The 63,015-nt window shown below is 45.2% G+C and overlaps 2 pseudogenes across 2 annotated transcripts; one reads left to right on the forward strand and one right to left on the reverse strand.

The window, feature by feature from the left end:
- The first annotated feature begins 6,538 nt into the window (after positions 1–6,538).
- LOC311129196 (major histocompatibility complex class I-related gene protein-like) lies at positions 6,539–26,438 on the forward strand (annotated as a pseudogene). The gene is made up of 2 exons: positions 6,539–7,130; positions 26,361–26,438. The product of its transcript is annotated as a major histocompatibility complex class I-related gene protein-like (transcript).
- Positions 26,439–36,344: 9,906 nt separating this feature from the next.
- Positions 36,345–50,330, reverse strand: LOC311129197 (uncharacterized protein C3orf38 homolog; annotated as a pseudogene). The gene is made up of 8 exons (XR_014615306.1): positions 50,306–50,330; positions 50,065–50,201; positions 41,372–41,466; positions 40,894–41,248; positions 38,390–38,539; positions 37,362–37,540; positions 37,140–37,274; positions 36,345–37,001 (listed from the first exon to the last, which is right to left on the reverse strand). The product of XR_014615306.1 is annotated as an uncharacterized protein C3orf38 homolog (transcript).
- Between the last annotated feature and the right edge of the window lie 12,685 nt (positions 50,331–63,015).

The following is a 63,015-nucleotide window of genomic DNA, read 5'->3' on the forward strand; positions in this document are numbered from 1 at the left end:
AACACTAGTAAAACTAAATGCATGCTTTTCAATCGAACGCTGCTAGCACCCGCCCACCCGACTAGAATCACCACTCTCGACGGGTCTGACCTAGAGTATGTGGACAACTACAAATATCTAGGTGTCTGGTTAGACTGTAAACTCAACTTCCAGACTCACATAAAGAATCTCCAATCCAAAGTTAAATCTAGAATCAGCTTCCTATTTCGCAACAAAGCCTCCTTCACTCATGCTGCCAAACATGCCCTCGTAAAACTGACTATCCTACCGATCCTTGACTTCGGCGATGTCATTTACAAAATAGCCTCCAACACTCTACTCAGCAAATTGGATGTAGTCTATCACAGTGCCATCCGTTTTGTCTCCAAAGCCCCATACACTACCCACCACTGTGACCTGTACGCTCTTGTTGGCTGGTCCTCACTACATGTTCATCGTCAAACCCACTGGCTCCAGGCCATCTATAAATCACTGCTAGGCAAATCCCCGCCTTATCTTAGCTCATTGGTCACCATAGCAGCACCCACCCGTAGTCTGCGCTCCAGCAGGTATATCTCACTGGTCATTCCCAAAGCCAACACCTCCTTTGGCCGCCATTCCTTCCAGTTCTCTGCTGCCAATGACTGGAACGAATTGCAAAAATCTCTGAAGCTGGAGACTCTTATCTCCCTCAATAACTTTAAGCATCAATTGTCAGAGCACCTTACCGATCACTGCACCTGTACACAGCCCATCTGAAATTAGCCCACCCAACTACCTCATCCCTATATTGTTATTTATTTTGCTCTTTTGCACCCCAGTATCTCTATTTGCACATCATCTCTTGCACATCTAGCATTCCAGTGTTAATACTATTGTAATTATTCTGCACTATAGCCTATTTATTGCCTTACCTCCATAACTTGCTACATTTGCACACACTGTATATATATTTTCTGTTGTATTTCTGACTTTATGTTTTTTTTACCCCATATGTAACTCTGTGTTGTTTTTATTGCACTACTTTGCTTTATCTTGGCCAGGTCGCAGTTGTAAATGAGAACCTGTTCTCAACTGGCTTACCTGGTTAAATAAAGGTGAAATAAAATAAAAAAATAAATATTTATTAGTGCAGGGTGAGCTGCACACAGTGGACTTCCTACTAGGGTACACCACCTCAGTGCTAACAGTATTACTCTGGTTCATAGGTATATGAGTACTGCAATAGCTGTAGGATCAGCAGAGGTATTCCAGGCAGTAAGAGGGACATAAATTAGGTTATTCACAATGTGTCTTCCAACACCCCTAGGATAATGTACATTTGCTGAATCATTATGACAACTCAGCGAAACAATGGTAGGGATTAAATGAGCTGGACTTGGGTCATTGATAAGTCATTGTCTCAACGCAGCCTTATAAAGGATCCAGGAACCCAAATGATTTGGGTGGATCCCATCCTCCTTATAATACGAGCTTTGTTTACAGAAGGTATCAAAATTGTCAATAAATGTTACGCCCACAGAGCTACAATAGTCTCATAGCCAGTTATGGAGGGCTAAAAGTCTGCTGAACCATTCAATGCCACGATTTAGGGAGGGCATAGGGCCATATATTATGGGGCGTTTGTTGGTGTCAAGCAGAGACCCAATCAGTTCTTTAAAATCCATCTTCAGCTGTTCTGAGCTGCCCTTCATAATGTCATTTGACCCCACATGAACCATGACAGTATCAGCCCCCGGTGACTGACTCACAACCTCGGGAATCAACCTGGTGATATCCTGAACTTTTGCCCCAGGAAAACACAAAGTCTTTGCCCCAGGTACAGATACAGTGGGGAGAACAAGTATTTGATACACTGCCGATTTTGCAGGTTTTCCTACTTACAAAGCAAGTAGAGGTCTGTAATTTGTATCATAGGTACACTTCAACTGTGAGAGACGGAATCAAAAAATCCAGAAAATCACATTGTATGATTTTTAAGTAATTAATTTCCATTTTATTGCATGACATGAGTATTTGATACATCAGAAAAGCAGAACTTAATATTTGGTACAGAAACCTTTGTTTGCAATTACAGAGATCATTGACCAGGTTTGCACACACTGCAGCAGGGATTTTGGCCCACTCCTCCATACAGACCTTCTCCAGATCCTTCAGGTTTCGGGGCTGTCGCTGGGCAATACGGACTTTCAGCTCCCTCCAAAGATTTTCTATTGGGTTCAGGTCTGGAGACTGGCTAGGCCACTCCAGGACCTTGAGATGCTTCTTATGGAGCCACTCCTTAGTTGCCCTGGCAGTGTGTTTCGGGTCGTTGTCATGCTGGAAGACCCAGCCACGACCCATCTTCAATGCTCTTACTGAGGAAAGGAGGTTGTTGGCCAAGATCTCGCGATACATGGCCCCATCCATCCTCCCCTCAATACGGTGCAGTCATCCTGTCCCCTTTGCAGAAAAGCATCCCCAAAGAGTGATGTTTCCACCTCCATGCTTCACGATTGGGATGGTGTTCTTGGGGTTGTACTCATCCTTCTTCTTCCTCCAAACACGGCGAGTGGAGTTTAGACCACATGACCTTCTCCCATTCCTCCTCTGGATCATCCAGATGGTCATTGGCAAACTTCAGACGGGCCTGGACATGCACTGGCTTGAGCAGGGGGACCTTGCGTGCGCTGCAGGATTTTAATCCATGACGGCGTAGTGTGTTACTAATGGTTTTCTTTGAGACTGTGGTCCCAGCTCTCTTCAGGTCATTGACCAGGTCCTGCCGTGTAGTTCTGGGCTGATCCCTCACCTTCCTCATGATCATTGATGCCCCACGAGGTGAGATCTTGCATGGAGCCCCAGACTGAGGCTGATTGACCGTCATCTTGAACTTCTTCCATTTTCTAATAATTGCGCCAACAGTTGTTGCCTTCTCACCAAGCTGCTTGCCTATTGTCCTGTAGCCCATCCCAGCCTTGTGCAGGTCTACAATTTTATCCCTGATGTCCTTACACAGCTCTCTGGTCTTGGCCATTGTGGAGAGGTTGGAGTCTGTTTGATTGAGTGTGTGGACAGGTGTCTTTTATACAGGTAACGAGTTCAAACAGGTGCAGTTAATACAGGTAATGAGTGGAGAACAGGAGGGCTTCTTAAAGAAAAACTAACAGGTCTGTGAGAGCCGGAATTCTTACTGGTTGGTAGGTGATCAAATACTTATGTCATGCAATAAAATGCAAATTAATTACTTAAAAATCATACAATGTGATTTTCTGGATTTTTGTTTTAGATTCCGTCTCTCACAGTTGAAGTGTACCTATGATACAAATTACAGACCTCTACATGCTTTGTAAGTAGGAAAACCTGCAGAATCTGCAGTGTATCAAATACTTGTCCTCCCCACTGTATATGCCTCACCATCGAACTCCCTATCACAATCGCAGGAATGATCCAGCCTCTGCCGTGTCTCGAAACAGATTACGAGGCCAGACCCACAGAACTCAACTGAGAAGAGGGCTGTTGAGACGCTGGCTGCGTGCAGGCCACAATCCCCAAAGGGACAGAACTCTGATCCAGAGAGCACAGTCCAACGGAGGGGGGCCGTGGTGGTCCAGGCTGTGCCCAGGCAGTTGATTGACTATGACAGGGAGAGGTAGCTGGAGGGTCATCCACAGCCATGGAGGGAACACCCAAGCCCCTGGCAGAGGACAGCTGGTACAGGGGCTCAAAGCGATTTGAAAGTCTTAAGGCTAAACAAGAATACACACGAGAAATGCACAATTTCAATTATTTACACGAGACACGAAAAAGGCTACAATATCTACTTGCTACATTTACAGTTAAGTCATTTAGCAGACGCTCTTATCCAGAGCGACTTACAGTTAGTGAGTGCATACATTCTTTTTTATACTGGCCCACTGTGGGAATCGAACCCACAACCCTGGCGTTGCAAACGCCATGCTCTACTGAGCTACATCCCTGCCGGACATTCCCTCCCCTACCCTGGACGACGCTGGGCCAATTGTGCGCCGCCCCGTTACTTGTCGATGAGACTTTGCATGGAGAAATGTGCCTTGATGGATGACGTCAAAGCTTGCGACAGGATGTGTAGTTCTGTATGATAGCCACATAAGCGGCTAATTAGCATTTCATTTTTGGGGGTAATTACAGGTGAATATATCGATAAAACTTACCTTGTCCGAGAGAGATTTGCACGGTTATCAACACGTCACAGACCTTATATGAAACAGCTCTAAAATCTCAGACAGAAAAATGAATGGTGAAAAAACAATTGGAAACATTTCCGGATTTTACCACTAGGTTTTATGTCTATTATGGCTCGTACTGTGGTACTCAATAGGACAGACACTTCAAAACCTTATTTCTTATGATTTATCTTATGATCTTTTTTTGCCATTTATGAATGTGTTATTCAATGTGTTTATATTGGCTATGGTAGACTCCTGAGTGGCGCAGTGGTCTAAGGCACTGCATCGCAGTGCTAACTGTGCCACTAGAGATCCAGGTTCGAATCCAGGCTCTGTTGCGACCGGGAGACTCATGGGCGGCGCACAATTGACCCAGCGTCGTCTAGGGTAGGGGGGGAATGGCTGGCAGGGATGTAGCTCAGTTGATAGAGCATGACGTTTGCAACGCCAGGGTTGTGGGTTTGATTCCCACGGGGGGCCAGTATAAAAAAAATATGTAATCACTAACTGTAAGTCGCTCTGGATAAGAGCGTCTGCTAAATGACTTAAATGTAGTGAAGGCCAAATTCTATATTTTATCAAATCATTTGTAAATATATTTTTATATACTTAAAGGGGTCCTAAAGTTAAAAATCAAATAGCTAAATGATTCATGACCATCTTAAAACAATTCCATATGTTATCTTAGCAGCGATTTGTTTTTAGTATTTATGCTGTTTGTATAAATAAAATAAAAACCAAATATATATATATTTTTTTGTATGTTCTCTTTTTCATCATTTAGCACATGCTCTTATCCAGAGCAACTTACATTATTAATTTTTTTTCTTTTCCCGTGGGAATCGAACCCACAACCCTGGCATTGCAAACGCCATGCTCCAGCTACATCCCTGCCAGCCATTCCCTCCCCTACCCTGGACGACTCTGAGCCAATTGTGCACCACCCCAAGGGTCTCCCGGTCGCAGCCGGCTACGACAGAGCCTGGATTCGAACCAGGATCTCTAGTGGCACAGCTACCACTGCGATGCAGTGCTTTAGACCACTGCGCCACTTTGGAGGCCAATTTTTTTACATTGTAGAATAATAGTGAAGACATCAAAACTATGAAATAACACATATAGAATCATGCATTAGAGTCCAAATTTGAGATTTTTGGTTCCAACCGCCGTGTCTTTGTGAGACGCGGTGTGGGTGAACAGATGATCTCCGCATGTGTAGTTCCCACCATAAAGCATAGAGGAGGAGGTGTTATGGTGTGAGGGCGCTTTGCTGGTGAAACTGTCTGTGATTTATTTAGAATTTAAGGCACACTTAACCAGCATGGCCACCACAGCATTCTGCAGCGATACGCCATCCCATCTGGTTTGGGCTTAGTGGGACTATCATTTGTTTTTCAGCAGGATAATGACCCAACACACCTCCAGGCCCCGTGTAGCTCAGTTGGTAGAGCATGGCGTTTGCAACGCCAGGGTTGTGGGTTCGATTCCCACGGGGGCCGGTATGAAAAATGTATGCACTCACTAACTGTAAGTCGCTCTGGATAAGAGCGTCTGCAAAATGTAAATGTAGGGCTATTTTACCAAGAAGGAAAGTGATAGAGTGCTGCATCAGATGACCTGGCCTCCACAATCCCCCGACCTCAACTCAATTGAGATGGTTTTGGATGAGTCGGACGACAGAGTGAAGGAAAAGCAGCCAACAAGTGCTAAGCATATGTGGGAACTCCTTCAAGACTGTTGGAAAAGCATTCCAGGTGAAGCTGGTTGAGAGAATGCCAACAGTGTGCAAAGCTGTCATCAAGGCAAAGGGTGGCTATTTGAAGAATCTCACATTTAAAATATATTCTGATTTGTTTAACACTTTTTGGGTTACTACATGATTCCATATGTGTTATTTCATAGTTTTGATGTCTTCACTATTATTCTACAATGTTGAATATAGTAAAAATAAAGAAAAACTCTTGAATGAGTAGGTGTGTCCAAACCTTTTACTGGTACTTTACATAAATCCGAAGATAAGTGTGAGAACTAGGTGGTGTTTAGTACACACCCTATCACATCTTCTGACCAAAAAGACAGGAAGCTTTTCAAACATAACCATTGTGAAATTAAGAAACTCACTTACAGTATATGGTTCTTACCCCCTTTCAGGTTCAGGATCACATTCTCTGTGGGTTTTTGCAACTTACATCATAGGAGATACGCCTTTCCCTGAGTTTACTGCTGTGTTGATGCTGGATGATATCCACATTTGTTACTATGACTCCAACAATTATCAGCTTGTCCACACAGGACACTATGCCCCAGACAAAACAGAGGATAACATAGCTCAGGACTATGCTCACTATGTGCACAGAGACATGCTAAACACTATGAAAGAGGGATCGTCTGACCTCAAACGTCACTTTACTTTCACAGAAGGTGTTCATGTTCAGCAGAGAATGGCTTGCTGTGAGATGTTGGATAATGGTGAACCGTCCCTTCTCTTGTTCAGCGACACATTCAATGGGATTGTTGTAGATGGATTAACTACAACATGACACATTATACATACTATACTGGAGAGCAACAGTTACCATGGGATGAGAGAGTTGTATTATGTAAAAATGCTATTTCAAAATATTTACCTTCCTCTTTGCATAGGCACATTGAAGATATATTTCTGGAAGGGCCCGTGTGAGCTGTTTAGCCTTTGGTTTCTATCCCCGACACATCAACCTGACCCTGCTGTGAGACAGACAGCCAATAGCGGAACAGGAGCTGACTGGGGGGCAGCTGCTGCCCAATGGAGACAAGATGTACCAGCTGAGGAAGAGTCTGGAGATCAGTTCAAGGGAACTGAGAGAGCGACACAACTACACCTGCACTGCCTCCCACCTCAGTCTGGACAACAAGCTGGATGTCAGCTGGGTACCTGATCTAGGAAGCGACAGAGTCGGCCTATCCTCCCTTTCAGCACCACTGGCACCAATTTTTTTTATTTTATTTCACCTTTATTTAACCAGGTAAGCCAGTTGAGAACAAGTTCTCATTTACAACTGCGACCTGGCCAAGATAAAGCAAAGCAGTGCGATAAAAACAACAACACAGAGTTACATATGGGGTAAAAAAAACATAAGGTCATAAAATACAACAGAAAATATATATACAGTGTGTGCAAATGTAGCAAGTTATGGAGGTAAGGCAATAAATAGGCTATAGTGCAAATAATTACAATTAGTATTAACACTGGAATGCTAGATGTGCAAGAGATTATGTGCAAATAGAGATACTGGGGTGCAAAAGAGCAAAATAAATAACAATATAGAGATGAGGTAGTTGGGTGGGCTAATATCAGATGGGCTGTGTACATGTGCAGTGATCGGTAAGGTGCTCTGACAACTGATGCTTAAAGTTAGTGAGGGAGATAAGAGTCTCCAGCTTCAGAGATTTTTGCAATTCGTTCCAGTCATTGGCAGCAGAGAACTGGAAGGAATGGCGGCCAAAGTAGGTGTTGGCTTTGGGAATGACCAGTGAGATATACCTGCTGGAGCGCAGACTACGGGTGGGTGCTGCTATGGTGACCAATGAGCTAAGATAAGGCGGGGATTTGCCTAGCAATGGTGGTGTTTAGTCTGTTTTGTATTTTAATTTGCATCAGGAGGAGATGTGCTGCTGGCTCAGAGACATTGTCACTGCTTTCTAACGTTGATGAAGCTGTGGAGAAAATCCGCCTATCAGAAGATTCAGAGAAATAAAATATATTTTTAATGAGTGTTTGTTCTAAGTGAGCTGACAGAGAGGTTTGTGAGTGTGTGTGCACACACAAAAGCTAACAGAAACCCACTACTGACACCTGACAACTGAATGCACACCTGGGTTGGTCCACAAAATGAGTCCCTTTGCGTCTCTTTGATATTTTAAGTATTGAAATTTGAATTTTAAAAGCCTGTTATATTAAATGAAGCACCCTTTAATATAGACCACATGGACATTTTTAACCCCAACATTTCTCCAAGTTTTCACTATCATTGTAAAGCCCTGGTTATTTTGTTGCTTTGACAAAGTGATCTCTGTTTTTTCATGTGATTTTAAGGTAAATAATTAGATTTTAAGGTTACATAAAACCTGTCCCTCATTTTAAGGTCAACCCTGTTACATGAACTAAACTCTCATTTTAATATGGTGAAACTATTCCTTTTTAAATAATTTGTTAAAAAGAAACATTGAACATCTAATAGTCAAATTACAGTGTAAAAACAGGTGAGCTGGTTCTACTCTTTTTGGCCATTTTCTTGTGTTTTGTGGTGGGAAACAAGCCTGTTACTTTATTTGGCACTTAAAGTGGCAATCAGCAGTTGCTATATGAATTTTTGGACGTATAAATTAATGATATGTATTGATTCTTGAAGAATGTAACGTATGCCTCATGAGCTTAGTTCAACTGTTATACCCCATCAGAACCCAAAATATAAGCTTGTTTTACTCCAATGTTTGTAAACAAATAAACTTTTTAACAAACACTATATAGCCTCAAAACATGCTTAAAACTATAATGTTGATATCATGGATGATCAGTCCTTGCATCCATAGCGCTGTCTATGACTTTGAGAGTGGTTACATTTCTCCAGCCTCATCCCTCAGCTTTTTACCAAATCAGGGGTGGGGCAACCGCATTGTTATTGTTTCTACTGCTGATTGCCACTTTAATAGGCACTTAATATAGTCATGTGCTTCATGACAGAATGTTAAAATTAGGTGAAATTAAATGTTTTCTTTCACCAAGTTACACTATATCTTTATTTTGTTGACTTATCAAAGCAAAATGCTTTTTAGATTATCACATCATTATTTTTCATTTCTCTAATCACTATTTTTATTACCATTATTGTTATTGTTGCTGCTGATGATGTCATTATCTGTCTCACTTTGCTTTACCAACAGCGGTCTTGCCATTCATCCTAACAGATCGGTGTGTGTGTTTGATTGTGTTTGTGCGTGTGTTCAGTGTGCAGACACAGATAGGTGTGAGTTAATGACTGAGGTGATCAGAGAGGGAGGAGAGAGGGAGGGAGTGAGAGAGAGAGAGAGAGAGGGGGAGGGAGGGAGGGAGGATAGAGAGAGGAGAGGAGGATAAGGAGAACAAGAGGCTCATCAGGACAGCAGGTGGGAGAGAGATAATTAGCCCACATCTCTTTCTGAGAGGACAATCTGAGGAACGAGGTGTTTAGAAGCAGAGGGTAGCAATGGTATCACACGCACAAACGCGCATGAACACATGCACACACACATACACACACACAAGCAACAATGGTATTGTCAACAGCACTCTTCTCTCTGATTATGGTGACCTGTCTGGGCTGGTGATGATGATGATGATGATGATGATGATGATGACTACTGTTTTAATTACACGTTTTGGACATGGTGGGCAGAGACCATGCTGTAATTTTCTCTAGAATAAAAGGCATTGATTGGGAGATATCTACTCTGATTGCATTGTATTAAAGTTTAGATTATAAGGCTAAAACATTTTCAGGGCAGGACAGAAATTATATAAACTCATTTTAAATCACTAAGGATGGTTTGGATAAATATTCAATATTTTTAGAATTCCTTCACTTGATGGGAACTTTACATTTTTATAAGTTCGTAAGAGTTTGAAATTCTTCGAGAAAAATACTGAATAATTGAGTGGTATGAAAACAGGACAGAAACAGGACATGGCTGGTCTTTTGGTATTTGGTATTTTATTAGGATCCCCACTAGCTTTTGCGAAAGCTACTCTTCCTGGGGTCCACACAGAACACGAAACATGACATATTACAGAACATTAATAGACAAGAACAGCTCGAGGACAGAACTACATACATTTAAAAATGGCACACATAGCCTACATATCAATACATACACAAAATATCTAGGTCAAATAGGGGAGAGGCGTTGTGCCGTGAGGTGTTTCTTTATCTGTTTTTTTAAACAGGTTTTCTGTTCATTTGATAGTCACTCTGTTTACTCCTCGGAGTCTCTGTGATGGTGTCACCGAAGCACAACTGTTCTGCCTCCTTCTCTATGAAGTATACACTAGTTCACTCCCCCTCATGGATTTAAAAGCACTTGATTTATGTACTTCATCTACCAATCCAATGCTTTAAAATTCTTAAGTGGGAGGGAATGACTTCAGAGAGAAGGGGGGAGAATCAGAGTGTCTACGCCTCAGTGGCCTTTAGTAAACCCAGAGAACTCCGGATCCCAGCAGCCCTCAGATCCCTATCAGCCTATCAGCCAATCAGCCGGCTGCGTCCTGCTTCCTAATCACAGCAGATGTGATAAGTGAATTATCCCTCTGCTCTGATCTCTATCTGATAACACTGCAGTTCCCTCTCTCCAGGGCACAACTCAACTCAGCTGAACCGCTACTGTTGAACATTTACTGTTTACCGTTTACCCTACTGCACTCTGCTCCTCTCATCTCTGGATCCCATCACTAACAGCCCAGTTAAAGAGGAGGAAAGGGAGATCAGAACATCTGTGACCACAGAGTCAAATGGTTGTTATGAGGTATAATAGGAGCCAGCCGGGACAGTGCTGTCGTGCTGCAGAGGAATGTACATATAACAAATAACGATAGGATCTCTGTTGGTAGGCCTAGACAACTGAACACAGCACAATATTAGACATTTGCCCCCCATAAGGAAAAGGGGTAGTAGTAACTCCTAAAAGTATGTAAAACCTGAATAAAACATTAAAACAAATAAACATGAAAATGTAAAGCACAATAAAAAATAGATATTTTATAGTGCCAATGAGAGGCCAACGGAGATAGAGTCTAGCAGCAGTATAAGAGGCAGTCACAGAGCCTAAAGGGAAAAGGGTGCCAGTTAGTCCAATGACTACAGACGTACTTTTAAACACTGACCTGCTTAGAGGGCCACCAGTCAAAGCAGGCCTAATTGAAACTTAGTGTGTGTAAGACCGTTCATTAATTGATTAAAGAAACCCCCCAATACAGAGGTAGATGATAAGAGATATCAGGTAGGTGTTACCGTGGTGATTAACCATCCCTAGAGGAGGCTTTGTAAAACACTGGACACATTAACCTTACTATTGATGTCAGCCAATGTTCACTTTCAACTGGGTGAGAGGATGGGAAGAAAAGAAGAGAGGAGAAAGTGTAGCGCCGGAGGGTGAACTTGAAGGAGATTAGTCTAATTTGCAGCAAAAAGCAGAGGGAGAGAGAGGGGGGTTTATCAGGCTCTTGAAAGGGAACTTTAAACAAGCTGAGATATGGGGCAGAATTAAGGCCTTATTAATTGCATAGGCGTATTAAAAAGACCTGCGATAGTGACCTCCTCTAATATGAGGGATGCAGGAGGGAGAAAACGATGTGTTCATCTTCTCAGCAGCGCTTAGATACATGTCAAGAGTATATATCACCTCAATTAACCAGGCTGAGAGGCTGTCAGGCAAACTGCTGTCAGGCTAACTGCTGCTGCTGATGGACTGGGGATGGAGATGAGGTGGTGTGCGTGTGTTTGTGTGTGTGTGTGTGTGGTGCTTATCTACTGAATGCTCTCCATCATTGCTCCACACACACGCACACACACACACACACACACACACACACACACACACACACACACACACACACACACACACACACACACACACACACACACACACACACACACACGCACACACACACACACACACACACACACACACACACACACACAGCCCCAGCTTCTATTCAGCAGCAGCAGCAGCAGCAGATTACCAGTCAGGCAGGTCAGTCCACAGCGGGAGAAACACATTGCTGTCTTGAAGAGGCGGCTTTAATCTCCCTCTCCCCTCACCTTCCTTCTCTTCTGCCTCTCTCTCTCTCTCTCTCTCTCTCTCTCTCTCTCTCTCTCTCTCTCTCTCTCTCTCTCTCTCTCTCTCTCTCTCTCTCTCTCTCTCTCTCTCTCTCTCTCTCTCTCTCTCTCTCTCTCTCTCTCTCTCTCTCTCTCTCTCTCTCTCTCTCTCTCTCTGTCTCTCTGTCTCTCTGTCTTCTCTCTCTGTCTCTTCATCTCTCTGCCTTTGATCAGAGACCAAAACAGATCAGGGTGTTACAGACCCAGTCACCTGTCATCACTGTGGTCTATACTCCATGCTGCTGTGGCAGCACTTATACCATATATCCATTAGGAGTGGTTCTAATCATCTAACTCTCCAGTAGAATAACAGTAGTTGTCATAGCAAGGCGTCTGTCAGCTACAGCTTTATACCAATCTCTAGGCTCAGAGAGCCTGGCACCACAACATAATCTATCCCTGACTGAACCCAATGTGACTCGGCTAAAATCTCACAAGAGGCAGCAGTGTATTGTGTTATTCTAACAATAAAAGAATACATAGTCAAGAGCCTGAATTGAGCTGTTTGATAAAGAGTAAATTGCTCCAAAGTTGTGCTCCTCAGCTACATATCGTAACGCCTAACTGCAGATGTCCCATTGCTGTCCAATATAATCACCAGCTTCAAGTTGGGGCTCGCTTAAAATACCACCGTATTCTACACTACTAGTATTACGGGAGGAATGATGAGAATGTGTTTTTAAGGTCCAGATGGTTACAATCCAGGCCGTGTTAACTAAACTAGACTCTCAGTGATTAAGTGGGATGATAAGTTGCTTCTCGTTAGAGAGAGTATCATTAGTGTGTTAATTAAAGCAGTAGCCAGGGTCTGTGTCTGTGACCGTCCGCCATCATCGGTTCAGAACCCATTCACCCAGGGGGCCTGACTCTCTCTCCATCTCTCTCTCTCGCTCTCTCTCTCTCTCTCTCTCGCTCTCTCTCTCTCTCTCTCTCTTTCTTTCGCTCTCTCTCTCTCTCTCGCTCTCTCTCTCTCTCTCCCGCCATCTCTCTCTCTCCTCCATTTCTCTCTCTCCATCTCTCTCTCTCCATCTCACTCTCTCTCTCTCCATCTCTCTCTCCATCTCACTCTCTCTCTCTCCATCTCTCTCTCTCTCTCTCTCTCTCTCTCTCTCTCTCTCTGCTCTCTCTCTCTCTCTCTCTCTTTCTTTCGCTCTCTCTCTCTCTCTCGCTCTCTCTCTCTCTCTCTCCCGCCATCTCTCTCTCTCCTCCATTTCTCTCTCTCCATCTCTCTCCCTCCATCTCTCTCTCTCTCCCTCCATCTCTCTCTCTCTCTCTCTCTCTCTCTCTCTCTCTCTCTCTCTCTCTCTCTCTCTCTCTCTCTCTCTCTCTCTCTCTCTCTCTCTCTCTCTCTCCATCTCTCTCTCTCTCATTCTGATACAAGGTTCACATGTTTGCCACATGAGTATCTTTTTTCACTCGTTGGGGTACAGCGCGCACACACGGACACACCACACACACACACACACACACACACACATACAGACAGATGGCAGGCCCCCTGATTGGAACCAATGTCACCCTGTGGGGTCAAGTGTCTAGAGCCTTGTGCTGTGCTGTGCAGGGAGAAGATGTGGTTCTACACAACCCTGCCAAGCTCATACACCACACACATATGCTCATTATTAGGAATGGAAAATGGAAGGGCATTGTCATATTTCTAGCACAGCGCAGCACTTACTACACTGTGTAATATTCATATGAGCATATTCTCAGCGTTATACAATGTGTACCCATTGCCCAGTTCATAGTGCTTTGTCCCGAAGGCAAACCAAGGAAAAATGTCATTTCTCCTCTTCTAAATCGCTCGGAGGAACCCAATTTATGTGCCTTTGTAGCCAGCACAAAAAGACGTTAATACAATCGACAGGCAGAGGGAAGAGGGCCTAGTTTTGGGGAGTGAGTGGAATAATAAAACATAGGCTGTGTCTGTAACGGTACCCTATTCCCTATATAGTGCACTACTGACCAGAGCCCCATGTGCCCTTTGCCCTTACAATGGAGACGTTCGCTGTCTGCCAGCCAAGCCACAGCCCGGCTAAAACATAGCCAATGGAGACGAGTCTATACTCATGGCTTCAATGGGCTGTGTCTAGTCGGTCTTTTTATAATTAGAATGAATGCTTGTGAAAGAGTAGACATCCTGATTGGGGTTAAAAATGTGCATCCTGCTTTCTGACCTTTCTCCATTCCTCTCACGCCCTCTCTCTCTGCCATCTCTCTCTCCACTGTCTTAACCAGCACTCAGAAAACATCAGACTCCTGACAGCGCCTTTATTAAATACATCTAGTGCTAAATGAAATGCCATCAATCCCTCTAAATTGCAGGCCCTGTATAAAATGTCAATCACTGTCCTTGAGGACTTGATGTTGACGGCCATTTTGACTACCCCTCACTTTGATAATGTCCTGAGATTTACAGCACCTCCAAGGACAGTTGACTTTATATCACCGTCTGATTTAAAGACTCGACAAATAAAGACTCTGCCTGGCCCGCCAGGATGCATTTATATAGCAGCCATTTCACAACAATCTTGGCAGGAGAGCCTTTCACTCAATCACTACAGCCAAACTCACCTTGGCTCTGTCTCTGCTGGTACACTCTTCCTCATAACGTGTCTCCTCCATTGACTTCTCATTTCTTCAGTATTGGTGGTTTCTGACACCTGTTAAATGTCATTCCTCAACTTTCCTCTCGATTATTCTCTGGAGAGAACAACAAAAAAACATTCCATTAACTGATTAGAACCTGTGAAGGGATGGAGGGAGTGAGGTGAGGAAGAGTACATAGCGCTCCTCCACTGACTATACATGTTACATTACATTTAGGCCTACACATTCCATTGTTCTAATTACTGGTAACTGTGGTAAAGGCCAGCTAGCACCATGCAACATTGTTTTGTTTGGTTGGTTAAAGTTAAACACACTGGGACCATACTTTCCAATATAAGCAACCATTTAAATTTAAACAGGTTCTCCGGCACACAATGTGTATCAGCCAATTAAAATCGTCGATTTAATTGTAGCTGGTCCCATCAGATAACATGGCACAGATTATATCCCAGCACAAATTCATTATGAGCCTATCAAAGGTCTTAGACTTTATATCCACTAATCAATAGCATTTCTTATAATAGTTCAACCTTGGTCACTAGAGGGATATTTTAAACCTACAAATTCAAGGTTTACTTTTGTTCCGTTGGTCTGTAACGAAATGATGTGTGCCAATATTACATGATGCATCATTGACTAGGCTACTAGCTGCTACTAATGTTAGACAACATTTTCACGTTTTCGCACACATGACAAAATCCCACGTTTCATTATCTGTTTCACACACATCCATGTGCTTTTATGGAAAAAATATAAATGAGGTCCTTACAACATGTATGTTTATCATACATCGTAAAAAAAACTAAGAGCCTTATGGATTTGTCAAATAGCAGTCATGTAAGCTATCATTGTCATCATCCCTTCTAGGTGGTACACACTGCTAAAGCAGTTGATTTGAACTTCATAGTGTACTTTAATGGTGGGTTTGAGTCCCTCTCGCATCAAGCTTTTTGTTGAGGAAAAAACTGTTCACTGCCGGTCCTTGATGCTTGATTCAAAATGCATGTGAGGAAGTGGATGATTATAATAATGCATAGCCTATAAAACGTTGTAGGCCTGCATGTAAGTGTAGCTTCATAAGAATATACTAATGACAGCCATCCCACTGGGCACACCACGTCATTTCAACGTGGAAATGTGGGTAATATTTGGTTTATCAATGAGATTTCAACCTTTATTCACCCTCTCAAAAAGACAGCCAGAAATTTGTTGAATTCCCAATGTGTTATCACTATGCTTTCAACCATCTAAAAGCACAACTAAGTTCAAATGGGAGTACAATGTCAGATATTTGTATTTGTATTTGTATTTATTATGGATCCCCATCCTGGGGTCCAGCAAAATTAAGGCAGTTATACAATTGCCACATATATATACAATTGTACTGAAACTGAATGTGTTATCACTGTGCTTCATCCAATAGCACAAACAAAAGTCATGGATTGCAGTTGAGGTTACGTTAAAAGTTAATTGTGCAAGTGATCAATGCTGTACAAGATTCTGCACAGATTATTATAACAATTGTAAAGATCTCCATAAACCTGTGACCATTGCATGCTATCTTGAACATGCATGCTTTCTATTATTACATAAGAAGAATGGAAGCTAACCTCAAAATGTGGCCATGGATGTGCTACTCATTTTAAGGTTGAATAAATACTGTTCCATTAGTTTACTGTATTACAAAAGTGATGTTGAATTGTGTTAGGTTGTCAACGGAACCAAATATCAACATTTGAAGGAGATATCTTTTGTGCCACTGACTTAGTCTGGCTTTAATTCCAGTTTGTTGATGAATTAATAATTGATATGGATTCACGTCTCCATCTCAACCAATAATCAAAGTGAATTAAAGACAGACTAAATCAGCGGCAGAGTTGGAATTATCCAAGCAGAAGATACATATCCTTCAAATGTTGATATTTGGTTGCGTTGACAACCAAACACAATACAATATCCATTTTGTCTGCAAATTAATAGTTGATATGTTGGATTGATGTCTCCATCTCAACCCAATATTTTTTTGTTAAAGAATAGGAGACGTGAATTCAACATATTAATGATTAACTTGAAAATTACATTTGAAATCAATCAAAACCCTAGGCCTATATCTATTGTCTATTTTTAGTTGAACCAACATTTGATTACTTTTTTCAAATCCAATGTATTTCCATGTAGATTCCACATCACAATATATTGACAAATTACATTCTTACAAGTGCCTTCCTACATTAAGACTGTTGATTTGAGTCCTGTGGATACTGCCTTCTGTAGGATGATAACAAAAGTACGAACTACAATCCTACTGTACACTTTGTAATGCTGATCCTCCTCGAGTCAAATAGTGACAAAGCAAATAATTGTCAAAATGCATATAAAACATTGTAGGCCTACATTTATGTGTACATGCTCGTATAATGTAGCCTATGATTATCAAACAATAACAGTGTGTTGTGTGCAAGGCTGAAGAAAGAGGCAGCTCCTTATTAAATTCATTCATAATCTTCATTTTCAAGCTGTTGGCTGTAGGTGTCCCTTTTCAACACACTAATAAAAAGCATGAGCTGGCGCACACCCAAAAACTTTAGTAGAGATGCTGACTAACGGCGAGTAAACAGTAGGCAATAAAAATAAATAGAGTTGCACACTCTATATACAAGCTCCCAGTAATGTATTGGGTAAACCACCAACGTTTCGTAACACAATACATGTAAATCTCCATCTCAAAAGAGGGGGGGGGGGAACTTGTGAGATTTGAACCCTTGCCACAATCTGCAACATTTACTTGGAATAGGCACTTTCCACAGAGAGCAATTTGACCAGTCAGTCAAATACACGTGATAGTTGCTTTGATGATCAGAACGTGCTGTTGGACTAAGGACTCTTCCATGAACAAGTGTTGGAACACGTCCAACCACATCTACGATTTGAATTGGATGATGCAGAACTTGTGCCAGGATATAATCAGTGCCACCTGCTGAGGTTACCATAGGGCTAACGTGTGCCATGTTATCTGACGGGAAGAGCTACAATTTAGCGTTCTGTTACGTGCAAGTAAATCAACCATTTTAATTGGTTGATACACATTTTGTGCCGGAGAACCTGTTTAAATTTAAATGGTTGCAAGAGCCTGATCAACTCTTGATATGTAGAACTGTTTAAAATACATTTGTTTACATTGTCTTACATTGGCATTAACTTGCATCTTGTCTTTATTGTTAGAGTTTCTTGCTAAGTGGAAAGCTGCATATACCGTGTGCGTTCCACAGAGAATGTGCGTGCCTGATTGAGCGCGTTTTGACTGTGCAGGCGCTGATCTATACTTGGAGAGGGGTGGTATTTTGGGGGTTTCAATTATTTTGCCATTGATAAAACTTTTATGCTCAGCATTTCTATATTGAATAAATCATCTAAACGTGAAGATGATTAAAAATCCATTATATTCTGTGAAAATATTAATGTAAAAAATGTTTTGCCTAATCATGTGACTTACTTACCTGCCTTTGGTATCTTCCAGGTATGGGTGGCGCTATCTTGCAAGTTAACTCAGATTGATATAGGGCAGTGTGGCTGCCTAGTAGCCCACAGAAGTCTCACTATCTGGTGAAGTAGCAGCAGGTAGCCTTGTGGTTAAGACTGTTGGGCTAGTAACTGAAAGGTCACTGTTTGAATCCCCGAGCCAACTAGGTGGAACATCTGTCGATGTGCCCTTGAGCAAGGCACTTAACCTCATTGCTTCTGTAAATTGCTCTGGATAAGACTGTCTGCTAAATGACCCCAAAAATAGTTTCTGGGCTTATTGTACTGCAGAGTTATTGTTGTCATCATTTAAAGCAGTAGTATACTTAACTTTGCTTTCGTGCTTTCATAAAAAAAAATTTTTGGGTACAATTCATGCAAGATGATAGAGAGAGAGAGAGAGAGAGAGAGAGAGAGAGAGAGAGAGAGAGAGAGAGAGAGAGAGAGAGAGAGAGAGAGGAGAGAGAGAGAGAGAGAGAGAGAGAGAGAGAGAGAGAGAGAGCAAGAGGGAACCTGATACTCTACTAATCGTGTTTGATTGATGGACGTCATTCCAGACAGTTTTCTGTGATTAGGCCAGTTCAGTGAGTTATCCAAACACCGCAAGCTGTTTGACTTGCTGTTATGGTGTAAAGTAATGGACAGGGAGAACATTAAGATGGATGACCCTCCCTTTGGAAAAGGCCACGCAATCCAAGTTTTATCACAGATCTAGAGAGCATTGTGAGCCAATGACATATCCATGACTTTAATAGAGTCTATTCCACTAATATGTTGACCATGCATTGATGTGAATGGGAGATTTGCGGGAAATGTGCTTCTCAAGTTAGACTGGGCCCTATATGACTATACAGCTGTCCACCCACTACCGTAGGTAACATGGTTTCCATTACAACCACAATGTTTGACAAAAACAACAGCAATGGGATTAAGTGAGTCAACTCAGCTAAGAGGAAGCAAACAAAATATTTGAAATCCAATTGGTACTGATATTATCACAGTCATCATCTCTGTCATTACCGCTGTGTTTTCCTCCAATGAAATCTACTCTCATTTTCCTCCCCATTAGCTGTGCATTATCATCTAGTCTACAGAGGCTAGGCCAACATGTGTGCTGCTCTCACTCCGATCTCCTCCTGAATACACAGAATTAATTCAGGAGAACAGCAGCAAAGTTGCAATTTCCTGTAATTTAGCAGGAAGGGGGTAGCTGCTGGGCATTCAGCGGGGAGGAGGGAGAATTCTCCCTCCCACTGTTCCCCTTTCCTCCGCTCCTCCTCCCTCTTTCTTCTCTTCTGAACTGTAGACAAATTGGCACTTCTAACCCTGACACAATGGACTCGGATGACAAACTGTGAGATTGATTCTGATTCTGTTTGTCACTCAGACCCAAATAATGACAAAGAAATTCCTCTCAACTCCTATAGCATGGGTATAGCTTATTGCTTAAATGCAGCCCTGCTATACTGCAGCAGACTCAATTGACAGTATGGTACATCACGTCTGGTTTCAATGAATGGATGATTATTTTTTACATGCACACTCCATAACACAGAATGTGTCTGTTTTTGAAAAACAGTACTAGCAGAGCTGAGTGCTGGCTGGGAAGTATTCTAAAAGAGCCATAGCAGCACATTCAGAGAACAGTTCAAACTCACAACTAACATTTATCACTGTTTAAATATTTGGGGCTTACACTGGATGCTCCTACAGGCCCTGGTGCGTGTATTTTCCTCTCAGCATCCAAAGGGCAGGAGTGATGTTGTGAATAAAGATAAAGAATGAGTTTAAAGAGGCTAAAACAGAGCCAAACCATGCATCTTCCCTCATAGAGAGCCGCTGCACCACAAAGACACACAGGTGAATTATTGATGTCCTACATTTGTATTGAAGAGGTATCATCTGAGGAATCTGCTGGCTTTTCTCTGCTAGCTGAAACACTGTTGTCAGCACACCTAGTTTAGGCCAGAAGTGCTTACTACTGCTGCATATACCCACACAGCTCTCTGTGTCTCACTGCTTCTACACACACACACACACACAACTCGCTGTGTCTCAGATGGCCACATGTCTGTTCATCACAAATACCTCTCCATTACAGTAACAGAGTTACTGAACAGAGACAACCTCATCATGAGTCTAACTCCACAAGGACCCGGCTGAGTTATACGTTTCTCTCCTAGTGAACACAAAGAGGGTTGTGTGTGAGTGTGTGTGTGTGTGTGTGTGTGTGTGTGTGTGTGTGTGTGTGTGTGTGTGTGTGTGTGTGTGTGTGTGTGTGTGTGTACGTGTGCGTGTGCGTGTGCGAAAGAGAGAGAGAGACGCGAGCTAGAGGAATAGATCTGCTCACACATCTCTGCTGCTTACAGCTCTGTTCCTCTCTGCTCAGCCTGATATCAGAGACATAACATAGTAAACATAAATCTGGACACTCAAATTAGTATGATATGTTAAGTTTGGTATGGTTACATAAGACAGAAGGTTACTTAAGGCGAAAAACTAAAAGAGGGTGGTTGGTCAGGGTGGATGGGTAGGCATATAACGCAAACATCAAGCAACCCAAAGGTTGTGTGTTCGAATCTCATCACAGACAATTTTAGCTAACTAGGAACTTTTCAACTACTTACTACTTTTTAGCTACTTTGCAACTACTTAGCATGTTAGCTAACCCTTCCCATAGTCTAACCCTAACCTTAAGCCTTTAACCTAACTCCTAATCTTAACCCTAACCTTAACCACTAACCCCTAGCCTAGCTAATGTTAGCCAGCTAACTAACATTAACGTTAGCCACCTAGCCAACTAATTGGAATTCGTGACATATCACACGTTTTGCAAATTCTGAATATATTGTACTTTTTCAAATTCATCACATATTGCATGTTTAGCAAATTTGTAACATATCATACAAATTGTAATTCGTAACATATCATACAAAATGGATGATGGACATCCACAAATTAATACATACCATACGAAATGTAACATATCATACTAAATGTAGTGTCTCGGATTTACGTACAGAATAATACGAAATGCTCTGACACCAGGTTGCGGTGCTCCTCTCAGCTTGCGGTGCCAACTGGCTTATACAATGACATATTGACAGACGCTCCATGGAGGCATGTGGCTCCCTCGCTGGTTGCTGGGGGGAGAGATCTTTTTTTTGGGGGGGGGGGGTCCTCTGGGGAAATAGGGTTCTGGTGGAGGAGATGAGGATGATGAGGATGAATTGGAACATTCCTGGATGTCAGCAGCAGCATGTAGATATCTAGCCAGAGGAGAGGGGAGGAGAAATGTAGACTATTAGACTACTGCGATGAACTGCTGGGGTGTGAGTGAACAGGGCAGCTATTGATTTCCTTTCCTCTCTCTAACTGGTGTTACCAGGCCCTGTGGGCAGCAGTCTGGCCTCCAACACCATCGCACAGCAGAAGACTAGGGGGAACACAACTCATTTCTCACAAACCAGCCACGGGGCCAGCTATCAATCAATATGACCTTCTACAAGATCACAGATCCTCCCTTCTAACTGCCTACATCCCCCAGCATCCCCCAGAATGCCCTCTGTCTTTTACTACCCACAGAGCTCAGACAATCTGAGCTCATTGTCTGGTCTTTTAGAAAGGTACTGGAGAGTGACAGATACAGTATGAAAACCCTTGAATAGATAATCAAGTGTAATAGAGGTGGTTCAGTGGTGAGTAACCTTGCCTGAGACCTGAAGAGATGCATTGTCCCCCAACAGTCTTGTGGTAAGCAGGAAAATTGTGTCTAAGACATCGCCCCCACATCCATTCACTATGGCATTCATCCAGTTTGTTGAGTCACTATAGGTGACATGCCGAAAAACAACCCTTGAAAATAAAAATTAAAAATTAAAAAATAGCACTGTTCTCTTGGGAAATCTAGAATGGAACATTTACATTTTTCCATCCAAGCTCTGTTCTCTAATTGGCTTACAGTGCGTGGGTTGTGTTGTGTGAGGAAGTCGGTCAGGCTGCAAGGGATTTGAGCAGAAAGCACTGACCCCTGAGGTGTTGCCACCTGGAGGCCTGTTAGGGTACAGCTGCAACATGAATCACTCCTGCAGACTCGTTTTCCCAGAAAGCCCCCGGCTGTGAGGTGACAGAGTGAGAGGGAGAGGAGCAGCAGCTGGGTGGGAGGTGAGACTTTCACTGCTCCTCTGGTAGGACATATACAGTGAGTGAGTTCAACTGGTAGGTTCAGTAGAACAGGGCCGGGGCGGTAGTTGAACAGTCCAGCAGTTGACGATACAGTTGTAAAAGTAGCAAGGCAAGGCAGCTGTAGATGAATGGTAGCTACCCCCACACACTCTCACAGGAACTTCCATCCTACTTATGCATCATAACATTTAGCTGAGTTATTTGTTAAAACTTCCAGAGTTTTCCATTTGTGCTAATCTCTTCTCCACTCAGCAGGAGAGAGCTGATGCCATAGAGGTCTGAAAGAGAGAAGGAGAGAAAGAGAGAAAGCTAAAACATTTCTGATGGCTTTACATTCAAATCAAATCAAAGTTTATTGGTCGCATACACAGTTTAGCAGATGTAGCTGTCACGATCGTTGTAAGAACCGGACCAAGGCGCAGCATGATAGGCGTACATCTTTTAATGAGTACTTACACAATCAACAAAACGATACGTGAAGTCTAAAGGTTCACCAACACAAACCTATACAGAACAAGATCCCACAATAAACTAGTGCCAACCGGCTGCCTAAGTATGGTTCCCAATCAGAGACAACGAGAATCAGCTGCCTCTGATTGGGAACCACCCTGGCCAACATAGAAAACACGAACTAGAACGAAACATAGAAAATACAACATAGACACTACACACCCTGGCTCAACATTAAAGAGTCCCCAGAGCCAGGGCGTGACAGTACCCCCCCCCCCCCCCAAAGGCGCGGACTGCGATCGCGCCAACCAAACTCAAGAGGGTAGGGGCCGGGTGGGCATTCCGCCTTGGAGGCGGATCCGGCTCCGGGCGTGACCACCACTCTCTCGCTACCCCCCCGTAGCTCCCCTGGTCTGGCCCCGCTGGCCGGAGCTGGACTGGACACCGGTGGAGCGGATTGCTCAGGCTCCGATGTGGAGCAGCACGGGCTGTGCCGGACTGACGACACGCACCACTGGCTTGGTGCGGGGAGCAGGAACGGGCCGGACCGGGCTGACGACGCGCACCCCTGGCTTGGTGCGGGGAGCAGGAACGGGCCAGACCGGGCTGACGACGCGCACCACTGGCTTGGTGCGGGGAGCAGGAACGGACCGGGCTGACGACGCGCACCACTGGCTTGGTGCGGGGAGCAGGAACGGGCCGGACCGGGCTGACGACGCGCACCACTGGCTTGGTGCGGGGAGCAGGAACGGGCCGGACCGGGCTGGCGACGCGCACCACTGGCTTGGTGCGGGGAGCAGGAACGGGCCGGACCGGGCTGGCGACGCGCACCACTGGCTTGGTGCGGGGAGCAGGTACGGGCCGGACCGGGCTGGCGACGCGCACCACAGGCTTGGTGCGGGGAGCAGGAACAGGCCGGACCGGGCTGGCGACGCGCACCACAGGCTTGGTGCGGGGAGCAGGAACAGGCCGGACCGGGCTGGCGACGCGCACCACTGGCTTGGTGCGGGGAGCAGGAACAGGCCGGACCGGGCTGGCGACGTGCACCACTGGCTTGGTGCGGGCAGCAGGAACAGGCCGGACCGGGCTGGCGACGCGCACCACAGGCTTGGTGCGAGGGACAGGAACAGGCCGGACCGTACTGGGAACACACACCACTGGCCTTTTGCGGGGATCAGGAACGGGCCGGACCGGACTGGTAACACACCCCAGTACCTCTCGCCGTGCCTCTACACTCTCCTTCCCCCTCATGACCAATGGCCCCCGTAACCTGGTGGTCTCCTCTCCTAGTCCACAAACTCGCCCTGTAGCTGCCTCCAGCAGCCCCGTCGTCCATGCCGTGTGCCCCCCCAAAAAAAGTTATTGGGGTTGCCTCTCGCCTGTCCGACGACGGCACGGTTGGCGCCGAACCTCCTCTCTCGCCAGGGCCTTAACTTTTGCCCATGGCCCTTTACCCGCGAACATGTCCTCCCAAGACCACCATTCGCCCACCTGGGACATCGCCAACTTCTCCAGTTCCTTTCCCGGTGTCTGCTCCTGAACATGCTGCTTGGTCCTTCTTTGGTGGGATCTTCTGTCACGATCGTTGTAAGAACCGGACCAAGGCGCAGCGTGATAGGCGTACATCTTTTAATGAGTACTTACACAATCAACAAAACAACAAAACGATACGTGAAGTTTTAAGGTTCACCAACACAAACCTATACAGAACAAGGTCCCACAATAAACTAGTGCCAACCGGCTGCCTAAGTATGGTTCCCAATCAGAGACAACGAGAATCAGCTGCCTCTGATTGGGAACCACCCTGGCCAACATAGAAAACACGAACTAGAACGAAACATAGAAAATACAACATAGACACTACACACCCTGGCTCAACGTTAAAGAGTCCCCAGAGCCAGGGCGTGACAGTAGCGGGTGCAGTGAAATGCTTATGTTATTAGCTCCTAACAATGCAGTAAAATGTCAAACAGTACAAAATAATACAACATTTAAAAATCAAAAAGAATCCAATTAACAACCAAATAGCACTGTAACATTAATCCAAATGCAATCTATACATATACAGTATACACCGGATGATTTACACAAGATATACTAAGAATGATATGTACAACAGGAGATATATTAGAGTGAGCTTTGTCAAAAATCCAGCATATAAATAAATAAGCGGTGTGTATAAACAGTGTAACTAAAATGCAATATACAGTAGCAAAAAATATTAGAATGAGCTGTCAAGAATACAGTATTCAAATACGCAGTACAAAACCCCATGGGAAAATTGATAGAATTGCAGGAAATTAGCTTAAATAAATATATATGTATGTGAATGGTGTGTATAGACAGTACACTCTTCAAAAAAGGGTTCCAAAAGGGTTCTTCGGGTGTCCCCATAGGATAACATTTACATTTACATTTTAGTCATTTAGCAGACGCTCTTATCCAGAGCGACTTACAGTTAATGAATACATATTTTATATTTTTATATTTTTTTATACTGGCCCCCCGTGGGAATCGAACCCACAACCCTGGCGTTGCAAACGCCATGCTCTATCAACTGCGCTACATCCCTGCCGGCCATTCCCTCCCCTACCCTGGACGACGCTGGGCCAATTGTGCGCCACTTTTTTGTTCCAGGTAAAACCCTTTTTGATTACAGGTAGAACTCTTTTGGGTTCCATGTAGAAGCCTCTGTGGAAAGGGTTCTACATGGAACTCAAAAGGGTTCTACCTGGAACTTAAAAGGGTTCTTCAAAGGGTTCACCTATGAGGACAGCCGAAGAACCCTTTTAGGTTCTAGATAGCACCTTTTTTTCTAAGAGAGTATGGACAGTATGTGAGTAGAAAAGGTGTGTACAGCAGTAGTTACATAGGATATTGAATAACTCTCAAGGTAATATAGATGAAGCATGGGACCAGATCTGAGCCACCTTCTGGGTATCTGGAGGCTGGGCTACGGGCATAGGGACATAAGGTCATAGGGTCAGTACCTATCTTCACCCATCACACTGGCAGTCAACTTTCAGACAGAGGCGGGGAGCGGACATTGCTGTGCCTGGCATTCAAATGTCCAGGCACTGATGTCATAGTGTGTGTGTGTGTGTGTGTGTGTGTGTGTGTGTGTGTGTGTGTGTGTGTGTGTGTGTGTGTGTGTGTGCGTGCGCGTGCGCGTGCGTGTGCGTGTGTGTGTGTGTGTGTGTGTGTGTGTGTAAATCGGCGGCTGGGTTCCCTGGGAATTGAAATTAATGAGTGTACTCAGAAGCAAACAGCGAGCGAGGCAAGGGCAATTAATACAAACCGGCGAGCAGCGGGCTGAGGGCTGGAGGGAGAGGCTGGAGAGGCTGAGAAAGATGGGGATTAAGATGCAGCAGGGGCAGGCAGGCAGCTCTCAGCTGCAGATGTCCTGGAGGACGGTTGCTGGGAGGCTGGCACCAACACACATCCGCCAACCGGCCGCTCTGTTCGGGACAGCCAGCAGGCCCAACGCGAGCTGACAACCTCCTGGCAACGCTCTGATAACGTGATCATCTCTATTTAGAGTCAAGCTGAGAAAGCCGTCAGGGCACTGCGCCACGTGGTGAAGGTCTGGCTATCAAAGAGGAACACTGCAGTATGAAGGTTATAGTGTGATGGGGCTGTATGTTTATAGAACACTGCAATTGTTCTATAGGGCTGTGTTTGAAAAATGAAGTTTTTGCTCCCAGATATGTATTGTGGATTAACCAATTTTGAGCTGGCATTCAAGCAGTAGAAAATCTGAGTTACTGGTTCACTGTACTAGCCCCACCCACCCCAATTCAACCACTGTATAGGATGATGGAGAGCAGTGATTGTTTCCTGGTTTATTTTAAGCTCTTCTGATTGAAACGTCCTAGTTAGCTTAATGTATTAAGGTGCGTTTCTCCCTGTATTTTCCCCTTTTATAAATACACACAGTTATTTTCCTGTAGAAAGTGTTCTGGTTGTTGTTTGGGTTAATTTATGCTAAACTAGACTGTCACAGCAACGGGATCCTCTCACTATTTGCTTGTTTGTTTCCTGGGATCCTGTGCATTCCCCTATGGTCTAACCTTTCCCATGTTTATGTGAGCTAATTATGTGAGTGTAAAACTACACCGGGCCGAAGCACAGAGCACTGTCAGAAACTCTGATGTCTGCCTCTCTAGTCCACATCAATTTACCCTGAAACAGAAAGATTATGTCAGCTGTAAATATATGCATTTATTTAGCTGACATAAAGGGAAGAAAGGAAGAGAGAAGGTGACATCATATGTCAATCGATAGAGGCATTGCTCAGAATCTAGTTGACCATCACCCTAATCCCAATTTTTCCTCTACTCAACAATAGTTTGTCAAAGCTTGTATATGTTGGAAAAGCTCTGAATGACTAGCACTTCGGAGATGACAATCACATTGAAAAGACTTTGATTGAATTTACCTCTTAATGTGATTTGTCACTCAAGGTTGAGGAGAAATATTATTGCCTATTGATTGATTATAGTTCTACAACATAAATCCATTTTTTATTGTGTGTCCTCTGGAGCAGCCAATGCTGTCTCTGTCGCCTTCATGTGCATCCATAAATTACTGGCACTTCAATAACAAGTAAAATATGTGTTTTCAAAATATGTGTTTTCATACCTTTGAAAGGCAATAGTTTAGAACCATATTAATTTAATGGCAGACAATTCACGGTAAACTCTCAAATTTATGTTTTGTTCACGACCTAGGCTACAAGACACTGCCAGCTTACATAAAGTAGCCCAGGCTGTGCATAGGAATTTATTACTTTCCTCACGTAATCGCTTTAAAAGCATTTGATTTGGCTGAGGATCAAAATATCAATTATCCTTGATGTAGCATGCCTGCCCCCTTGTGGAATGTTGGGACTTTGTCACTCTGAAAGTCGAAAAGGGGAACAAAGATCGGTATCATTCTTTCAGTATGACATTACATCATTTCAAATATTAGGACATAATTATCCGGTATATAACGTTATACTATTTAATATATTATACCATCATGAAACAGTAACCCACATCAAAAACAGACACAGGATACTTTTTACAATATCTAAAGAATAAACTTGAGTTTTACGATACACCAGTAAACCATCAGTTTGGCAGAAAGTGTATGAGAAAGAATGATGGTTCCACCATACAGACTCTCACCATTTACTTGTTTTGATTCAACCTTTATTTCGACAAGAAGTCATGCTGAGACCAAGGTCTATTTTACAGATGAGCCCTGCAGACACATCAATACACACTATACACATCAATAATAGACATCAATATACACGTCAATACACGAAAAGCAAAACACAATCATCAGTAAAAAGGTCCTCAAACCCATTCTCAAATTCATAGACAGAGCTATGGATGTAAAGACTGACCACCCATGACATCAAAATTATAGTTGTTAAACATATTGAGGCTATACAGTGTTTGTTTACGTTTACATTGTTTACAAACATTGGAATAAAACAAGCTTATATTTTGGGTTCTGGTGGGGTACAACAGTTGAACAAAACTTGAGGCATTTACAAGTTATATTCTTCAAGAATAAATTGATATAATTAATTTTAAGTCTAAAATGGATGTAGCAACTAAGGATTCCAGCTTTAATGACTGATACAAAAACTAAACTTGACTTCCGACCCTGCCTGATGTGCTCTCGAAAATATACTTATTTTTGTTAGTGACAGTAAAGTTATCCACTTGGTCATTTTGTAAATATATATTATTTTCTGGAACCACTGCATGTACCCATCTCATTGTTATTAAATTATTAGAGATACACAAATGTTTTTTGCACCCACCATGTGTCATTGTTATGGGTGGAAGATGGCACAATGATGCCATCTGTTGGTAAATGTTAATTACTGCAACTCCAGTGTTTTACCGGTGTACTTGAGATACCCGGATGTATTGCAATATACTGAATAAGACTGGTTACTCGCATCAATGCCTCTGCCTCGTCATTTAACATTCAAACATGGTGTCAGATTCGGATAACTAACCATGCTTTCCGCAAATTAGAGTCACCTGTTCTGGTTTAAAAAAAAAAAAGCTTAGTTGAGTAAAACTTCTCCGGAATTGTCCTTAGCTAGATTGAGTTTCCTAGTTAGCTTCAGTGTTGTTAGCACCGTTTAGACATGGCAGCGAACATTTCCCCTCCCGCCGTTATGAAGCTCAGCGGAGATTGGAGCACAAACTGGGATACGTTTAGAGGTGAATGGGAGGACTATGCACTAGCAACGGGACTTCGGGAAAAGGACGATGAGGTAGTGGCTGCCACTTTGAGGACTATAATGAGAGCAGAATGCCGACACGTATACAAACACAACCTGAACCTAACAGCAGCTCAGCAAGGTAATGCTACAGCTATTCTTGATGCTCTCGAACTTTACTTTAAGCCAGCAAAGAACGTTATCTACGAGCGTTATGTTTTCGGTTGTTGCAAACAGGAGGACGGGGAGTCCATTGACAGCTTTGTCACTAAGCTAAGGGAAAAGGCAGCTACATGTGACTATGGTGCTTTAAGAGATGAACTGATCAGAGACAAGATAGTGCTTGGCATAACTGATGAGGGCATCCGCAGACGTTTGCTGAGAGAACGTGACCTGACATTGGTCTTGGCAGTGGAGACATGCCGTGCAGCAGAGCTTACGGATATACAGATAAGGTCCATGGAGCTAGAAAGGCAACATATGGACAATGTCAATGCTACATTCAGGCAGCCAGTAAAGAAATTCCCTTTTGCCACAGCTAATGCTAATACTACAGCCAAATCTGCAGTAGACAACCCCAATGCATGCCGATATTGTGGCATTTCTCATGGACGAGGAAAAGAACACTGCCCAGCCTATGGAAAAATATGCAAATCCTGTGGTACAGCTAATCACTTCGCAAGGGCCTGCATGAAAAGCAAGAGAAAGGAGGGTAAAGTGCACTCCATTGAAATAAACACAGATGAAGGGAACAACAGCACAGAGGATGTATATGCTAGCGAGTGCATAGGGGCAGTAAGGGCAAAAGGAAAAAAATGGTGTGTCACTCTGCTACTTAATAATAAACCACAGCAATGCCAGCTAGATTCAGGGGCCACATGTAACGTTATGAGCCTTAAAGATAAAAGGAGGCTCGCGCCCAGAGACAAACTCACACAGAGTAGCACCAAGCTGAAACTGTATTCAGGCCAGTTCATGACCTCTTTAGGCCTGTTTGTGACAGAGTGTGTTTTACGTGGCCAGAAACACACTCTTGAGTTTGAAATAGTTGAGGCTAGTCAACAGCCATTACTGTCAGGTTCTACATGCGAGCGCCTTGGGCTTATTAACTTCACCATCCCAGCTGATCTTAACATTATAGACAAAGTCCAGGCTGGGCCCCTGAGCAAGGAGACTCTCCTAAGCAAGTACCATGATGTCTTCAACGCACCGGTCGAGTCAGTTCCCGGCGAAGTCCACTTTGAGTTGGATGCAGCAATCCAGCCTGTCCAGTGTGCACCCCGCAATGTACCAGTGGCCATGAAAGCAGCTACGAAGGCTCAGCTTGACAAATACGAAGCAGATGGCCACATCATATCCGTCACCGAGCCTACAGACTGGATAAGTAATATGGTTATCGTCAAGAAACCAGACAAGCTACGGATATGCATGGATCCTAAACACCTCAACCGGGCTCTGAGACATTCACATTACATTATGCCCACGTTGGAGGATGTTCTTTACAAGCTCCCAAAGGCCAGAGTCTTCACGCTCGTGGACGCCAGAGATGCCTTCCTGCAGTGCAAGCTTGACGAGCCCAGCAGCTACATGACCACCTTTTGGACACCCTGGGGCAGGAAGAGGTGGTTGAAGCTCCCGCTTGGTGTCTCCGTGGCTCCAGAGGTGTATCAGCGGAAACAGCACGAGCTGTTGATGGGACTCAGCGGCGTGGAACCCATAGCAGATGACATCCTCGTAGTGGGCTGTGGGGACAGTGATGAGGAGGCAGAATGTGACCATGACGCCAAGCTGCTGGCCCTGATGGTCAGATGCAGACAGGTCAAGCTAAGGCTAAGCATAAAAAAGCTTCAGTTTAAAGTGCCAGAGGTTCGCTTTCATGGGCACATCTTGTCCTCCACCGGATTGAAGGCGGATCCAGAAAAAGTGAAGGCTGTCTTGGATATGCCCCACCCATCTGACGTGAAGGCAGTGCAGCGCTTCGTCGGATTCGTCACCTACCTGGCCAAGTTCCTACCGTGGCTCTCTGAAGTGTGTGAACCACTAAGGAGGCTCATGGACAAGGACACCATCTGGCATTGGCTCCCAAAACATGACACAGCGGTGAGGGAAATAAAACAACTGGTCACCCAGACACCTGTACTGCGATACTACGATGTGTCAAAACCTGTCACGATACAGAGTGACTCAAGCCAGTATGGACTGGGCTGTTGCCTCATGCAAGAGGGCCAGCCTGTGGCATTCGCCTCTAGGGCACTCACTCCAACAGAGCAGAACTATGCCCAGATAGAGAAGGAGTGCCTCAGTATTGTGTTTGCATGCCAACGCTTCCACCACTACCTGTACGGGCGTGACAATATTACCGCAGAGACAGATCACAAGCCCCTTATTGCTATATTCAGCAAGCCTCTCCTGAATGCCCCAAAACGACTGCAGAGCATGCTACTGGCCCTACAAAACTACAACCTCAAGGTGGTGTATAAGCCAGGGCCAGAGATGTATGTGAGTGACACGCACAGCAGGGCTACTGCATCAGGCACTCACACACGCTCCATGCATGAACAACACGCAGTGTGCAGCTTACAAACAGAGCAAGTGGATGTTGAACACATCAACCAGGCTGACCACCTCAATGTTACGGACCAGCGCCTTATACAAATCAGACAGCACACAGACAGGGACGAGCAACTCCAGGCATTGAGGTCTGTGATTCTGATGGGCTGGCCCGACTGCAAGGAAGAAACTGCTTTAGCCATCAGAGAATATTGGCCAGTCAAAGAAGAGCTCAGTGTTCAAAACTGAGTAATATTCAAGGGTCAGAGAGTCGTTATTCCCCGGTCTCTGCGCCCTGAGATGTTGGCACGCGTGCACTCAAGTCACATAGGAGGTGAGGCCTGTTACAGACAAGCACGTGACACACTATATTGGCCAGGAATGCAGAGTGAAATCAAAGACTATGTCAGTAAATGCACAATCTGCAATGAATATGCCATTGAGCAACAGAGAGAGACGATGATGTCCCACGAGCTACCAATGCGCCCCTGGCAGATAGTAAGTCTAGATCTCTTCCAGCACAGTGGCAAAGACTTTCTGCTGGTATTTGATCATTACTCAGACTTCTGGGAGATTGACCTCCTCCCCGACCTCTCAGCAGAGACAACGATCAAACGCTGCAAGGCTCAGTTTGCCCGCTATGGCCAGCCAGATAGGGTAATTTCAGATAATGGACCCCAATTCTCCGGATGTGAGTTCCGAAAATTTGCTGCAGAATGGGAATTAGAGCTCGTCACTTCATCACCACGACACCCAAAAGCTAATGGGAAGGCTGAGTCGGCAGTCAAAATCGCAAAGAACCTCTGCAAAAAAGCTCTGCGAGAGGGCAAAGATGCCTGGAAAGCAATCCTGCAATGGCGTAATACCCCGACAGAAGGCATGGATAGCAGCCCAGCCCAGCGCCTCATGGCACGGCGTTTAAAAGCAGCTCTGCCAGTAGCAAGCACTCTCCTGGAGCCATGTGTGGTGACAGACGTGCTGGTGAAGCTACGTCACAGAAGACAGGTCTCCAAGTTCATCTACGACAAATCAGCAAAAGACTTACCTGAGCTCAGGGTGGGTGAAACGGTGCGAATGAAGCCACTACCAGGGGACCGGACGGGCCTCTGGAGACTCGAATCCTGTGTACAGAAAGTGGCACCACGCTCCTACTTGGTCGAAGTGAATGGATCACTGTACCGTCGTAACTGGGTTGACCTTCGGATTGCTGAGCCAGCATCTACTCAGAACTCTGATGGTCATAGGGGTTGCATGACAAAAGACGGAACCCCAGCAAGTCACATGGGGCCTGAGGCACTGGGCGAAGAGCCAGGGGATCACAGGTCGGCCACTCCCTCGCCCATCAATACTCCCCTTAGACAGTCAGGTGACACGCCTGTGCGGGAGCCCGCAGTCCACGCAGACAAGCCCCCTGTCTTTTCACGCTGCGGGCGTCTGTCCCAGCCACCAAAAAGACTTAATCTGTAGGTTTCCCATTAGGGATTGTTGACAGACAGAGATAAAAGTGAAGAGAGTATCAAAATGTGTTGTGGTTAACTAAAACAAATAAAAACATTTAAAAAAAATACTTAACTGTTCATGTTGGAAATTACTACTAGGTTTGTTTTGTTAGTGAATTGACAGCTCCTGTCCTATTTTATAAAAGGGAAGATGTTATGGGTGGCAGATAGCACAATGATGCCATCTGTTGGTAAATGTTAATTACTGCAACTCCAGTGTTTTACCGGTGTACTTGAGATACCCGGATGTATTGCAATATACTGAACAAGACTGGTTACTCGCATCAATGCCTCTGCCTCGTCATTTAACATTCAAACAGTCATGTCCGCAATGGTCATGTGAGGTGAAATGTGTATATTTTGGGATGTGAGCACTCAGTTTGTTTGACCTGACGAAGATCCGTTTCGGATCGAAACGTTGTCAATAAAGCGGTGAATTGGGTGCTTTAACAGTGTGAGGGCCTTCTTGTTCTATACTAGTATTATTTATTAGCCCAGCACCTATGTTTTTAAGGATGTGCCTATGACCACAAACGTTTCTATTGATATGTCGTCCTTTGTCATTATCCCCAACAGTTGTCTGCAACCATAACGCTCCTTGTAATTCAATCCTGCCATCTTCAAAACTACAAAGAGCTCATTTAAAATCAGAAATGGGTGCTGAAACTTTACGTAGCAACTGCCAGCAGCACAAATGATGACATCATGTTCGTATGGTAATGAGGAAACCTTCTAAATAAAAGCCAGCATTTCAAAACATTGCGATGTGGATAACTCATTTAAAAGATCTGGACTTTTTATCAATGGACACTTTTTTTATGCCAACAAGAAAAGGCTATAAGTAATTTATGAAAACAAATAAAAAATATGGCTTTAAAAACTTTTTTAAAGACTAATAATATATATTGTTAAACTATGTTGATACTGGTATGTTGAGAATATTGGGCTGTAGAGAGAACTTTTCCACCTGTCTCAGCTAAAGTTGGGTGGGAAATACTCAGTAGGGTCTCTACTAACCAAATATGTGTAGTTTTGGAGGGGGATGTTTTAAGCTCTGCGTCAGAGCCGTGCCATGGGCCAAACCGCTTATTAAATGGAGGGAAGCCAAGTGCCATAAAGGCAGGAGACCAGTTTCAGACCAATTGTTATTATTCTTTCTGTGAGGTCAACAGCCAGAGATCAAAGGCTGTGGTGGTTTCCTCTGCCACAAATATGGCCCAGTAAAGCGCAGAGCCCCGGCCTACAGAGACAGATACGAACTAGATCAGTTCCTTTGCAGGGAATACCAAGAATAACCCACATGTAACATTTCCCACCAAAATCCCAGAGTCACTGCTGCATTCTCTACCCCACCACACAGAGCCAGGCCTATGGGCTACACTCCAAAGGGAGTGGTGGCCTTTGGACTTTGTAGATACAGTGGGGGGGGAAAGTATTTAGTCAGCCACCAATTGTGCAAGTTCTCCCACTTAAAAAGATGAGAGAGGCCTGTAATTTTCATCATAGGTACACGTCAACTATGACAGACAAAATGAGATTTTCTTTCTCCAGAAAATCACATTGTAGGATTTTTAATGAATTTATTTGCAAATTATGGTGGAAAATAAGTATTTGGTCAATAACAAAAGTTTCTCAATACTTTGTTATATACCCTTTGTTGGCAATGACACAGGTCAAACGTTTTCTGTAAGTCTTCACAAGGTTTTCACACACTGTTGCTGGTATTTTGGCCCATTCCTCCATGCAGATCTCCTCTAGAGCAGTGATGTTTTAGGGCTGTCGCTGGGCACCACAGACTTTCAACACACGTTTCATCTTCAATGCCCTTGCTGATGGAAGGAGGTTTTCACTCAAAATCTCACGATACATGGCCCCATTCATTCTTTCCTTTACACGGATCAGTCATCCTGGTCCCTTTACAGAAAAACAGCCCCAAAGCATGATGTTTCCACCCCCATGCTTCACAGTAGGTATGGTGTTCTTTGGATGCAACTCAGAATTCTTTGTCCTCCAAACACGACGATTTGAGTTTTTACCAAAAAGTTATATTTTGGTTTCATCTGACCATATGACATTCTCCCAATCCTCTTCTGGATCATCCAAATGCACTCTAGCAAACTTCAGACGGGCCTGGACATGTACTGGCTTAAGCAGGGGGACACGTCTGGCACTGCAGGATTTGAGTCCCTGGCGGCGTAGTGTGTTACTGATGGTAGGCTTTGTTACTTTGGTCCCAGCTCTCTGCAGGTCATTCACTAGGTCCCCCCGTGTGGTTCTGGGATTTTTGCTCACCGTTCTTGTGATCATTTTGACCCCACGAAGTGAGATCTTGCGTGGAGCCCCAGATCGAGGGAGATTATCAGTGGTCTTGTATGTCTTCCATTTCCTAATAATTGCTCCCACAGTTGATTTCTTCAAACCAAGCTGCTTACCTATTGCAGATTCAGTCTCCCCAGCCTGGTGCAGGTCTACAATTTTGTTTCTGGTGTCCTTTGACAGCTCTTTGGTCTTGGCCATAGTGGAGTTTGGAGTGTGACTGTTTGAGGTTGTGGACAGGTGTCTTTTATACTGATAACAAGTTCAAACAGGTGCCATTAATACAGGTAACGAGTGGAGGACATAGGAGCCTCTTAAAGAAGAAGTTACAGGTCTGTGAGAGCCAGAAATCTTGCTTGTTTGTAGGTGACCAAATAATTATTTTCCACCATAGTTTGCAAATAAATTCATTAAAAATCCTACAATGGGATTTTCTGGATTTTCTTTTCTCAATTTGTCTGTCAAAGTTGACGTGTACCTATGATGAAAATTACAGGCCTCTCTCATCTTTTTAAGTGGGAGAACTTGCACAATTGGTGGCTGACTAAATACTTTTTTTCCCCACTGTATAATATAAAAGGTGTATCTATGCAGGGCTCCTTTGAAAAAGATTTTGGTCTCAATGGGACTCCCTGCCTAAATAAAGGTTACAAATAATTCTAATAAATAGATCAGAGGTTACTGAGGTCAATTACAGTATCATGATTGATTAGCTGGGGGGGAAATGTGCCAAACTAGAGAATAGTTAAATAGTAATTTCCTGACAATGAGTAAACCTAGAAGTAGGCTACTTATGAAGCATTACATGAAAATCCATTCACTGTACATTATATAAAGATGAAACTTAAAATGTCTCCATAGTTAGGATCCAGACCTGCGGACCCTCGGTTGAAGACCCCTGCTGACGATCACACCAGGTCCCCCATCATCTACAGAGGAGCTGCAGGTCGTTGGAATCCCATGTTAATATTGGAGACAGCAGCATCTCTCCCGCCCTGAGAGCCTCCTGGCCCCTCATCTTCATGACCATGAACTTGATCTTCCATTTGTTCTGGTCCAGTGGGGAGCATATCAGGCCAAACACCTGCTCATAAATGCCCACACATTCTCTGTCTCTGTGGATGGTCCCTGCCACAGCCACCAGCACCAGGCCGTGGGGGGAGGACAGGGCCTTCAGGCCACCAGGCTCCAGGTTGGGGCTCAACAGTAGCCTCTCGTCCCTCGCCAGGGCCAGGAGACGCAGGCTGACCATCTCTGCTCCTTCGTACTCTTCTGTATACTGCTCTCCGGCGCTGGAGAGGAGACGTAGCCTCACATCCTCCCAGAAGTGTTGTGGTCCCCACTCCTGAGGAGGCTGGCCCAGGGAGGGGTTCAGACTGTTGAGAAGCTGGAAGAACCACTGACAAAACTGTCTGGCCAAGGCCAGGTGGTCAAAGCCATTACTGTATGTCGCCTCAGAGGAAACAGAGACACTCTCACTTGTTCTCAGACCAATTGGTCTGAAACTGGTCTCAATTTGTCTCACATTAGTCATAGCTGGTCCTGGATTGGTCTCAGTTGCTGGGCTTTGAAGGTCCGACATCTACAGACAAGAACATATCTCTTTAAAAAACAGAATAACTGTTCTGGCCAAAGCTTCGCATTATCAAGAACTGAAGCGAAATTACTTTCTACACTGCATGCCTTCTTGCCATAGAATTAGGATTGATATTATTATTACCTGGGATGTGTAGATTGGCTTAGAGTAGACAGGTTGAGGGGGGACATGTGCTGTTTGAAGCCTAAATCCGATCTGAGAATTTGCTGCTCTTGTTAAAGCACTGAAGGAGACATCTTTATAAGCTTGTGGACGCACCTGAGGATAATTGAGACAATAGAAACTGGTTTATTTACCTTATCTCTTAGTTCCCTACGTGTCCAAATGTATCTGCTCCAAAAATACCTTCTCAATAGTCCAGACCTCAAGAGCCTTCTTCACTAGCTGGTCTTTGTTGCTGTTTTTGGGTATCACAACCCCCTCGTCCTCCGTCAGGTATCTGAATATGAAGTCACGTTGAACTTTCCTGCGTTTCAGGAATGCCTCTGCATTCTCTGTGTTTGAAAGGATGGCATCAATTGATTCTGTAACATAAGCATACGACCCAAGGACTCTAATGAGATATCACATTTCTGAGCAGCATAATTACAGATAAAGCTTTTCACACCACCACTGGATATTCATTGGTAAATTATGGAAATACTTTTTTACAACACGACAAATTCTGAATACACCCATGGTTTGAAAGTCATCAAACATGATTTATCTGGTGATGTGAGTATAGGGTATGCCTCAAGGTAGGGCACAAGAACTGTCTGGCAATCTTGGCAATGGCATGTACATGAATTCTGTTGTTGATGTTGATGTCTGCAAATAGTCACCCTGCTATGATGATATTGCTGAGTCTACCTTTAATACATGGAGCTAAGAAGGTGCACTTTTTGTTTATTTGCAATTACATTTTATCCACATGATCTAAAACCAATTGCAGGCTAAATTAACTAATTGTTTAACAATGTATTCACATGTTTTAATACAGATGTTTTTAAAGCTTGAATCCTTAAATGAAACAAATACAAATCGGACACCCCACTTCTGTTTTGGTAAAAAGCTGAGGGATGGCCCTGGAGAAATGTAACCACTCACAAATTCAGATCTATGGATGCAACGACTGACCATCCATGATATTAAAATTATATATTTTTTAGGCTATACAATGTTTGTTTCCGTTTACATTGTTTACAAACATTGGAGTAAAACAAGCTTATACTTTGGTTTCTGATGGGGTACAACTGCTGAACTAAAGCTCATGAGGCATTTATAAGTTATATTCTTCAAGAATCAATGGGTATATATTATTAATGTATAAATCCAAATATGGATGTAGCAACTAAGGATTCTAGCTTTTAAAAAAACTTTACTCCCGACCCTACCTGATGTGGTCTCGAAAAGATCTGTCTTTTTATTAGTGACAGTAAATCGAAGTGAGGATATGTCATCCTCTGTCATCATCCCCAACAGCTGTCTGCAACCATATCTCTCCTTGTAATTCAATCTTGACATCTTCAAAACTAAAGAGCTAATTTAAAATCAGAAATGGGTGCTTAAACTTTTCGTAGCAACTTGCTGTCAGATCATGCCAGCAGTAATGACAATCTAACCATTTCCGTTTCAACAGAGCATATCTAGGAACTTTCAGTTTCAATTCCGAAAATAAGAAACCATGGTAACCTCTGTACAAAACGCTAAATATTTGGTTTATTAACCAATGTATTGGTGGTCTACTACTGCACAATTATTGTACAAAATGTTGAAAAGTTATGCAACTTCGGTGGAATATAAGCCTATATAAATGTTGGTAAAGTAAGGGTATAGCTTTGAAACACTAAAGTGCATTATGGGTAACGTAGTAAGTTAACTTTCGTTTTTGATGCAATTGTTGTGGTGGCATAGATGTAGCCGAACTGTGAGCCACGCTCTTTTTGCTCCGTTAGCCCAGTACAGACTACCTCACATGGTGTAAAAGTTTAATAAATGTCAACTACTTCAGTGAAATTCCAGACTAACTCGTCATTAGCAGCGGATAAGATCCCCAAATGTGGGAATTACCCCAGAGCATACATTGCGCTGGCCCTGGACTACGGTCTGGAGGCGAGGCAGGAAAGGTAACATAAAGCACATGAGAAAGAAAGAGACCGTATAGGACTAGCTAAATAAGTCATATACCTGATCAAGATCAATACAGTTAATATTATGATAATATACATAACAGGTGCTACAGAGAGAAGCAAACAGTACACCAGAAATTGTATTTCTTTTTCGTACAGGTATGATACATATTTAAAATATAATACAGTTACAAATGATAGAGGCATGCTTCTGCTTGCTTATAGACTCTTTTAGATAAGGCACAGATCCCAGGTCATTGAGGGGAAAACAGCTCAAATGAGAGAACAGAAGAATCGTGGATACCACACATTCCTGCACCAACCAAGAAAGCTTTTCCCATTACATGGAGAGTAAACCAAAACATCAAATCAAATCAAATTTTATTGGCCACATGCGCCGAATACAACAGGTGCAGACATTACAGTGAAATGCTTACTTACAGCCCTTAACCAACAGTGCATTTATTTTTAATAAAAAAGTAGAATAAAACAAAAAAAAGTGTTGAGAAAAAAAGAGCAGAAGTAAAATAAAATAACAGTAGGGAGGCTATATATACAGGGGGGGTACCGGTGCAGAGTCAATGTGCGGGGGCACCGGCTAGTTGAGGTAGTTGAAGTAATATGTACATGTGGGTAGAGTTAAAGTGACTATGCATAAATAATTAACAGAGTAGCACCAGCGTAAAAAGATGGCAGTGCAAATCGTCCGGGTAGCCATGATTAGCTGTTCAGGAGTCTTATGGCTTGGGGGTAGAAGCTGTTGAGAAGTCTTTTGGATCTAGACTTGGCACTCCGGTACCGCTTGCCGTGCGGTAACAGAGAGAACAGTCTATGACTAGGGTGGCTGGAGTCTTTGACAATTTTGAGGGCCTTCCTCTGACACCGCCTGGTATAGAGGTCCTGGATGGCAGGAAGCTTGGCCCCAGTGATGTACTGGGCCGTACGCACTACCCTCTGTAGTGCCTTGCGGTCGGAGGCCAAGCAGTTGCCATACCAAGCGGTGATGCAACCAGTCAGGATGCTCTCGATGGTGCAGCTGTAGAATTTTTTGAGGATCTGAGGACCCATGCCAAATCTTTTCAGTCTCCTGAGGGGGAATAGGCTTTGTCGTGCCCTCTTCACGACTGTCTTGGTGTGTTTGGACCATGATAGTTCGTTGGTGATGTGGACACCAAGGAACTTGAAGCTCTCAACCTGTTCCACTACAGCCCCGTTGATGAGAATGGGGGCGTGCTCAGTCCTCTTTTTTTTCCTGTAGTCCACAATCATCTCCTTTGTCTTGGTCACGTTGAAACATATCCTGGAATACTGTATTAATAGCAACATTTTAAATGTATTTGTCTTCTTGATGCAGCAGTAAATAATACCTCACTTTATAGTATTGTTGAAGAAAACAAAGCATAAAATGTATGTTTACCCCATCATGACAATTACATTACTTGCATAATGTATTGAGTGCACTTTGTCTTTCATTCTCACGTCTCTCACAAGCATATCTCTAACCACCACTCCATTATTGTCTACAGAGCAGAGCCCTGATCTTGGTGACACCAGGTGTGGATCTCAATAATCTGAAGTGGCTCTCTCCTCGTCTCCTCTCCTTCATCTGCATTGACCTAAAAACCCAGGATAGGTGAAAGCAATATGGTTGATGGCTACACCAGCAATCTACTTTCACTTGTCAAGTTCTTTCGAAACAGTGCAGATGAAGAAGAGGAGAGGAAGACACTTAGAATATTGGCATGCACCCCAGGTCCCTGATCATCTGCAGAGCAGCTGTAGTTCAGTGGAGCTACAGGTCAGCGCAGGCGAGGCCAGTTCCTCTGCTCCTTCCAGGGCATCCTGCCCCCTGATCTTCAGGTTGACAAACTTGATCTTCCAGCTGTTCTGTTCTAGTGGGGAGTGGATAAGGCCAAACACCTGTTCATAGACTCCCAGACAGACAGTGTCTCTGTGTATGGTCCCTGCTACTGCTACCAGCACCAGGCCGTGGGGGAGGACAGGGCCTTCAGGCCAGGAGGGTCCAGATTGGGGCTCAACAGGAGCCTCTCGTCCCTCGCCAGGGCCAGGAGACGCAGGCTGGTCAGCTCAGAACCATGGAACTCCATCTGTTGACCATCAGCACTAAAACACAGAGAGATCAGATAGTTTGTATTAAATTAATATTGTTTTAAACTATACGAGCAGTTCAGCAAAAATAATCTCAAAAGAGAGTGTGAACTGTATAATTTGGGTCAAGATGATTACCTGGAGAAGAGGCGCAGACAAACGTCCTCCCAGAAGTGTTGAGGGTCCCAGTCCTGAGGAGGCTGGCCCAAGGTGGGGTTCTGACTGTTGAGGAGCTAGAAAAAAATATATAAACTCAGCAAAAAAATAAACACCCTCTCACTGTCAACTGCGTTTATTTTCAGCAAACTTAACGTGTAAATATTTGTATGAACATAACATTCAACAACTGACACATAAACTGAACAAGTTCCACAGACATGTGACTAACAGAAATTGAATAATGTGTCCCTGAACAAAGGGGGGGTCAAAATAAAAAGTAACAGTCAGTATCTAGTGTGGCCACCAGCTGCATTAAGCACTGCAATGCATCTCCTCCTCATGGACTGCACCAGATTTGCCAGTTCTTGCTGTGAGATGTTACCCCACTCTTCCACCAAGGCACCTGCAAGTTCCCGGACATTTCTGGGGGGAATGGCCCTAGCCCTCACCCTCCGATCCAACAGGTCCCAGACGTGCTCAATGGGATTGAGATCCGGGCTCTTCGCTGGCCATAGCAGAACACTGACATTCCTGTCTTGCAGGAAATCACGCACAGAACGAGCAGTATGGCTGGTGGCATTGTCATGCTGGCGGGTCATGTCAGGATGAGCCTGCAGGAAGGGTACCACATGAGGGAGGAGGATGTCTTCCCTGTAACGCACAGCGTTGAGATTGCCTGCAATGACAACAAGCTCAGTCCGATGATGCTGTGAAACACCGCCCAAGACCATGACGGACCCTCCACCTCCAAATCGATCCCGCTCCAGAGTACAGGCCTCGGTGTAACGCTCATTCCTTCGACAATAAACGCGAATCCGACCATCACCCCTGGTGAGACAAAACCGTGACTTGTCAGTGAAGAGCACTTTTTGCCAGTCCTGTCAGGTCCAGCGACGGTGGTTTTGTGCCCATAGGCGACGTTGTTGCCGGTGATGTCTGGTGAGGACCTGCCTTACAACAGGCCTACAAGCCCTCAGTTCAGCCTCTCTCAGCCTATTGTGGACAGTCTGAGCACTGATGGAGGGATTGTGCGGTCCTGGTGTAACTCGGGCAGTTGTTCTTGCCATCCTGTACCTGTCCCGCAGGTGTGATGTTCGGATGTACCGATCCTATGCAGGTGTTGTTACACGTGGTCTGCCACTGCGAGGACGATCAGCTGTCCGTCCTGTCTCCCTGTAGCGCTGTCTTAGGCGTCTCACAGTACGGACATTGCAATTTATTGCCCTGGCCACATCTGCAGTCCTCAGGCCTCCTTGCAGCATGCCTAAGGCACATTCACGCAGATGATCAGGGACCCTGGGCATCTTTCTTTTGGTGTTTTTCAGAGTCAGTAGAAAGGCCTCTTTAGTGTCCTAAGTTTTCATAACTGTGACCTTAATTGCCTACCGTCTGTAAGCTGTTAGTGTCTTAACAACCGTTCCACAGGTGCATGTTCATGAATTGTTTATGGTTCATTGAACAAGCATGGGAAACAGTGTTTAAACCCTTTACAATGAAGATCTGTGATGTTATTTGGATTTTTTAAAATTATCTTTGAAAGACAGGGTCCTGAAAAAGGGATGTTTCTTTTTTTGCTGAGTTTATATCTTACCTCTATATTGTTTTATGTCCTGCGGATTCGATAAGAAAGATGATGAGTTCAATGGGAAAGTGAGCCTGTCAGGTACTTCATTATTGCACAGCATCCAGCCTAGCTGACACAATGCATTGTAATTCACCTTATTTTTTTACAACTTTTCTTCTCTGGCCTCCATTGATTTATTCACGCTAATTTTGGCCTTCCTACAAGGGTAAAAATGCAATAACTTTTGAACGGATTATGATAGATGTAATGAAAAAGGTGTAGATTCACACGTAGAGCGCAGCTGGTGTTTATTTCGCCTTCACAGAAGGCAGGAATCGTGGGCACAAGCAGGCAATGGTCATACACCGGTAGGCAAACAGGCAGGTGAATCAAAACTAGGACTGAAGGCTATAACTGGTTCTCACAAACGAGCTTGGAAAAGGTTTAGTAGAGTCAAAAATGAACAATACCTCACAAGGCACAAACAGAATGAACTGAACTAAATAAGGAGCTGATGAGACCAGGTGAGTAACTAACACAGGTGAAATCAATGAACAAAAATGAAAGACAGGGCTACGTTCAAGAACACAAAGAAACAGGGCTACCCAAAGGGAGGCTCCTGACGACCCAACGGCACTGGAGGGTGGAGCGGGTGGGCGGGGGAGCAGATGCGGCCGCCTACCTCGGGGGCGAGGTCCGGCAGGCTGGTTCGACAAGGTCGTGGACTGACCCGACGTTCTGCGTCGAGGCTGATGTCCAGTGGGTCTGTTTGGGGGTCGACCCCGAGGTCGGGGAGCGGGACGATCACGGTGGAATGCCTGAATCATCTCTGGGTCGAGGAGGTCCTAGTTGAGGACCCAGGACCGGTCTTCAGGCCCATAACCTTCCCAGTCCACTAGATAGTGGATGCGACCTCTCAGGCGTTTGGAATCAAGAATGGCCTGAATGGCGTAGGCAGGTTCCCCTCCAACCTCCAACGGTGGGGGCGCACTGCGGGTTGAGACTGGAGGATGAAGAGGACTGTAGGTGACCGGTTTTAACAGAGACACATGGAAGGACGAGGAGATTTTATACTGACGGGGTAACTGGAGGCGGTACATGACAGGGTTGATGCGATGGGTTATCTTGAAGCGACCAATGAAGCGAGGACAGAACTCTTTGCAGGGGAGGCGGAGCCGGATGTCTCTGGTAGAGAGCCACACACGCTGTCCGGGGTGAAAGAGTGGCGTAGGTCGGCGGCGTCTGTCGGAAAAGCGATTCTGGGTATTAGAGGCTTCCTGCAGATGCCGGTGAGCGGTCTCCCATACCCACTCACTATGACCCATGAGGCGGCGTACAATTGGCCCAGCGTCGTCCAGTGTAGGGGAGGGAATGGCCGGCAGGGATGTAGCTCAGTTGGTAGAGCATGGCGTTTGCAACGCCAGGGTTGTGTGTTCGATTCCCACTGGGGGCCAGTGTAAAAATAAATAAAAATAAAAAATAAAAATAAATAATGTATGCACTCACTAACTGTAAGTCGCTCTGGATAAGAGCGTCTGCTAAATGACAAAAAAAAAATATAACAAAAAAAAGGCCAAAACCAGTCGTCGACAACTGGGACAGTACCAGGCTCCGCCTCCCAGGGAAACATGGGGGGTTGGTAACCAAGTACACACTGAAACGGAGTAAGGCGGAGGGATGAATGCATGAGTGAGTTCTGAGCGTATTTGGCCCAGGCCATAAACCGACTACAGTCATGTGGCGAGGCAGAACATTGTTGGCGGAGGTACATCCCTATTTCTTGGTTCAGGCGTTCCGTCTGCCCGTTGGTCTGGGGATGGTACCCGGAGGAGAGGCTGAGGGCGACCCCAAGGGTCACAGAAGGCTCGCCACACCAGGGAGACAAACTGGGGCCCACGGTCAGAGACAATGTCCTCCGGAATCCCATACAGACGGAACATACACTCAGTCAATTCCATGGCGTTAGGTATATGAGGAAGAGGAACCAGACGACACATTTTTGAAAAACGGTCTACTATGACAAGGATGGTGGTGTTACCAGAGGATTCAGGAAGGTCTGTGATGAAGTCAACAGCTATGTGGGACTAGGGTCTGTGAGGGATTGGCAAAGGTTGAAGCTTACCGGAAGGGTGATGACGAGGGCTTTTGGTTTGGGCACAGACTGGACAGGAGAGTACGTAATCCCTTACGTCGGATGCCAGTGAGGACCACCAGAACTTACGGGCTAGAAGTTCGGTGGTTCGTGTAATGCCTGGATGTCCTGACCCCAAGGACGTGTGATACCATTGCATCAGTTTGTGTCTAACAGCTGCTGGTACGTAACTCTTCCCAGCTGGTGTCTCAGGAGGAGCCGGGTCTGAGGTTAGGGCTTCTTGTATGGCAGAGTGAACCTCCCACAGTACCGGTCCCATAATGCAAGAGGAAGGAAAAATGGGTGTAGGGTCTGAGTTACTGGTTGGAAGGTCAAACTGGCGGGAGAGAGCATCAGCTTTTAAGTTTTTCTTTCCAGGGATGTAAGTAACATGAAAATGGAAGCGTGGGAAGAAGAGAGCCCAGCGGCCTTGTCTGGAGTTTAACCTCTTGGCCCCTCTGATATATTCCAGATTACGATGATCTGTTAGTACGAGAATGGGATGTTGTGCGCCCTCCAACCAGTGGCGCCACTCCTCGAGGACCAGCTTGATGGTGAGGAGTTCTCTGTTCCCTACATCATAATTCCTCTTAGCGGAGGATAACTTCCTGGAGAAGAAGGCACAGGGATGTGATTTTGGAGGTGTTCCCACCCGCTAAGAGAGTATACAGTGAGGGAAAAAGTATTTGATCCACTGCTGATTTTGTATGTTTGCCCACTGACAAAGACATGATCAGTCTATAATTTTTATGGTAGATTTATTTGAACAGTGAGAGACAGAAAAACAACAACAAAATCCAGAAAAACGCATGTCAAAAATGTTATAAATTGATGTACATTTTAATGAGGTAAATAAGTATTTGACCCCTCTGCAAAACATGACTTAGTACTTGGTGGCAAAACCCTTGGTGGCAATCACAGAGGTCAGACGTTTCTTGTAGTTGGCCACCAGGTTTTCACACATCTCAGGAGGGATTTTGTCCCACTTCTCTTTGCAGATCTTCTCCAAGTCATTAAGGTTTCGAGGCTAACGTTTGACAACTCGAACCTTCAGCTCCCTCCACAGATTTTCTATGGGATTAAGGTCTGGAGACTGGCTAGGCCACTCCAGGACCTTAATGTGCTTCTTCTTGAGACACTCCTTTGTTGCCTTGGCCGTGTGTTTTGGGTCATTGTCATGCTGGAATACCCATTCACGACCCATTTTCAATGCCCTGGCTGAGGGAAGGAGGTTCTCACCCAAGATTTGACGGTACATGGCCCCGTCCATCGTCCCTTTGATGCGGTGAAGTTGTCCTGTCCCCTTAGCAGAAAAACACCCCCAAAGCATAATGTTTCCACCTCCATGTTTGACGGTGGGGATGGTGTTCTTGGGGTCATAGGCAGCATTCCTCCTCCTCCAAACACGGCGAGTTGAGTTGATGCCAAAGAGCTCGATTTTGGTCTCATCTGACCACAACACTTTCACCCAGTTCTCCTCTGAATCATTCAGATGTTCATTGGCAAACTTCAGACGGGCCTGTATATGTGCTTTCTTGAGCAGGGGGACCTTGCGGGCGCTGCAGGATTTCAGTCCTTTACGGCGTAGTGTGTTACCAATTTTTTTCTTGGTGACTATGGTCCCAGCTGGCTTGAGATCATTGACAAGATCCTCCCGTGTAGTTCTGGGCTGATTCCTCACCGTTCTCATGATCATTGCAACTCCACGAGGTGAGATATTGCATGGAGCCCCAGGCCGAGGGAGATTGACAGTTATTTTGTGTTTCTTCCATTTGCAAATAATTGCACCAACTGTTGTCACCTTCTCACCAAGCTGCTTGGTGATGGTCTTGTAGCCCATTCCAGCCTTGTGTAGGTCTACAATCTTGTCCTTGACATCCTTGGAGAGCTCTTTGGTCTTGGCCATGGTGGAGAGTTTGGAATCTGATTGATTGATTGCTTCTGTGGACAGGTGTCTTTTATACAGGTAACAAGCTGAGATTAGGAGCATTCCCTTTAAGAGTGTGCTCCTAATCTCAGCTCGTTACCTGTAAAAAAGACACCTGGGAGCCAGAAATCTTTCTGATTGAGAGGGGGTCAAATACTTATTTCCCTCTCAATTTATAACATTTTTGACATGCGTTTTTCTGGATTTTTTTGTTGTTATTCTGTCTCTCACTGTTCAAATAAACCTACCATTAAAATTATAGACTGATCATTTCTTTGTCAGTGGGCAAACGTACAAAATCAGCAGGGGATCAAATAGTTTTGTCCCTCACTGTAGCTCCTACACCTACTTCAGAGGCATCCACCTCCATGGTGAAAAGAAGGGTCGGATCAGGTTGGCGAAGGACAGGAGCTGAGGTGAAGAGACGTTTCAAGTTGTTGAAAGCAGTCAGGGCGGTATCAGACCATTGAAGGGTCCGGGTCTTTTGGCTGGTAAGGGCAGTGAGGGGAGCGGCAGTAGAACTGAAGTTCAGAGTTAACCGGCGACAGAAGTTGGAGAACCCAATGAAAAGGAGTTCCTTAACGGTGGTGGGTTTGGGCCGGTTACTGATGGCGGTGACTTTGTTGTCATCCATGCTGACCCCTCCAGGTGTCAGTACGAAACCGAGGAAGTTTACCGAGGTTACATGGAAGGTGCTCTTTTCAATCTTCACATAAAGGTTATGGTCAAGGAGCCGTTGAAGATCCCTTTGTACATGCTGTATGTGTTCCTTCAGGGAGTGGGAGTAGATCAGGATGTCATCAATGTAGACGATGAGAAAGCGGTTGATCATATCCTGGAAAACCTTGTTCATAAAGGGTTGGAAGACAGCGGGGGGCCGTAGGACATGACCAGGTATTCGTAGTGTCCTCATGTGGTGATAAAGGCCGTCTTCCATTCGTCGCCTTCATGTATGCGGACAATGTTATATGCACTTCGCAGGTCGAGTTTTGTATAGATGTTGGCCCTTGATCCCACTTGTTCAAGGGTCGCTGGGATCAGAGGAAGAGGGAAACGGTTATTGACCGTGATGTCATTCAGGGAACAGTAATCAATACATGGACGGAGACCACCGTCCTTTTTTCCAACGAAGAAGAAGCTGGACGCAGCCGGGGAAGAAGAAGGACAAATTAAACAGTTTGAGTGCTTCCTCAATGTAGTTCTCCATTGCCTCATTTTCCGGGATAGATAGGGGGTAAACACGGCCCTTCGGTGGGGACAATCCAGGGAGTAAGTCAATAGCACAGTCCCCTGGGCGATGTGGTGGCAGAGTGGAGGCCTTGATTTTGCTGAAGACATTACTGTACTGGGCGTATTCAGATGGTATGGTGGGTGGCACTGCAGAGGCAGAGTCCTCAATGGTGGTGGCTCTGCAGGGTAGGCTGAGACAACTGGTGAAGCAGGTAGAAGACCAGGACAGTAGTTTCACTTGTTTCCACGAGATGGCAGGGTCGTGATGACAAAGCCAGGGGTGTCCAAGGATGAGTGGCTGTTTGGGGGATGAGAGTTCCATGAGTTAAATGGTTTTGGTGTCGAAGACTCCAATCTGGAGGGTGACGCTCTGTGTCAGGTGCGTAATGAAGCCCGAGCCCAATGGTTGCCCGTCCAGGGTGTTAATCTGTTAGGGAGGGGTGACAGGTGTTAGATCAATGTCAAGCTCTTGTACTAGCTGGTGACGATAAAATTACCTGCTGCTCCCGAATCTATCAAGCCCTCTACGTACTTAGTAACCCCCTTCACGGTTATCAATACTGGGATGGAGAATTGCTTCTGGGAGATATTTAGAAATAAGGACACGCCTACCTGCATGGCAGCGGAGGGACCCTTCTCATCTCTCCATGGGGGGCGAACAGGGCAATGGCTGAGTAGATGATCTTTCCCTCCACAGTATAGGCAGAGCCCTTCTTGGATCCGCCTTTGGCGTTCGATACACGGAAGAGGAGCATGGCCCAACTGCATGGGATCTGGAAGACTCGGACGGGATGACGGAATCATGGAAAGAGAAGGTTTTCGGGTTCCTGGGTGGCGATGAGGTGGTCGATGGAGATGGACGTACGAATGTATTGATTTAAATCCTGAAGTTCACATCTACAGTGTAGCTCCGCCTGAAGTTCCCTGTTGAGCCCTCTTCGGTAGACGGTAAGTAAAGCAGCCTCACTCCATCCACTCCCTGCAGCCATGGTGCGGAACTCAAGGGCATACTCGGCAGCTGAATTGCGTCCTCGTTGAAGGTCTATGAGGAGGTCTCCTATAGGACGACCGGAAGGAGAGTGATCGGGTTACGATACCTGGCATCGGAGGAGTAGGGATAGGCTGGTGGAGAAAATGGCAGATTTCCTCCATACGCTCCTCTTGCTGGGTTATGCGCCGCTGTAGCTCCGCTGAATCCATTCAGTTTTTAGGTGAGATATTCTGTAATGAATACTCAGGGAGAAAAAGGTGTAGATTCACATGTAGAGCACGGCAGGTGTTTATTTCGCCTTCACAGAAGGCAGGAATCGTGGTCACAAGCAGGCAATGGTCATACACCGGTAGGCAAACAGGCAGGTGAATCAAAACTAGGACTGACGGCTATAACTGGTTCTCACAAACGAGCTAGGAAAAGGCTTAGTAGAATCAAAAACGAACAATACCTCACAAGGCACAAACAGAATGAACTGAGCTGATGAGACCAGGTGAGTAAAAACAAAAATGAAAGACAGGGCTACGTTCAAGAACACAAGGTTGACTAAGAAAATAAATACAGAACCTTACAATAGATACATGGTTTGGACCATTGGTTTTCTTAGAGGATTATCTACACAATTAACATATAATTTTACCCATTGGTCAAAATATGCGTTTTTGATGGGACACCCTACATTTAGCAAGAGGCAAACGCAGGTTAATATGTTATTGCCAAATTCAGCCTCTAAGGAACAGAGCAAAAATAATGTGAGGTGAGATGTTGACTGGCTGTATCTATACTGTACCTTCCCCGTAGACCAGAACTCTAGAGTCCGCTTCTTTACCTGGTTTTTCTTGCTGTTGGGGGGCATCACCACCCGCTCCTTCGCCGGGTACTTGAATATGACGTCAGGGTGCACCTTGTTTCGTTTCAGCAGCTCCTCTGCACCCTTTGTGTAGGAAAGAACGGCCTCGACAGCTTCTGTAACAGACAAAGACGACCCATTGATATCCCAATTACAGATCAAAACTTGCAATGCACCCACTGGCTGGCAGCTAACTTAGCTAGCTAGCCGAAGTTCTCACCTGTAATGCTTTCCACTGCAATCATTTTGTTGGTGACTGTTTCGCTATGCGAGACTATGTCGCCCTTTGACATCATACCTAACATATTTTTTATAGCCCTTACACTCCGTATCGGACAACCTAGACGTCTTTAAACCACAATTTAACAACCAGCATCTTATTCTTCTTCATTGAAATGTTAAGGCTGTTGGCAGGATTGCCAAAAAATATGTTCGTTCAATGACCTCTCAACACCCGCCCACAAGGCCTGAATTCTAGCCCAACATTTTTGGGGTGCAGCAAGAGAGGAGTTGCCACATTTATCCAATAAACCCTTTTTCCGTAATGTTATCGAGCAAATTAAGAAGGAATATCGACGTAGACTAAGAAACAACATATGGTTTTCCCCAAACCATCACACCACCACCACCATGCTTGACCTTTGGTATGATGTTCTTACTGTGGAATGCAGTGTTTGGTTTTCGCCAGGCATTACTGGAACCATGTCATCCTAAAAGTTATACTTTTGAATCATCTGTCCATAGAACGTTCTTCAAAGAGTCTTGATGATCCTCCAGGTGCTTTTTGGCAAACTTGAGTCAACTTTTTGGACGAGATGGGTCCCATTATGCCTGGCGAAAACTAAACACTGCATTCCACAGTAAGAACATCATACCAAAGGTCAAGCACAGTGGTGGTGGTGTGATGGTTTGGGAATGCTTTGCTGCCTCAGGACCTGGACGACTTGCCTTAATAGAAGGAACCATGAATTCTGCTCTGTATCAGAGAATTCTACAGGAGAATGTCATGCCATCCGTCTGTGAGCTGAAGTTGAAGCGCATCTGGGTCATGCAGCAAGACAATGATCCAAAACACACAATCAAGTCTACATGAAAATTGCTAAAAAGCAACAAATTGGAAGTTTTGGAATGGCCTAGTCAAAGTCCAGACCTAATCCCAATTGAGACGTTGTGGCAGGACTTGAAACAAGCAGTTCATGCTTGAAAACCCACACGTCACTGAGTTAAAGCAGTTCTGCATGGAAGAGTGGGCCAAAATACCTCCAAAGCGATGTGAGAGACTGATCAACAACTACAGGAAGCAATTGGTTGGAGTCATTGCAGCTAAAGGTGGCACAACCAGTTATTGAGTGTAAGGGGGCAATTACTTTTTCACACAGGGGAATTGGGTGTTGCATAACTTTGTTTATGAAATAAATAACATAAATGTGTAATTGTTGTGTTATTTGTTCACTTATGTTCCCTTTATCTAATATTAGGTTTTGGTTGAAGATCTGATAACATTCAGTATCACAAATATGCAAAAGTAGAGAAAATTAGAAAAGGGGCAAATACTTTTTCATAGCACTGTATATATGCATGTTTGTTTTGTTCTTCGTCCCCGTCGTTTTTCATGACGTACCTTGTGTTGGGTGGAGTATTAAAAAAAATTATTACGTATCCCTGCGCCTGTCTTCTAATCATTATACAATGTGACAGAATAATCGACCCAGCAAAATGGAGACAGCGGGAAAGGCAGAGCTGGCGACCATCGTAGAGACAGTCCAGCATCACGAGGACTGTCTCTCCAGACTCGGCAGCACCATGGACAACGTGCTGGCAACCATCTTGCGTTTGGAGAGGAATGTGCAGTCCCTCCAGTCTCCAGCACCGGTTCTGGCACCAGCCCCCACACCACCACTACCTGTCTCCGTCCCATCTGAGCCGGTCCGCGGAATACCCCTGTCCCTCCCAGAGCTCTTCGATGGCGCGCCAGCGAGATGCAAGGGATTCCTTCTGCAATGCAACCTGTACCTCGCTCGCTACACCGAGGCTGTCTCCGAGGGACAGGGTTGCCACAGTCATCTCGGCACTGACCGGAAAGGCCCTGGACTGGGGTGCCGCGGTCTGGGAAACGGGCAGACCCAAGGACGAGTCATACGAGCGCTTCACCCTCCTCTTCCGCTCAGTGTTTGATCATCTTGTGGAGGGCCGAGAGGGAGGTGAGCATCTACTCTAACTACACCAGGGATCTAGGACCGCCTCGGAGTTCGCCCTGGAGTTCCGGACCATTGCGGCCTCCACCAGATGGAATTAGTCGGCTCTGGTCACCGTTTTCCTCAGCGGATTGCAGGAGGAGGTACAGAGGGAGTAAGCCTGCTGTGATAACAACCTGTCACTCAACCAGCTCATCAGCATGGCGATCCGGTTGGACAACCTCCTGCGGTCCCGACTAAGACCTGCGCGGAATCCGGAGCCCATTGCTACACCTGCTCCGTGGCCAGAGCCGATGGAGGTGGGCTCTGCACGTTTGCCCGAGGCAGAGTGTAGGAGAAGGAGGAATCTGGGCTCCTATTGTGGAGAAAGGGGTCATTTCTCCCCGACCTGCCCTCTATCCACTAATAGGCGAGGAGGTGACAAGCCAGGGAATTCTCCTGCTCCAACCCAGGTAGGATGCAAGATCTCCTCTCCTTTTCTGTCAGCTCAACCAGTGTGTTTTCCATTAAATTCCCTGAATACACTAGCCCCTCACTCCCATTAGCTCCGATTGATTCCGGAGCTGCCGGGAATCTTTTAGATAGCGCACTGGCCACTACATTACGCATTCCTTTGGTTCCCCTACAGTCACCCATTCCTGTTCGAGCCCTGGATAATCGTCCAATAGGGGCGGGGCTCATACATCACATCACTGTTCATGTTTCTCTGCTGACCCATGACACTCATTTAGAACAGATCACCTTTTTGATTATAGACACCCCCGCACCCCGTTGTTTTAGGTCTCCCCTGGTTGAGTTGGCATAACCCTGTTATTTCCTGGTCTGAGAAGAGACTGCTGGGTTGGTCGCAGGAGTGTCAGAGGAGGTGTCTCGCGGTGTCTGTCAACACCACTATGGTGGAAAGTCTGGACCACGCAACTCAGGTGGATTTACCGGAGGAATACCAGGTGCCAGAGGGGATGGCTGCCATTTTGTGGACTCTTAACCAACCGTGCTATTTTGAGTGTTTTTTCGCATTGTTTGTAACTTATGTTGTACATAATGTTGCCACTACCGTCTCTTATGACCGAAAAGAGCTTCTGGATATCAGAACAGCGATTACTCACCTTGAACTGGACAAATAATTTGTCTTTAATGATTTGGACGAGAGAGATTTCCTCCAGACACCCGACAGGGCCCTCATCCCAGTCATTCGCAGTAGAAAGAAAATGACATATCGTGGAAGGAGATCAGGGTGCATGGTAAGGAGCCGGCGACGAGTGGCTAATCTGCCTTTGCCATTGATACTATTGGCCAATTTACATTGATAATAAAGTGGACAAACTACAGGCACGAATATCCTACCAACGGGACATTAAAAACTGTAATATCTTATGTTTCACAGAGTCGTGGCTGAACGAAGACATGAATAACATACAGTTGGCGGGTTATACACTGTATAGGCAGGACAGAACAGCAGCCTCTGGTAAGACAAGGGGTGGCGGTCTATGTATATTTGTAAACAACAGCTGGCGCACAATATCTAAGGAAGTCTTGAGGTTTTGCTCGCCTGAGGTAGAGTATCTCATGATAAGCTGTAGAACACACTATCTACCAAGAGAGTTTTCATCTATATTCTTCGTAGCTGTCTATTTACCACCACAAACCAATAATGGCACTAAGACCACACTCAATGAACTGTATACGGCCATAAGCAAATAGGAAAACGCTCATCCAGAGGCGGCGCTCCTAGTGGCCGGGGACTTTAATGCAGGGAAACTTGAATCCGTTTTACCTCATTTCTACCAGCATGTTAAATGTGCAACCAGAGGGAAAGAAACTCTAGATCACCTTTACTCCACACACAGAGACGCGTACAAAGCTCTCCCTCGCCCTCCATTTGGCAAATCTGACCATAATTCTATCCTCCTGATTCCTGCTTACAAGCAAAAACTAAAGCAGGAAGCACCAGTGACTCGGTCAATAAAAAGTGGTCAGATGAAGCAGATGCTAAGCTACAGGACTGTTTTGCTAGCACAGACTGGAATATGTTCTGGGATTCTTCCGATGGCATTGAGGAGTACACCACATCAGTCACTGGCTTCATCAATAAGTGCATCGATGACGTCGTCCCCACAGTGACTGTATGTACATACCCCAACCAGAAGCCATGGATTACAGGCAACATCCGCGCTGATCTAAAGGGTAGAGCTGCCGCTTTCAAGGAGCGAGACTCTAACCCGGAAGCTTATAAGAAATCCTGTTATGCCCTTCGAAGAACCATCAAACAGGCAATGCGTCAATACAGGACTAAGATCGAATCGTACTACACCGGCTCCGACGCTCGTTGGATGTGGCAGGGCTTGCAAACTATTACAGACTACAAAGGGAAGCACAGCAGCGAGCTGCCCAGTGACACGAGCCTACCAGACGAGCTAAATTACTTCTATGCTCGCTTCGAGCCAAGTAACACTGAAACGAGCGTCAGCTGTTCCGGGCGACTGTGTGATCAACCTCTCCATAGCCGATGTGAGTAAGACCTTTAAACAGGTCAACATTCACAAAGCCGCAGGGCCAGACGGACTACCAGGACGTATACTCCGAGCATGCGCTGACCAACTGGCAAGTGTCTTCACTAACATTTTCAACCTCTCCCTGTCTGAGTCTGTAATACCAACATGTTTCAAGCAGACCACCATAGTCCTTGTGCACAAGAACACTAAGGTAACCTGCCTAAATGACTACCGACCCATAGCACTCACGTCTGTAGCCATGAAGTGCTTTGAAAGGCTGGTCATGGCTCACATCAACACCATTATCCCAGAAACCCTAAACCCACTCCAATTTGCATACCGCCCCAACAGATCCACAGATGATGCAATCTCTTTTGCGCTCCACACCGCCCTTTCACACCTGGACAAAAGGAACACCTATGTGAGAATGTTATCATTGACTACAGCTCAGCGTTCAACACCATAGTGCCCTCAAAGCTCATCGCTAAGCTAAGGACCCTGGGACTAAACACCTCCCTCTGCAACTGGATCCTGGACTTCCTGATGGGCCGCCCCCAGGTGATAAGGGTAGGTAACAACACATCCGCCACGCTGATCCTCAACACGGGGGACCCTCAGGGGTGCGTGCTCAGTCCCCTCCTGTACTCCCTGTTCACTCATGACTGCATGGCCAGGCACGACTTTAACACCATCATTAAGTTTGCCGATGACACAACAGTGATAGGCCTGATCACCGACAACGACGTGACAGCCTATAGGGAGGAGGTCAGAGACCTGGCCGTGTGGTGGGAGGAGGTCAGAGACCTGGCCGTGTGGTGCCAGGACAACAACCTCTCCCTCAATGTGATCAAGACTAAGGAGATGATTGTGGACTACAGGAAAAAGAAGAGGACCGAGCACGCCCCCATTCTCATCGATGAGGCTGTAGTGGAGCATGTTGAGAGCTTCAAGTTCCTTGGTGTCCACATCACCAACAAACTAACATGGTCCAAGCACACAGTCGTGAAGAGGGCACGATAAAACCTATTCCCCCTAAGGAGACTGAAAAGATTTGGCATGGGTCCTCAGATTCCCAAAAGGTTCTACAGCTGCACCATCGAGAGCATCCTGACTGGTTGCATCACTGCCTGGTATGGCAACTGCTCGGCCTCCAACCGCAAGGCACTACAGAGGGTTGTGCGTACGGCCCAGTACATCACTGGGGCCAAGCTTCCTGCCATCCAGGACCTCTATACCAGGCAGTGTCAGAGGAAGGCCCTAAAAATTGTCAAAGACTCCAGCCACCCTAGTCATAGACTGTTCTCTCTGCTACCCCCCCCCCCCCCCCCTCTACGCTACTGCTACTCTCTGTTTATTTTATATGCATAGTCACTTTAATAACTCTACCTACATGTACATATTACCTCAATTACCTCGACTAACCGGTTAGGGGCTTGTAAGTAAGCATTTCACTGTGAGGTCTACACCTGTTGTATTCGGCGCATGTGACAAATCAAATTTGATTTGATTTGATCTGCACCGGGTTTTCTCTAAGACCCAGGCTACACGCCTGCCTCCTCATCGCCCCTGGGACTGTGCCATTTACCTGCTGTCTGACGCAGCCCTCCCGAGAGGACACGTCTATCCCCTCTCCTACGTACAGGAGAGCCTCCAGCAGGGGTTTATCCGCCCCTCTACGTCACCAGCCTCCTCAAGCTTTTTTTTGTTAAGAAGAAAGATGGGGGACTGCGCCCCTGCATTGATCATTGAACAAATGCACGGGGCGCAGTGGGAACTTGAGGAGCGCCTACAATCTGGTGCCCATTCGTGCACGCGACGAATGGAAAACGGCCTTTTCCAATACCACGGTAATGCCCTTGGACGAGTGTTTGTTTTGGGCTAGATAAATCCGACAGGAGAGTTTGAGTGATGAAAGTTGGACAGATCTCTAAATCTATGTGCAAGAAACACTTGGACTAACTTAAAAAAAACAATTTTTTGGCAATTGTTCTGTTATTATGTGCCTGATGTTAAGACTACAAACCATTATAAATGGCCTATTTGCGAGATTCACTTGTTATTTCAATAGGCATACTGGCTAAAATCTGGGTTTATAATTGCAATTCAACTTTGCCATGGTTTGCCGGTAGCCTATTGCCCCTGATCTCATTTCAGGAAAAACTCCACAACAAAACTGACATTAAATGTGGAGAATGATACATTTGCGATAGCGCTGTGACCATGATCACAATTGATAACTTTCAATTTAATTAACTAAACATGGCCATTAATAATTGCATAATAACACAAGCTTACAACAACAATAAACTGAAGTTATAGGCTATTTATTAAATCTGTTTGCCAGCTCCAGGTAGGCTACACAAGTGGCACAAATTGATTTTCAATGAATGCAGCGATATCGTCATTTCATATTTATTGTATCAAATGGCATATAAATGAATAGCCTACTTGATGGCCAACATATGCATACGTATCATTCTCAACATTTAATGTCAGTTGCATTGTGGACTTTTTCCCAATAACATAAGCACGCGAGGGATTTTTTCTTTCAATTTTTCCACTCGCACAGCCCTCGAGAGGGCAGCCAGGGGCAGCCAGTGGAAAATACAGAGCGTAGGCAATCTTCTCTAGTTGCGCCATGATTGGCTCAGCGTTCTGTCACTCATGAGGACACAGCAGAATCTACAGGGAGAGCTAGGCAGTTTAAGCCCCCTTGGGTGCTGCCATAGATGTGTCTGTCTATCCCTGTTCTCTCCTCTCTGCACAGGCCATACAAACGCTTCACACCACGTGGCTGTTGCTACTCTAATCTGGTGGTCCCTGCGCGCACGACCCACGTGGAGTTCCAGGTCTCTGGCAGCCTCTGGAACTGCCGTTCTGTGGCCAACAAGGCAGAGTTCATCTCAGCCTATGCTACCCTCCAGTCCCTCGACTTCTTGGCGCTGACGGAAACATGGATTACCACAGAAAACACTTCTACTCCTACTGCTCTTTCCTCGTCTAACCATGTGTTCTCACATACCCCGAGAGCATCTGGTCAGCGTAGCGGTGGCACAGGAATCCTCATCTCTCCCAAGTGGACATTCTCTCTTTTTCCCCTGACCAATCTGTCTATCTCCTCATTTGAATTCCATGCAATCACAGTCACCAGCCCATTCAAGCTTAACATCCTTGTCATTTATCGCCCACCAGGTTCCCTTGGAGAGTTCATCAATGAGCTTGACGCCTTGATAAGTTCCTTTCCTGAGGATGGCTCACCCCTCACAGTTCTGGGTGACTTTAACCTCTCTACGTCTACCTTTGACTCATTTCTCTCTGCCTCCTTCTTTCCACTCCTTTCCTCTTTTGACCTCACCCTCTCACCGTCCCCCCCTACTCACAAGGCAGGCAATACACTTGACCTCATCTTTACTAGATGCTGTTCTTCTACTAATCCCACTGCAACTCCCCTCCAAGTCTCCGACCACTACTTTGTATCCCTTTCTCTCTCGCTCTCCTCCAACACTACTCACTCTGCCCCTACTCAGATGGTAATGTGCCGTCGCAACCTTCACTCTCTCTCCCGCTACTCTCGCCTCTTCCATCCTATCATCTCTTCCCTCTGCTAAATCCTTCTCCCTCCGATCTCCTGATACTGCCTCCTCAACCCTCCTCTCCTCCCTTTCTGCATCTTTTGACTCTCTTTGTCCCCTATCCTCCCGGCCGGCTCGGTCCTCCCCTCCTGCTCCGTGGCTTGACGACTCATTGCGAGCTCACAGAAGAGGGCTCCGGCCAGCCGAGCGGAAATGGAGGAAAACTAGACTCCCTGCGGACCTGTCATCTTTTCACTCCCTCCTCTCTACATTCTCTTCCTCTGTTTCCGCTGCTAAAGCCACTTTCTACCACTCTAAATTTCAAGCATCTGCCTCTAACCCTAGGAAGCTCTTTGCCACCTTCTCCTCCCTGCTGAATCCTCCTCCTCCTCCCCCTCTGTGGATGACTTCATCAACCAATTTGAAAAGAAGGTTGACGACATCCAATCCTCATTTATTAAGTCAAATGACACCGCTGGTCCTGCTCACACTGCCCTACCCTATGCTTTCTTCTTTCTCCCCTCTCTCTCCAGATGAAATCTTGCGACTTGTGACGAAAGTAATCACTATTTTTCTTCCCCTGCCTGCTATTCGGTGGAGAGGGTGTTTGGTCTAAGTCTGGGTTTAAGGGTCTCTTTTCCAAGCTTAAAAGGATAAACATTCACACACAACACCATGGGCCAGAAAAGGTTGAATACATTGGCCGTGCTGTCAATCCAGTATGACTTCAGTGAGTTCAAGACAACTGGGAACTCTGAAAAAAATTTGCTCCAACTGGGAAAATACGTTTTGAACGGTCATCCAACTCAGAATTCTAAGTCGGGAACTTGGGCCTCTTTCTAGAGCTCCGACCTGAAGATCACTGACATCATGATTCGACCTTGTTTTCTTCAGAGTTCCCAATTGTCTTGAAAGCACCATAAATCCAGAGAATTCCAGACTTGGATGACAAAGTTTATTGACAGAATTTGCCGCTGCGCCACCTTCCTATTCAAGGGAGCACAGCACAACAACAGTGACTCCAAAAATGTATTGTATGCTGCTGCATGACCGTATGTGTACATTAGTACGTGGTAAATTGCAGCGTGCCGCTCCTGCCGCCCAGAGTGGCTCGCTTGTGGGTGTGCTGGCAGCATATACAGTGTCAACCCAAAAGTATTCACCCCCCTTGGCATTTTTCCTATTTTGTTGCCATACAACCCGGAATTAAAATAGATTTTTTTGGGGAGGTTTGTATCATTTGATTTACACAACATGCCTAACACTTTGAAGATGCAAAATATTTTTGGGGGTGAAACAAATAAGAAATAAGAAAAAAATAAATAATACTTGAGCGTGCATAACTATTCCCCGCCCCAAAGCCAATACTTTGTAGAGCCACCTTTTGCAGCAATTACAGCTGCAAATATCTGCAAGGTATGTCTCTATAAGCTTGGCACATCTAGCCACTGGGATTTTTGCCCATTCTTCAAGGCAAAACTGCTCCAGCTCATTCAAATTGGATGGGTTCCGCTGGTGTACAGCAATCTTTAAGTCATACTACAGATTCTCAATTGGATGAGGTCTGGGCTTTGACTACGCCATTCCAAGACATTTAAATGTTTTCCCTTAAACCACTCGAGTGTTGCTTTAGCAGTATGCTTAGGGTCATTGTCCTGCTGGAAGGTGAACCTCCACCCCAGTCTCAAGTCTCTGGAAGACTGAAACAGGTTTCCCTCAAGAATTTCCCTGTATTTAGCGCCATCCATCATTCCTTCAATTCTGACCAGTTTCCCAGTCCCTGCCAATGAAAAACATCCCCACAGCATGATGCTGCCACCACCATGCTTCACTGTGGGGCTGGTGTTCTCGGGGTGATGAGACATAGCGTTTTCCTTGATGGCCAAAAAGCTCAATTTTAGTCTCATCTGACCAGAGTACCTTCTTCCATATGTTTGGGGAGTCTTCCACATGCCTTTTGGCGAACACCAAACATGTTTGCTTATTTTTTTCTTTAAGCAATGGCTTTTTTCTGGCCACTCTTCCGTAAAGCCCAGCTCTATGATGTGTACGGCTTAAAGTGGTCCTATGGACAGATACTCCAATCTCCACTGTGGAGCTTTGCAGCTCCTTCAGGGTTATCTTTGGTCTCTGTGTTGCCTCTCTGATTAATGCCCTCCTTGCCTGGTCTGTGAGTTTTGGTGGGCGGCCCTCGCTTGGCAGGTTTGTTGTGGTGCCAAATTCTTTCCATTTTTTAATAATGGATTTCATGGTGCTCCGTGGGATGTTCAAAGTTTCAGATTTTTTTTTATAACCCAACTCTAATCTGTACTTCTCCACAACTTTGTCCCTGATCTGTTTGGAGAGCTCCTTGGTCTTCATGGTGCCGCTTGCTTGGTGGTGTCCCTTGCTTAGTGGTGTTGCAGATTCTGGGGCCTTTCAGAACAGGTGTATATATACTGAGATCATGTGACAGATCATGTGACACTTAGATTGCACACAGGTGGACTTTATTTAACTAATTATGTGACTTCTGAAGGTAATTGGTTGCACCAGATCTTATTTAGGGGCTTCATAGCAAAGGGGGTGAATACATATGCATGCACCACTTTTCCGTTATTTATTTTTTAGAATTATTTGAAACAAGTAATTTTTTTCATTCCACTTACATGAAATGGGGTTGGGAATACTCAGTAGGGTCTGTACTCTGGAGAATCTATATATGGTGTTATTTATTGGGGGACTCAGGTCTAAATACCCAGCAACACATTCTGCTCCACCCATTCCATTGGTTCCAATGCAATACACTGTAGTGTAGGCCTATAAATTACATATTGGCTTATAGAGAAAAAACGTTTCTATGTGCCAATGTAAAATTGGGGTTGGAAATACTCAGTAGGGTCTGTAGAATTTATATATAGTGATTTTTCATGGGGGACTGAAAATCTAAATACCCTGCAACACTTTCTACCTGTAAATTACATATTGGCTTATAGAGCAAAAACTGTTATAATAATAATAATAATATGCCATTTAGCAGACGCTTTTATCCAAAGCGACTTACAGTCGTGCGTGCATACATTTTTTTGTGTATGGGTGGTCCCGGGGATCGAACCCACTACCTTGGCGTTACAAGCGCCGTGCCGTGCCTCTCATTAGGGTCTGTATAATCCATATATGATGTCATTTCATGGGGCTCTGAATAATACAGAGTGTTGCTGGACTTTTACTGTGGTCAAACAGCTTAAAGTGGGTTGCCTGGACACTATACGGTACAAATATAGCACTGTACAGGGAAAATGATCGATTGTGTGTCCATAAAACCAGGGTCCAGTCTATTCACTAGAGTCCCTAGAAAACAAAACAGGTGAGTTTGAACAAAAAGCTAGGTCATAGGAAAGTTTATTTTGACAAATGAACAGTGAGACACATATCAGCACCATGGACAGCTACCCTTTTAGAACGTCATGTTGCCAAAATATGTGGCAAATACACTATATATACAAAAGTATGTGGACACACCTTCAAATTAGTGGATTCGGCTATTTCAGTAACATCTGTTGCTGACAGGTGTATGAAATGGAGCACACAGCCATGCAATCTCCATAGACAAACATTGGCAGTAGAATGGCCTTACTGAAGAGCTCAGTGACTTTCAACGTGGCACCGTCATAGGATGCCACCTTTCCAACAAGTCAATTCGGCAAATTTCTGCCCTGCTAGATCTTCTCAGTCAATTGTAGGTGCTGTTATTGTGAAGTGGAAACGTCTAGGAGTAACAACGGCTCAGCTGCGAAGTGGTAGGCCACACAAGCTCACAGAACGGGACCGCCAACTGGTGAAGCGCATAGCGCGTAAAAGTTGTCAGTCCTTGGTTGCAACTACCGAGTTCCAAACTGCCTCTGGAAGCAATGTCAGCACAATAACTATTTGTCGGGAGCTTCATGAAATGGGTTTCCATGGCCAAACAGTCTCACACAAGCCTAAGATCACCATGCACAATGCAAAGCGTCGGCCGGAGTGGTGTAAAGCTAGCCACCATAGGACTCTGGAGCAGTGGAAACGCATTCTTTGGAGTGATGAATCACGCTTCACCATCTGGCAGTCCGATGGACGAATCTGGGATTGGTGGATGCCAGGAGAACACTACCTGCCCCAATTTATAGTGCCAACTGTAAAGTTTAGTGGATGAAGAATAATGGTCTGGGGCTGTTTTCATGGTTCGGGCTAGGCCCCTTAGTCCACTGAAGGGAAATCTTATCGCTACAGCATACAATGACATTCTAGACAAATCTGTGCTTCCAACATTGTGACAACAGTTTGGGGAAGGCCCTTTCCTGTTTCAGCATGACAATGCCCACGTGCACAAAGCAAGGTCCATACATAAATGGTTTGTCGTGATCGATGTGGAAGAACTTGACTGGCCTGCACAGAGCCCTGACCTTAGCCCCATCGAACACCTTTGGGATGAATTGGACGCCAACTGCGAGCCAGGCCTGATCGCCCAACATCAGTGCCCGACCTCACTAATGCTTGTGTCTGAATGGAAGCAAGTCCCCACAGCAATGTTCCAATATCTAGTGGAATGCCTTACCAGAAGAGTGGAGGCTGTTATAGCAGCAAAGGGGGGACCAACTCCATATTAATGCCCATGATTTTGGAATGAGATGTTCGATGAGCAGGTGTCCACAT

The sequence above is a fragment of the Coregonus lavaretus genome (assembly GCF_964263955.1).
Source record: "Coregonus lavaretus genome assembly, chromosome: 5".
NCBI lineage: Eukaryota > Metazoa > Chordata > Actinopteri > Salmoniformes > Salmonidae > Coregonus > Coregonus lavaretus.